This window comes from Rhinopithecus roxellana, chromosome 11 (genome assembly GCF_007565055.1).
Source record: "Rhinopithecus roxellana isolate Shanxi Qingling chromosome 11, ASM756505v1, whole genome shotgun sequence".
Lineage (NCBI taxonomy): Eukaryota > Metazoa > Chordata > Mammalia > Primates > Cercopithecidae > Rhinopithecus > Rhinopithecus roxellana.
The window spans coordinates 112,664,330-112,725,356 of NC_044559.1; the positions used below are offsets into that span (position 1 = coordinate 112,664,330).

The 61,027-nt window shown below is 44.1% G+C and overlaps 1 protein-coding gene and 2 pseudogenes across 1 annotated transcript; 1 reads left to right on the forward strand and 2 right to left on the reverse strand.

The window, feature by feature from the left end:
• Positions 1-3,027: 3,027 nt before the first annotated feature.
• OPTN (optineurin) lies at positions 3,028-40,996 on the forward strand. The gene is given in 15 exon segments (XM_010365943.2): positions 3,028-3,267; positions 11,494-11,670; positions 12,676-12,878; positions 14,840-15,022; positions 17,824-17,897; positions 20,439-20,573; positions 23,481-23,580; positions 25,376-25,491; positions 26,793-26,942; positions 27,351-27,444; positions 29,208-29,366; positions 33,817-33,874; positions 33,877-33,946; positions 35,261-35,340; positions 39,452-40,996. Coding segments are annotated over 14 exon segments (1,710 nt in total). The 5' UTR covers positions 3,028-3,267; positions 11,494-11,504; the 3' UTR covers positions 39,574-40,996.
• On the reverse strand, positions 7,526-7,720 carry LOC115900388 (annotated as a pseudogene).
• Positions 40,997-54,717: 13,721 nt separating the features above from the next.
• LOC104664478 lies at positions 54,718-60,274 on the reverse strand (annotated as a pseudogene).
• Positions 60,275-61,027: the final 753 nt, after the last annotated feature.

Sequence of the window (61,027 nt, forward strand, 5' to 3'; positions counted from 1 at the left end):
GGATGGAGTCACCAAACAGGACGATCCGGGCTAAGCAACAGCACGGGCTTTAACACAAGCAACAGCAACAAACACCATGAGCCAGGCATTTTTCTAGGTGTTGAATACATATTTCCTCTTTAACCCTCTCAGCATCCTTAGGTGAGGGCTGTGGGTCCAAATGCCCTATCTAAAAATTTTGGGTGGCTGCACACTGTGGCTTACAACTGTAATCCCAGCACTTTGGGAGGCCGAGGCGGGTGGATCACCTGCGGTCAGGAGTTCAAGACCAGACTGGTCAATATGGCAAAACCTCATCAATACTAAAAATGCAAAAATTAGCTGGGTGTGGTGGCACACGCCTGTAATCCCAGCCACTCTGGAGGCTGAGGCAGGAGAATCGCTTGAACCCAGGAGGTGGAGGTTGCAGTGAGCTGAAATTACGCCACTTCACTCCAGCCTGGGCAACAGAGCAAGACTCCACCTCAAAAAATAAAATAAAACCTTTGGGGCAAGCCCTGCTTTAGCGTCCAGAATTCTGGGGATTTTCAAAAGGCTATTCAATGCATGGGATTTATATCACATAACACCCTGACAGGGTCTGACGCAGTTCTCCTATCGACTAATCGATTTTCCTTCACAAAACAAATTTAAAAATCACATCAAGGGATCTAAATAAAGACTGTAAATAGCTTTCCATCAGTTGGGTCAGGCCAGGAAAAAAGGTTTGGTCCTTAGAACTTTCTGGATTTGGGAGCGTACTATACTCCCCATTTTACAGATAAAGGGAATGAGGAAGGGTAAGATGAAGTAACTTGGTCAAGGTCCTATAGCTAAGAAGTGGCTGCGGGGGAAGTGTGTGTGCATGGGTGTGTGCAGTGCCTCAGGGCACACCCCACCCCCGCACCCCACCACTGAGAGCAAGGGTTCAGGAGAAAACAACTTTGACTGCTTTCTCTACGAGAAACTCACCTCGAGCCTCCCACACCAAAGCCATGGGCAGCTTGTGGCTGACCTTCTTCCCTTGGCTCATAGCTTCACTGATGCTCATTTTAATTCACTTTCATAGGGTTGTTTTGTTCTCATTTTGTTTTTGTTCGAGACAAAGTTTCCCTCTCGCCCAAGCTGGAGTGCAGTGGTGCAATCACAGCTCACTGCAGCCTCTCCCTCCTGGGCTCAAGCAATCCTCCTGCCTTGACCTCCCAAAGTGCTGGGATTACAGGTGTGAGCCACCGTGCCCCACCTATAGGGTTTTAAATAGTCAAAGGAGCCTAGTGAAGTACAACTTACCCCCAGGAACCCCTTACAGGCCCTGGAGGGACTCTCTTCCGCCGATCCCAGGGTACAGCTGTGATGCCATCTTTTCTGCCTGGATTATCCCAGTAGTTAAACAAAAATTAGAGAACGTCATTCCATTTCTCTCTGTATATATTTTTCCAAGCCCTTTTTACGAATGATCAGTTATTTCCTGCACTGAATTTTTTTTTTTTTTTTTTTTTTTTTTTTTTTGAGACAGAGTCTCACTCTGTCACCCAGGCTGGAGTGCAGTGGCATGATCTCGGCTTACTGCAAGCTCTGCCTCCCTGGCAAGCGATTCTTCTGCCTCAGCCTCCCGAGTAGGTGGGACTACAGGAGAGCACCATCATGCCTGGCTAATTTTTGTATTTTTAGTAGAGACAGGCTTTCACCATATTGGCCAGGCTGGTCTCGAACTCCTGACCTCGTGATCTGCCTGCCTCGACCTCCCAAAGTGCTGGGATTACAGGCGTGAGCCACCGCGCCTGGCCCTCCTCCACTGATTTAAAAAAAAATTTTTTTTTAATTTTCTATTTCTCCCCACTCCCACCCCCAGGCTCACTCCTTATAAAACAGCCTCTAGCCTCATCTGCCCCTCCTACACCACACCAACTCGAGGGCCCGGAATTGGGTCCGGGGCAGTCCCTGACTTGCTTGCTTCCCTGCCTTGCTCTTGCCGTTAGCCTCAGGGGCAGGGTTGACGGTCAGGCTTGGCCAGGCAGCAGGAGGTCCAGACAGCGAAGCGGAATCCTTCGGAGATACCAGGAGAGGGCGCATCTGCCTTTTTCTATTTCAGATTAGAGGTTTTTTTTTTTTGCTTTTGTTTTTCTCTCCCTCTCTCCTTTGCGTTTCCTTCCAACCAGTGAGCAGCGTGAATGCGCAACCACGTGCTCTTATTCTCACGGATTTGGGCGGCGCCAGCGCCTCCATTTGTAAGTCAAGTTCTTCCCGGATTTCACGCCCTTCTTGGGCTGAGGCACAAACTTGCCCCCAGGCTTCTCACAGGCCACCTGGGCCCCGTCCTCATTTCTGTTTATTCCTCCTGCTCCAGGGTCCCGGGGCCGGCAGCACCGCCTGGCCCAGACCTCGACCTCGCGATCGGACGCTGCGCGTTTCGGTGACCGAGTCCCTGAGGCGCTGCCCGGGTGCTCGGGATGCACACAGGGCGGCTCTCCCTCCTACCTTGTCATCCTACTGCCTAATCTGGGGGCAGCTTCCCTCCTCCACACCAGCGAGGCTGCTTCCCAGATGCAATCCCCGCGCACCCGTGAATCCCGGCGCCGGACACCTGGAGCGCCGGGAGGTTAGCGGAGCCGGAGCCTGTTTTCGGTAACAAGAGCCCGTATTTTAAAGCAAAAACGGGTGGAAAGCTATGTGTGCTCAGTTAACTATGTCTAGATGTAAGCATTTAAAAAAACACACACACACAGATAGAGGCCTCCCTCCAAGGATGCCTGGGATTCGCCTCTTTCTGTGGGCGGCAGCGACTCCCCTGCGGCTCTAGCCTCCACTAAGGGATCTGCGGGGAAGACACAGGGAAGACCAACTCCGCACACTGCATTTGATTAATGATTTATTTTGATTAACGCCGTCACAGTGACGCCTTAGCGTAGTCCCTCTTTACCCGGGTCCCAGCCTCGACCCCGCACGGACCGCGAGGGTGGGTAGCTGGGGAAGGACGCAGGAAAGGGGCGGGGCCTTGGTCGGGCGGGGCCTGGGATGGGCGGGGGCTGGGGATGGGCGGGGCCCGGGAAATTCCCCGGCGCGGGCAGGGAGCGGCAGGCGGTCAGCTGAGCGGCGCTGGGCGGGGTCGCGAGGCCGCGCATCAGCCCTGAGGCTCCCCAAGCCCCGGTTCCCCAGCCGCCGCCGCCGCCGGCGCCGCCGCCCCCCGGCAGGTTCCCTGGTCAACGTCCCATCCCGGTCGGCAGCTCTCTCCAGGCGGCACGATGCCGAGGAAACAGTGACCCTGAGCGAAGCCAAGCCGGGCGGCAGGTGAGCCAGGGCAGGAGGCTGCAGGGGTGGGCGAGGGGGCGGCGGCTCCTTCCCGACGGGCTCTTCTCCGGCCTGAAAACGGTTCCCGCCGCCCTGCCCCGCGGCCCGGAGCCTGTCGGGGTGAGGGTGGCGAGGGGTGGGGCGGCCCTCCCGCGAGACTGCTGCCCTGGGAAGATCCCCAGGCCCCAGCGGGTCCTGACCTGGCGGGAAAGGGTGGGCAGTGAACAGAGGGTGGGTCCAAGAAGCGTCCAGGGCCGGCCTGGCGGCCACAGGTAACCCCAATGCAGGTCACCCAGAGGCTTGGAGGTGACGTCCTCCCGCAGGCTGGGAAGGATTCCGCAGCCAGTTCCTGGCCATAAGGAGGAGGTGGTTACAGACACACCTGTGGGAGACGTGGGACCACTACTTGAGCTGAATGAGGTGCCCAGGGTCTGTACCACAGAGTGACCCCTTTCTAAGGGGGTGGAAATCCACATAGACTGCTGTGTCTAGGAGAGTGTGTACACTTCATACAGAGAGAATATTTGATGAGGCCGAGAACCCCAAAGGAATTGTTTTTGCCATCGAAATGTGTAAGCTACAGGCAGTAAACATCGCTCAAAGAAAATGAAACCCAGGTTCCGGCCTGGCCTCCACCACCAGGAAAACTGTTGTATGGAAATGTACACCATGGAACTGTTTGTAAGGATGAAATGGAAAATGAAAGCGTAGAAAAGTAAGGCAATGTGAGGACCTCAGAAGCCTTTGGAGCTGGTTAGCAAGGTGCAGCTGGTTAGCAAAGTGTGAACAGAAGAACTCACCTTGCTCTTTTGACCCAGGGAGAGAAGAGTTAGCGGGGCCAGGCTGCCTCCCAGGACAGGCCCAGTTTTGGGGCAGGGGCTGGAGAGGTCCCAGGGCAGACGCCAGGGCCAGGGATTGCCCTGGAGTGGACAAGGCAAGTTTAAATGTGACCTGTAGAGAGAGGACGATCATTGATTTAAGTCCTGGCATAACTTATCTGTTTTTCTACTGGGCCAATTTTGAGTGTTCTTTATATATTATGTACAACACTATAAAAGTAGCAGCTTCTTTTTTTATAAATTAACCTTTAGGTTGCGTATTATGCTAGGAATATAACTAACCTAACCTCCCCCTCCCTCTCCCCGTCCTCTGAAAACCAAACTTTATTCTCGAAGGCAACTGGACACTGTATTATGTCCTGCTGAACTCCCACCCTTAGGTAGAGGCGTGTAAGTATTCTGGCCATGAAATACACCTTCTGTTTTTTAGAGATTTGGCATATTTGATACATGTTCTTTGGAATTTATGAAATAGAAAACCCAAAGGAAAAGGAAAAATATTAAATTCTTTAAAAAAACATATTTCATTTAGAAAGAAAAAATTATTTTAAAAGTTTTGGTTGTTACCACTTTGACATGTGTATGAGGATTATTAGCATCTGTATTATGAAGTGATACCCAGATGACTTTGCAGTGACAGAAAAAGCACTTCTAATTTTTCAAATAAGTTAGAAAAGTGGATTTCGAGAATCTGGAAGTGAATTCTGTGGAACTGTGGAGAAACTCCTAACAACACTAGCATGCTGAGTTTGTCATCTGCACAGCAGGAAGCATTTTACAGGTATTACACTTAAAAATACCTCATTATGCTATATTTTCAATTCATTTCAACAAACATTTACTGCAAACCTGCTATGTGCCAGTCTCTAGTAAGAATAACATGGAGAGAAAATACACGGGCAAACGATAGCAGTAATTTCAGAGTGGGCGGAGGAGGTGGAAATGCGGAGTGTTCTTGGGTGCTCGGGTAGGGAACAGTTCATATGACACAGGACATCATATTTAAGCTGAACATTGATCTGTCCAGTGGAAGTTTGCCAGGACACAAGGGGAGCCAGACATTTCAGGGCAGAGGGCAGAAAAGAGGCAAGGACACAGAAACAGAAGAATGCAGGGAACCGCGAGTTCTTTAACGTGCCTTGGGTATGAGTGTTTTGGTGGCAGGAGGTGACTCTGGTGGGTCAGTTGGGCCTGGGCCCTGAAAGGCCACATTTGTCTTGCTAAGAAGCTGAAAGTCTGTCTTGTATGGGAAGGATGGACTCAGGGGAATGACCTCATATTGCAAAAGAAACCATGAGGGCAAGAGGACTGAAATTGACAGGGCTGAAAGTCAGTCATTTAGGAGGCTGTTAAAATGTATTCAAGAGATATATACTGAGCCCTCCCTTCTATGTGGCAAGTAATGTTCTCAGTCCTGGGGATACAGCAGTGGACAAAATAGGCAGAACCCCTGTCCTTTGTGGAGGTCAACGTGGCTGTGGTACAGACAAGATAAGGGCCTGAACTAAGCCTGTGGGGATGGAGAGGAGGCAGTGGATTTTAGAAACACTTAGGAGGGCCAGGCGTGGTGGCTCATGCCTGTAATCCCAGTACTTTGGGAGGCCGAGGCAGGTGAATCACTTGAGATCAGGAGTTCAAGACCAGCCTGGCCAAAGTGGTGAAACCCTGTCTCTACTAAAAATATAAAAATTAGCCGGGCATGGTGGCATGAGCCTGTAATCCCAGCTACTTGGGAGACTGAGGTGGGAGAATCGCTTGAACCAGGGAGGCGGAGGTTGCAGTGAGCTGAGATTGTGCCACGGTACTCTAGCCTAGGCGACAGAGTGAGACTGAGTCTTAATTTAAAAAAAAAAAAAAAAAAATTATTTAGGAGGTAGAGGTGATGGCATTTGGTGACCCATTAGACTTGGGGAAAAGGGGACTGGGAAGAATCAAGCCTCACTCCCTTGGGCAGCTAGGTTAAAGCTACTGCCATTTTCTGTATATTACTAAAATACAAAGTCACAGTATCCCTTCTAGTGTGTAATGATGAAGCTGCTTTTACCCAATTAGTAGGATGCATACTCTAAGTTCTTTTTCCAGGGTGGTGAAGGATTTAGTTGATGCAATGTTAGAATCTCGCCCCCCTTGTGAACCCAGAGTCTTCATAGAATTTGCCAGTAGCCAACTCTTGTCTCTGGTCAAAAACCAAGTTTTCACTGTTTAAAACTCATTTATCCCGTGTAGGGATTGAACCTATGAATACTTCGTTAACAAATTTAAAGACTTGGCCTTACCAGGGCAAGGGCCTAACCTTATACCGTGTCCGATGTCCACTGTGGGGAAGTCAGTGTAAAGCAGGTACCATTTGACACATAATGACTTTCTGACCACTAGAGCCATCCCACAGTGGAATAGACAGTGCCTGCTAAGGTCACTGCACTTGTGCTGTGTCATTGAAACACTCAAGCCTGTTCTATAGGATCATGTGCCATCGAAACCAGACAAGACATTCTTGCATTGAATATGTTGGTCTGGATCATCTCTAAGGCCAACTCAGGAATCAGATTTATGCTGGTGTTTGCAATGTCAAGTCATTACTATAATTACTTGATCTCTGGAATTTAAGTGTATATATACACACATGTACACACACACACACACACACACACACACACACAGAGTCAGGAATTGAGATAGCAGATATGGGAATAAAATCTAGGGAACTTGCTTTTGACCATCCATTTACTAGGCAGTCCTCAGTCTTCCTCATTGGTGGAATCCTGACAAATCCTGTGCTCAATTAATTCATCCTTCCATCATTAAATATCACTTTTGCTTAGAAAAAACATACTTCACATCTAGGTCAGTTGATTATGGGAAACTCTGTTATTAGATAGAATCTTAGAATAAATGGCTTAGTTCCAGTTTCTGTAACCTTCGAAGACATGTGCAAGGATATTGTCTTTCATCAGTTGAACATAGCTCAAGGTGATGTTAAAAACAGAGAATGAAGCTTTCTGTAACTGGCATTCCACCAATAGATATTTCATATGTGCACTGCACAGTGATAGCTCATAGTGATGCCCTAAGATAACCTAAGAATTATGAAGTGCCGTTGAGTCATCCAAAATCAAATTACTTTTTTTTTTTTTGAAGCAGAGTCTCACTCTGTCACCCAGGCTGGAGTGCCGTAGCATGATCTCAGCTCACTGCAACCTCTGCCTCCCAGGTTCAAGCGATTCTCATGCCTCAGCTTCCAAGTAGCTGGGACTACAGGCGTGCACCACTACACCCAGCAATTTTTTTTTTTTTGACTATTACAAAAGTTTATTTAACAAAAAGTCTAATATGAAAATGTACATGACCTAACTTTTACATCGTAGTAAAACAGGCCCTATGGAGAGAGGACATGGGTTTCTCTGCCGAACAGCCATTTTTTATACCCATTCCAGGGCTTCTGACATGATGATACTATTTCCTCATATTACCACCATTCCAATATTGTTCTGTTGCCCACTAGTCACCATCTCCATACATTCATCTATCGCAAGATTCATAAAGGGATCAAATCCCCACAATATTCCTTGGACACGTCTGCTACCATTTAATTTCAATGATAACTTCTTGTCCATAAGTCCGCTCTAGCCATCTGTCTAGAACATGATGCTATTCGAGATGTTCAACAAAAGGTGACATTCGAGATCTTCAAGAAAGAAGGAGGGAGAGTGCGGGGTGACCAGGGGCCCGACCGCAGGGCCGGGAGGCGAGTCAGCCAGAAGGAGATGCAGTGGCTGCTGGCATTAACCATGCCGATGCGCGAGCTTTGCCGCTAATTTTTGTATTTTTGATAGAGATGGGGTTTCACTGTATTGGCCGGGCTAATCTCAAACTCCTGGCCTCAAGTGATCTGCCCACCGTGGCTTCCCAAAGTGCTGGGCATAAGCCACTGCACCCGGCATCAATTAAATTACTTTTAGTAAAATTTTGGTATTAAGTATTTACATGCTTATATTTACCATATATGCTAACTTCTTATGTTTGATGACATTTGAATTACAAAATATTTTTTCTAACAATACTGGATATCACAGAATTTGCTGTCATTAGGACAGGTATAGCTATTCATGAGAGTGACTGGCCTGCCGGTGATACTTGGTGTACATGCATTGAAGGGTGGGGTTTACACTGTGGTCTTTCTAGAAACTAAAGAATATTTTTCATAGTGTTGTTGAGCTGAAAGCAACAACATAAGGATTACCATTTGCTGGATGAATCAATAAATATTACTAGAGGTCATATGACTTCCTAAGGCCTCACATCTGGCTAATGGTACAAATGCTTTTTTCTGTGGCCTCTCTTAGCACGACCCTGCTTTTTTCCCCATATCCTTATAAAATCCGGGCAACGTGAGAAGTCAGAAACACTGATGTAACAACTAGAACCAGTTTTAACTTTATTATGGTGGTGTCTATAGGCTTGGTGGAGGTATAAAAGGTCATGGAGGGGCCAGGGCACAGTGGCTCAAGCCTGTAATTCCAGCACTTTGGGAGGCCGAGATGGGTGGATCAACTGAGGTCATGAGTTCAAGACCAGTCTGGTCTGGCCAACGTGGCAAAACCCTGTCTCTACTAAAAATACAAAATTAGCCGGGTGTGGTGGCACATGCCTGTGATCCCAACTACTTGGGAGGCTGAGGCAGGAGAATCCCTTGCATCTGAAAGGCAGAGGTTGCAGTGAGCTAAGATTACGCCACTGCACTGCAGTCTAGGCGACGAAGTGAGACTCTGTCTGAAAAACAAAAAAAAGTTCATGGAGGAAAAACATCTTAACAATTTTCAAAGAAATGTCTCTTTTCTCCCCTCTCTTCTCCTCCCCTCCCCTTCCTTTCCTTTCCTTTTCAGAGAAAAACATAAAGGAGAAATTTGTGCATATAGTAAGATGAAACCAAACACATTTCTAAAAATCTGCTTAGATTCTTTTTTTAAAAAAAAATCTGTTAAATATTTTCATGGCCTTTGCAAAATATAGTATAATCACTGAATACCTAAGAAAAATTAAATGTTGGCAAGTAAATGATACATATGACAAGGATTTTCTCTTTTAGGCCTATTACCTAGAATTTTAGTATTCCTCTGCAAAATAGGTAGGAACACTGTAACTCAGTAAAACCCCATTTTAATGAGATGATTCTTGGTAAAAAAAAAAAAAAAAAAAAAAAAAAAAAAAAAAAAATGAATTTTACAGAAAATTAGAAACTGATAGTCTATTCAGATTATTTTGGGGAGAAGAAAAGCAGTCTGTTCTAGTCACCGATTGCTAAGCTAAGGAACACTTCTGCATTATACCTGTTTTCTAAATGAATTTGGGTGTGTGAAACATAGATACAAAAGGTTCAAAAATGAATCCTATGGTTTATCTGTGTTTTTTGCTTCATGAAATTGCCATCACCCTCATTACATGACTACATGAGAATGACCCTCTTGGTGCTAGCTCTTGTAGGAAGAAGTGGCACAGGCTGCCCTGTCACAGGATGTGGTAGGTAGCTCTGTCTCTGATTATCTACAAGTTCCTCGCACCAAAAGGAGGTTACCAGGTATTGCTTCCAGAAGATCTACAGAAATCCCAAGGTATTGCCTCCTGTGGCCAAGGATGCAACACCACATTGGTACATTTGGTATTATTTTAATTGATGGCTATTAAATGCACACATAGATGTTATGACGCAGTTACAGGTCAGAAACAGGCGGTTCTCTTATCTCTATCTTCCAGGTACTGATATCATGTGTAATGGATTCTCCACAACTCAGGGGTCACACAGGCTCCATAGTCATGAGTGGCTGATGGATCTCACAGAGACCAATGCCTTTCCCCAGTTAGAAATGGGATGCTCGCTTCCAGGTTCTCTCTTCACCCCTTTTGTGCATCCGTGGCTTTCTGCCTGATCACAGTTGTATAGTGTACATTGTTGCTTGATACCTATTTGTTGGATAGATGGGTTTAAAATTATTTTCTCACGGCCAGACACAGTGGCTTATGCCTGTAATCGCAGCACTTTTGGAGGCCGAGGCCAGCAGATCACCTGAAGTCAGGAGTTCGAGACTGCCCTGGCTAACATGGTGAAATCCCGTCTCTACTAAAAATACAAAAATTGGCCAGGCATGGTGGCTCACCCCTGTAGTCCCAGCTACTTGGGAGGCTGAGACAGGAGAGTCACTTGAACCTGGGAGGTGGAGGTTGCAGTGAGCTGAGATCACTCCACTGCACTCCAGCCTGGGCAACAGAGAGAGACTCTCTCAAAAAAACAGAAACAGTTTTCTAACAGTAAACATCCTGGAAGTAATAATATGCTTTTTCAGGCATCTCTCTGGACGTTGGCCACTCTTAATCTTTGGGGAATGGGTGTGTAGGGCACGTGTATACAGCGTTAGCGGGGAGGAGTTGCCTTTGCTGTGTATTGCTTTATAATCTATCCCCATCAGCTCTTGAAGAAAATACATCATTTTCACCAAGTGTGAAGGTGGAAATTTGTGCTGAAGATGTTTGCCTGGGTGGTAGGTAACACAGAAGCACAGTGGAGATTCACTCATTTGTCTTGCATTTCTATGTCCACATGGACCCCTCTATAAAACAAAGTGGTATGTGTAAAAAAATTTCAGACCATGCAATAAGTAAAGATATCTTATCTTTTCAGTATGCATTAAAAACAGAATATTAAGGCCTAAGTACTCAGTAGTATAATAACTTTTGTTTTACAAGGTGTGGCTTTGACACCTGGTGGTGCCACTTCCTGGTCTTGGATGAGCTGTACGCCTCTGTAAACCCAGCTTCCTCACCTGTAAAACAGCTGCCTGGTTCAGCGTTAATGAAGATTAGTCAGTGACAGGCCTGGTGTGCTGAGTCCGCACACAGTAAGCATTCAAAGAATGTTCATTCTCCCTTTCTTCTTAACCAAAAATATAAGAAACAAAATGTAGTTTCAAAAACAGTTTTTTGAGATACAATTCTCTTACCATGCAATTCACTCAAAATAAGGAGATTTGAATTTGAAGATTTGCATGGGAAATTTTTTTCAGGATACTTTGCCCATGTCTACATATATCCTGGTCATCATGATGTCATACCCTCGTCTCCCTCCCCCCTTTCCCAAATCCTCATTGTACCCTTTTATACACCCATACACACACACACACACACACACACACACACATACACATACACTTTTCTGAAGCTAGATATACTTTTTTTTGTTTAAAAGGAAGAATTAAAAATGTTCAAAATGTAACTGGAGAGAAAGTGGGCAACTTTGGGAGTAAATATTAGCAATCACCAGTGGGTTTGTGGGACTCCCGGGGATCCCTGGTGGGGCGGGGGACAGCTCTATTTTCAACGGGTGACTTTTCCTCAGGAACTTCTGCAATGTCCCATCAACCTCTCAGCTGCCTCACTGAAAAGGGGGACAGCCTCAGTGAAAGCACAGGAAATGGACCCCCCCATCTGGCCCACCCAAACCTGGACACGTTCACCCCGGAGGAGCTGCTGCAGCAGATGAAAGAGCTCCTGACCGAGAACCACCAGCTGAAAGGTAAGCAGGGCTGGCCCATGCATGCCCTGTTCATCCCGGGCCTTCAAGAAATGCCATCCCTTTGCACTAAGGCTTGGTGGTAAGCTCCCTTCTCCCCGTTTCCGTAGGTGGTAGCGGGTGGGGAAGCACAGGATTTAGCTTTTGGCAAGGCTAAATCTGTTCTGATATTTACTTTTGGATACAGGTAAAAATAAAAATTGTGTGTAGCTCAAGGAACTAGCATAATGAAATTTAACCCATTCAAAAGGAAAAAGAGGCTGGGTGTGGTGGCTCATGCCTGTAATTCCAGCACTTTGGGAGGCTGAGGTGGAAGGATTGCTTGAGTCCAGGCGTTCAAGACCAACTTGGGCAAGATGGCAAGACCTCATCCCTACAAAAAAATTACAAAAAAAAAAAAGCTGGGTGTGGTGGTGCATGCCTCTGATCCTAGCTACTGGGGAGGCTGAGGTTGGAGGACTGCTTGAGCCCGGGAAGTTGGAGCTGCAGTGAACCGTGATCGTGCCACTGCACTTCAGCCTGAATGACAGAGAGAGACCCTGACTCAAAAAAAAAAAAAAAAAAGGGAAAAAGGAAGAAAGGCTGCTATGGTTCCAGAGTTAGTCCTAAATATTACCTTATTAAGAGAAAGCCTCCTGGTATCTCAAGCCACGGCTTTGGGCAGGACCCAAAATTTGGGCAGGACCCCTAGTGTTTGAATCTAGGAGTAGTAAGAACTTCCTTAGTTCCTGGTAACCATAGATATTTAGATACTTGTGCTGTAGTGGCAGTACCCAAATCAAGTTTATTCTCTTGGGACTTTTAAGGACTAGAAATGATGTTCATCCCACTAGTCTTTTCTCTAAGCAAAAACCACTTCATCTTTTTGCTGCTGACCCTTGGGCTGAGGCTAAGCATGGCATCTTCTGATTCAGAGCCATGTGGTCAAGTGGACTAGAGGGAGATTTGGTTCATCAAATCAAGTCCACTTTCCTAATGTGTGACCCCATCACTCTGAACCTCCTGCAGAAGCCATGAAGCTAAATAATCAAGCCATGAAAGGGCGATTTGAGGAGCTTTCGGCCTGGACAGAGAAACAGAAGGAAGAACGCCAGTTTTTTGAGACACAGAGCAAAGAAGCCAAAGAGCGTCTAATGGCCTTGAGTCACGAGAACGAGAAATTGAAGGAAGAGCTTGGAAAACTGAAAGGGAAATCAGAAAGGTCATCTGAGGTGAGCAGACTGATCCATTGTGATTTTTTTTTTTCCCATAACGTTTGCAGTAGAATCTTATGTGTCTAGACCCCTAGATCAAAACCTGTCATGGTTCAGTCTGGATTGGTGTTTTGCCTGGTCTTGGAAGAAGTGCTTTTGCTCAAAAGATTGGTTGCCCTATTAAGGGTCATGGATAATCTCTTTTAGGGGAAAGAAAGTTGTAAAGCTTTGACCATATTGACTGTAGGCAAAAGAACAGTAAGGTTGTAAATCATCGTATTGTATTCATTATAGATGGTTCAGATGGGCCTCTACCTAGAACCATCCATTGTTTTTAGTTTGTCTTTGATATTAAAAATGTGCTTACAAAACTCATTACTCAGAATTTTTACTTGTTGACCTTGTCTGTCAGTCTAAAATGGAGATTATCCACCTTACATTTTCCTTTTTAAAAATGTTTTGGAAAATGTCCTGTTGTGGTAAGAGGTTATCACGTTGCCACAGATGAAAAGAGAAAGAGACACATTTTTCTTGACCCAAAGGACCTGGAAAAACGTGCTCATACCTGGGAGTGGATGTCAAAGATGTTAGTAATGACACAACCCAGAACACGTTTGAAGTCCCCACTGGGCGTGGTTTGTTAAGGAGGCCTCTGCTGTCCATGCCAGGTGTGGGGAGAAGGGGTGTGTGTGGGTATTGATGGGAGGGAAAGGGCAGGAGGTTAGGGTGGTGAGAGCTTTTTTTCCTTCCTTTCTGGAATTTTAGACAACAGTTTATGAGTCCACTATTGTCAAGCTGTGGTTATTTCTATAATATCAAATTATTCCAGCATAGCAAGGAAGGCTTTCTTTCTTGTCATAAAGTTACTTTAAATTTTGATTATTTGAATACAATAAAATAATGTAAAAATTTCCATTTTAAATGTTATATCAAAATAAATTGTTGGCTAGGTGCAGTGGCTCACACCTGTAATCCCAGCACTTTGGGAGGCTAAGGTGGGTAGATCACCTGAAGTCAGGAGTTCGAGACCAGCCTGGCCAACATAGTGAAACCCCATCTCTATTAAAAATACAAAAATTAGCCAGGCATGGTGGTGCGTGCCTGTAGTCCCAGCTACTTAGGAGGCTGAGGTAGGAGAATTGCTTGAACCTGAGAGGCGGAGGATACAGTGAGCTGAGATCACATCATTGCATTCCAACCTGGGCGACAGAGCGAGACTCTGTCTGGGAAAAAAAAAAATTGTCAGGTAAAAGCTGGAATTTTCTACATTAAAGCACAGGGCATAAAGGTGTTGAGAAACTTCCTTGTCAGTAGGTGTGGGAGCAATTGAGTCACGTGGCCAGGTCCTTAGTTTGATTTGTATTTGTTTTTTGGCTTTTTTTTTTTTTTTTTTTTTGAGGTGGAATCTTGCTCTGTCACCCAGGCTGGAATACAGTGGCATAATCTCAGCTCACTGCAAGCTCTGCCTCCCGGGTTCATGCCATTCTCCTGCCTCAGCCGCCTGAGTAACTGGGGCTACAGGCGCCCACCACCACGCCTGGCTAATTTTTTTGTATTTTCATTAGAGATGGGGTTTCACCATGTTAGGATGGTCTCGATCTCCTGACCTTCATGATCTGCCTGCCTCGGCCTCCCAAAGTGCTGGGATTACAGGCATGAGGCACCGTGCCCAACCTGGCTTTTGTTTTTTTTTTTTTGAGATAGGGTCTTGGCAGTCTTGAACTCCTGGGCTCAGGCAGTCTCCCTGCCTCAGCCTCCCAAGTAATGGGGACTACAGGTGTGTGCCACCACGCCTGGCTAATTATTAAATTTTTTGTAAAGATGGAGGTCTTGCTATGTTGCCCAGGCTGTTCTCAAAATCCTGGCCTCAAGGGATCCTCCCGCTTCAGCCTCCCAAAACTCTGGGATTACAGGCATGAGCCCATGGTGCTGGGCCTTAGATTGATCTGTTCATTCACTTTACTCCTTGTCATCTCCAGGACCCCACTGATGACTCCAGGCTTCCCAGGGCAGAAGCAGAGCAGGAAAAGGACCAGCTCAGGACCCAGGTGGCGAGGCTACAAGCAGAGAAGGCAGACCTGTTGGGCATTGTGTCTGAACTGCAGCTCAAACTGAACTCCAGCGGCTCCTCGGAAGACTCCTTTGTTGAAATTAGGATGGCTGTAAGTTTTTGGTTTTATTTTTGTTTTGAGCAAACTATAAAGCCTCACCTGGAAAGATGAAAAAAATACCACTTTTTCTTGTCAACACAAGCCAAGGATTGAGGAAATTCCAGTGTAGCAAAGATAAATTGGCTCTCATTTTTTAAGTAGAGCATAATGCATATAAGGGTTGTGATAGCTAAAATGGAAAAATATTAATTACCTTTTATGATGAAAGATGTAGTCTTTTCTTTTCATCATGTCCTGGCAAATTGAACATTTTTGTGACTGACCTGAAAAGGAAAAAACTCACACAAGCATGAACTTTCTGTCATTTTTCAAACTAGATTTCAAAGCTGTATTCCGCAGTTCACTTAAGGGAGCGGCAAACGTTTTTTTAACAACAGAATCCTCTTTTTTGTTTTGAGATGGAGTTTCACTCTGTCCCCCAGGCTGGAGTGCAGGGATGCGATCTCAGCTCACTGCAGCCTCTGCCTCCGGGGTTCAAGAGATTCTGGTGTTTCACCCTCCCAAGTAGCTGAGACTACAGGCACATGCCATCACACCTGGCTAATTTTTTGTATTTTTAATAAAAAAGACAGGGTTTTGCCATGTTGGCCAGACTGGTCTCAAACTCCCGGCCTCAAGTGATCCACCCGCCTTGGCCTCCCAAAGTGCTGGGATGACAGGCATCAGCCACTGCGCCTGGCCAACGGAACCCTCTTTTCAAACGAAGTGGTACAAGGAACGCTGGTGTATTAAAAAGAAGAGAAGAAAGAGCAGAACTGCTCTGGTTGTAGGTTGAGGGAGTGTCCTGGCTTTTCCTTCCCTTTCCACAACAGCTACTCAGGAACCTCTGAGAACTGAGTTTGAAGCCATTGCTATCAAAATCAAATATCTCCACAACCCAAAATGAAGTGGGCTAAGCGAGGAGGCCCTAAGCTCTTGAGAAGCATTTGTTACGACTATGCCTGGCTGCAGGGGCAGCCCTATTGAAGAGCAGAGCAGGTCGATGCACCAGGTGGGGCCCTCTCCTTCATTGTGCTAACAGAGATTAGATAGGGAGAAAGATAAACAAGGATCATATCATCTGCAATCCAGTGTAGTACTCACTTCCGCGGAGTCCGAGTACATATCTGATACAGGAAAAGGGGCTGGCCGGGTGTAGTGGCTCATGCCTGTAATCCCAGCACTTTGGGAGGCTGAGGAGGCAGGATCGCTTGAGCCCAGGAGTTCAAGACCAGCCTGGGCAACCTGGCGAAACCCTGTGTGTACAAAAAAAAACTACAAAATGTTAGCTAGGCACGTTGGCATGCGCCTGTACTCCCAGCTACTCAGGAGGCTGAGGCAGGAGGATCACTTGAACCCGGGAGTTTGAGAGGCTGCAGTGTGCCATGATTGTGCCGCTGCACTCCAGGCTGGGTGACAGAGCAAGACTCTGTCTTTAAATTTAAAAAAAAAAAGAAAAGAAAAAAATTGTGTCCCTGGAAGAGAAAAATGTACATTGTAGGTAAGTCAGGAGGAGTGGGGAGCAACTTGCAAAAAAGCTCACCTGCTGGTTATATCTGACATATGAGTGTGTGACTGTCTTTGCCTTCTGCTTTATTTGCTGCACTAGAGTTAGGAAACGGCTCTGAATAACCTGCCATCCATGCCCCCTCATACATTTTAGTGGCCAAAATCAAGAGAATGAAAATGTCAATTGAAAAGCATATTTTGTCAGAGTACCCTTTCTGCAAGTGATCGAAGATGCCTGAGACAGAAGTTTAACCAAAGACCCTTACGCTTCTGTCAATAACCGATAAACTGCAGGAAACCCAACAGCATATGAGAAGTTTACAAATGAAGCTTCTTCCTTCAGGGTGCATGGTTAGCATCTCATTCTCCCTGTCAGATGAGTGACAAGTTATTTTTAGTGTAAACATGTTTTGCTTGCTTTTCTTCTGTGAACTGTAAAACACTGCCCAAGATTTAGGAAGAAATACCAAAAATATCTAGAACCCCCATGGGCTCAAGCAGAGAAAAAAAAAATGTATCTATATTTTGTATAATAGATGTATCTATATTTATATTATATAATGAATATATTATATGTAATATAATATATATTAATTATATAATTAATACATAATTATATAATTACATATTTAACATACATTTATATATCTATATTTCTATATCTAAATATGTATCTAAATATATATATTTATATGCATATATATAGGGAACCATCTTTGTGCATTTTTGAAGATTTTCCCTGGGAACTTATTGGAATATAAATGTCTTTCAAATCCTGTGGGTCTTGGACTTCTTGTTCCCTAAGTGACCTGCGGTGCATACAAATTTCTAACGGGAACCAACTTGGCCAAGATGGCGCTTTGTGAATCTCATTCACAGAAACTGTCTCTTTTTTGACTTTACCTCAGTGAGTTCTAGCATTTTGCATTTTAAAGGACTGTCTGAGAAGGATATGTGGAGTTGTCACCAGCTCTGCATGACCTTAACCTTGAGAAAGAGAGAACTGCCAAGGAAAGGGAGGAGCAGATAAGCTTTCATGTTTACGGAGTCGGGTAGAATGTGTATGGCGAGAGGAAACTGACCTTCACGCCTTAGCCGGGATATTTATAATCCCAACAGGGTGTGCCGGGTGAGGGGAAGGTACGTTTCCATTCCATTGGAGCCACCCAGTTTAAACACTGCACATCTGAATGTTCCTTGGGTTGCATGTCACAAAAACTCATCTTTTGTCTTTTTTTTCTTTTGACAAAGAATTTGTCTTGCAGACATATTGTGTTAAATCCCGTGCGTTTCTGTTTTTACAGGAAGGAGAAGCAGAAGGGTCAGTAAAAGAAATCAAGCATAGTCCTGGGCCCACGAGAACAGTCACCATTGGCACGTATGTGAAGGAAGACTCGAGCTCCCAGGCAGACAGGCTGGGCAGGCTTGTCACTGGGAGCTTATCACTGGGTGCTTGTCACTGGAGGTCAAATGTAGTGACCTGAGGAAGTAACTTCTTTATGATTTATACCAGGACCTTTCAAGAATATTTGGTTTGAATGCTATTTAATGCTGCAGCTCAGACTGGCAGAGATTAAAAACTGTTTGGTTCCCGTTTGGCTCACCCTGACTGTTCTGTTCTAGTGGTGTCTCACCTCCAGCAGACGAAAAGTGAAAGCAAACTGGTTCTCAGTCAAACCAATGAGACATGTTTGCTCATTGGTTCCCCAGTGTCATTTGACCCAGACCAGCCTGCCCAGCTTCCATAAGTGAAATATTTTCATTTTCTTTTCCCTGCTACTCCCCAGTTATAAGCTGGCATGACCAATACTGGAACATCTTTTGTAACAATGACCGATAGCACTCTCAGTCATTGTGGATGTCGCCTGAAAGGACCCAGATTTCTTATCTGTGGAGTCTCAAGTGTATCTGTCCCATGTAGATGTGAGGAAACAGATGTCTTAAATAGTGGCAGGGCCTTGGGGAGGGAGGCAGACCTAGAACTGAGTGCCTGAACCTCTTGACTCTTGCGAGCAGTGCTCACCAAGGAGACTGCTAGCTTGCCTTCTGCAAGCTGCTTACTCCTGTGATCATCTATTCAAGAGACAATTGTCTGAAAAGATCTCTGAGCATCTCTTATCTCATAGTTTTTTTTTGTTTGTTTTGTTTTTTTTTCTTTTGAGATGGAGTTTCACTCTGCCACCCAGGCTGGAGTGCAGTGGTGCGATCTTAACTCACTGCAACGTCCACCTCCCAGGTACAAGTGATTCTTCTGCCTCAGCCTTCCGAGTAGCTGGGACTCCAGGTGCCTGCCACCATGCCCAGCTAACTTTTTATGTTTTTAATAGAGACAGGGTTTCACCATGTTGACCAGGCTGGTCTCGAACTCCTGACCTCAAGTGATCCGCCTGTCTCAACCTCCCAAAGTACTGGATTTACAGGCTTGAACCACTGTGCCTGGCCATCTGATAGATTTTTAAAACCTTCTTTGTATAACTTGATGAATGTGCATATAGAATGACTTCCAAAATGTGAAAAAAATTGTCTTCCATTATGTTTCTAAGCCCTTGTATAAGGAAGAAAGTAAGTATTAGATAATATTCTTTCGTCAGAGTAATTGGCATAAACGAAAGTAATTCCCTTTTTTGGTTAAAAATTCTTCACGTTTCCACCAAATTGCTTTTTTAATATTCAAAGACGTTCCTGGAAGTAGTGGCAAATAAAAAAGTCCTGGTTGAAATTTCAAAGCCACTTCCTCATCATTCATATCCAGGTGCATAGACCACTTCCTCTTTAAGCCACATGGCTATTTTTATTTATTTTATTTATTTTTTTTTTTGAGACGGAGTCTCGCTCTGTCACCCAGGCTGGAGTGCTGTGGCCGGATCTCAGCTCACTGCAAGCTCCGCCTCCTGGGTTCACGCCATTCTCCTGCCTCAGCCTCCCGGGTAGCTGGGACTACAGGCGCCGCCACCTCGCCCAGCTAGTTTTTTGTAGTTTTTTTTAGTAGAGACAGGGTTTCACCGTGTTAGCCAGGATGGTCTCGATCTCCTGACTTCGTGATCTGCCCGTCTCGGCCTCCCAAAGTGCTGGGATTACAGGCTTGAGCCACCGCGCCCGGCCCACATGGCTATTTTTAAAATAACAGTTCTGTACCATTTGTGAGTATCGTAATTACTCTGAGATTGATTTCCAGGTTTGGAGTTGGAGCTTTGGAGTCCTGGAAACTGGGATTTAATTCTGGCTGTTTATTAGCTATGTGAACCCTAGTCGGTGACTCAAAGAGTAGCTGCCGTTAGCATCATCATAGTCATCCCTCATGTTTTGTAACAGTGATCATGATTTTGTTTGTCACTGATGTGTCTCTTGATTTAGTCAGATTTTGAAATTGAGAAAAATACTTGATGTATCAACAGCGCCTCCATTTCTCTGCTCTCATTATTTGAAACTACAAGTGAAAAAGGTTTTCTCCCCTTGACTTAAGCTGTGATGGTCTCTGTTAACTTGGAGAAAGGCCAGTGGTCTGTACAATGTGCCTGTATCTTTTGTCTGACTGCAGTCCCCTTTGAGACTAGATCCCTGGAAGGCTTGCCACCTTCAGCCACAGCTGCTTCTGCTGAACTGTTCGTGGGTTTTGTGATCTGGTGTTAGGTACACAGTGACTGTTTGGAGGAAGTGGGTGTGTGCAGTGTAAGGCTGGCCTCTCCAGAGCCTCACTGAGTCTCCACACCTTCCCTAGGAAGCATGGAGGAGCTTGGCACTGGGGTCCCAGGACCAGCTGTGCTTGTTCACTAGTTGAGAATTAGTTGGAGAATATTCTGGAAAGCAATTCCTTTAAGCTGGTCCCAGTTATATTGGGTTACTCTCTTCTTAGGCTTTGGTATTTTTCTGATGAAAACCTTTTAACCTTTATACTGACCATGGCATTTTCTAAATATAGGAGCAGATCTGCAGAGGGGGCCAAGAATTACTTGGAACATGAGGAGTTAACTGTGAGCCAGCTCCTGCTGTGCCTAAGGGAAGGGAATCAGAAGGTGGAGAGACTTGAAATTGCACTCAAGGAGGCCAAAGAAAGGTATGAAATCGGTTAACTTGAAATATGTGTTTTTTTTAAAACAGCTTTACTGAAGTGTGATTAAGATACCATACAGTTCATTTAAAGTATACATTTCAGTGTTTTTTAGAATATTCCCAGGATTGTGCAACCACTGTTACTACAATATAATTTTAGAACATTTTCTCCCCCAAACGGCACTCACTGTTTGCTCCTCCAAGCAATGTGCTTTCTGTCTCTATAGACTTGGCCATTCTGGACATTTCATATAAATGGAATTATACAATCTGTGATCTGTTGTGACCGGCTTCTTTCTCTTAGCATAATGTTTTTGAGGTTCGTCTTCAATGTAGCATGTATCGGTACTTCCTTTTCCTTGCTGAATAACCTTCCATTATCCATATATACAACATTTTGTTAATTCATTCATCAGTTGATAAACATTAGGGTTGTTGCCACTTTTTACCTATTATGAATAATGCTGCTGTGAACATTGTGTACAGGTTTTTGCTTGGACCTGTGTTTTTAATTCTCTGGGGTATATCAGTTATGGGTGGAATTGCTGGGTCATATGGTACCTCTATTTTATATTCTCTTTTTTTTTTTTTTTTTTTTTTTTTGAAACGGAGTCTCGCTCTGCCGCCCAGGCCGAGCGGGCGGATCACAAGGTCAGGAGATCAAGGCCATCCTGTCTAACACGGTGAAACCCCGTCTCTAATAAAAAAAATACAAAAAACTAGCCGGGCGAGGTGACAGGCGCCTGTAGTCCCAGCTACTCGGGAGGCTGAGGCAGGAGAATGGCATGAACCAGGCAGGCAGAACTTGCAGTGGGCGGAGATCGCGCCACTGCACTCCAGCCTGGGAGACAGAGCTAGACACCGTCTCCAAAAAAAGAAAAGAATGTTGGCCGGGCGCGGTGGCTCAAGCCTGTAATCCCAGCACTTTGGGAGGCCGAGGCAGGCAGATCACGAGGTCAGGAGATCGAGACCATCCTGGCTAACATGGTGAAACCCCGTCTCTACTAAAAAAATACAAAAAACTAGCCGGGCGAGGTGGCGGGCGCCTGTAGTCCCAGCTACTTGGGAGGCTGAGGCAGGAGAATGGCGTAAACCCGGGAGGCGGAGCTTGCAGTGAGCTGAGATCTGGCCACTGCACTCCAGCCTGGGCGACAGAGCGAGACTCCGCCTCAAAAAAAAAAAAAAAAAGAAAAGAACGTTGTAGTTTTATCTCTGACGTTTAAGCCTGCGGTCCATTTTGAGTTTGTTTCCATGTATGTTGTGATACCGGAGTCAACTTCATTGGACTGTCAGTTCCATGTCATTGATCTATATGTCTGTCCTTATGCCAGCACCACAATGTCTTGAGTACTATGGCTTTGTAGTAAGTTTTGAAATCAGGAAGTGTATTAGCCCGTTTTCATACTGCTGTAAAGAACCGCCCGAGACTGGGTAATTTATAAAAGAAAGAGGTTTAACTGACTCACAGTTCAGCATGCTGGGGAGGCCTTGGGAAACTTACAACCCTGGCAGAAGGCGAAGGGGAAGCAAGGCACCTGCTTCACAAGGCGGCAGGAAGGAGAAGGAACACAGGAGGCCCCACCACACATTTATAAAACCCTCAGATCTTGTGAGAACTCACTCACTATCACGAGAGCAGCATGGGGGACCCTGCCACCATGATTCAGTTACCTCCTCCTGGTCTCTCCCTTGACATGTGGGGATTATGGAGATCACAATTCAAGATGAGATCTGGGTGGGGACACACAGCCTAACCATATGAGGAAGTGTGTGCCTTCCAACTTTGTTTTTCTTTTTAAAGACTGTTGGCTCTTCTGGGTTCTTTGCTGTTCCATAAGAATTTTAGGATCAGCTTGTTAATTTGTGAAAAAAGCCAGCTGGGGTCTTACTAGGGATTGCATTGTATCCCCAAATCATTTGGGGAGAATTGCCATCTTCAGGATTGTGTCATCTGCAGAGATAGACTTACTTCTTCTTTTCCAGTGTGAATGCCTTTTATTTCTTTTTCTTGCCTGATTATCCCGTCAAAACAAAAAAAAGTGTTAAATAGAAATGGAGAGAGCAGGCATCCTTTCTTGTTCCTAATCTTAGGGGGAAAGCTAAGGCCCCACCTTTGTCATCACTTTCAGAGGTTCCTGGTGTCACTCATGCTTGAGTGTCCTGGAGTTCCCACAATGTGAATCTGGTTGCTTCTTGGCTCTCCCTACTGTTGGCTCAAAGGTTGGCCTTCTTGGGCTGGTAAGGCCCCACTCAGACCTATTCCTACTTTCCATTCCATATTTTCCTACTATGATTTCCTCTCCCCTTTTCTTTGGTACTGTAGGCACATGGCTTTTTGAAAGTCCTTTTAGTAGAGTTTGGGCTGGGAAAAAAATTATATGCATACATTTAACCCATTATCTTTAACCACAGTCTCTCTTGTTTCGTTTGGATTGGGATGGCTTTCCTGTGGTTATGATTTGGTGTTAAGAATGGTGTTACTTTTTTTGTTGTTGTTTATTCGGTGACTTTTAAACTTAGTTGTGTCCTAAAAGGAAAAGTCTTTCCTTCTCTACTGAATTCTTATAAATGAGATACCATGTTCATGGAAAACACATGCATCCACGTGTGTAAACACAGACAAAAACAATTTCAAAAACGTTGCTGCATAGTACAGTTCCATGAAAACAGATGGTGTTCAAGATAAGTTACACTTGCCTTTTACCTCTGTGTGTATTCATCTGTGAATCAATTCGAGTCAATTTTAAGATGAAAAATAAAACTAATGCTAATATAGTGAATGTGTAGAGATTTTGAAAACCCCTGATCCTTTGTCCCAGTTGTAAACAATGTTCTTTTTAGTGCTTCTGTAATTGCTATTTCTCTTAAAGCCAAAGAGAAAGTAACTTTTCTACCTTCTGTGATTTTCCAGAGTTTCAGATTTTGAAAAGAAAGCAAGTAATCGCTCTGAGATTGAAACCCAGACAGAGGGGAGCACAGAGAAAGAGAACGAAGAGAAAGGCCCGGAGACTGTGAGTCCTAAGATTCCATGGCCACTGTCACACCCACACACATAAGAGTAGTCCAGCCACTGAATTCGAATCTCGTGATGTGTTATTTGCTTTAGAAATACAGAAATCATGTTGATGTTGAATATTATCTATCTATTCCTTTTATATTTCCTTGTCCTGGTCTGTGTCAATTGTAGCAAGATGTATTTCTTTTTTTTTTTTTTTTTTTTTTTGAGACAGAGTCTCACTCTGTAGGCTGGAGTGCAGTGGCACTATCTCAGCTCACTGTAACCTCCACCTCTCGGGTCCAAGCAGTTCTCCTGCCTCAGCCTCCCTACTAGCTGGGATTACAGGCACCCGCCACCATACCCGGCTAATTTTTGTATTTTTAATAGAGACAGGGTTTCACCATGTTGGCCAGGATGGTCTCGATCTCTTGACCTCGTGATCCTCCCACCTCAGCCTCGCAGAGTGCTGGGATTACAGACGTGAGCCACTGCGCCTGACTGCGAGATGTATTTCTATCAGTATTCTACAAAACCATTTCCTATGTCTCTTCTTGACTGATTTCTTCTCCTCAGCCCTTCAATGAAGAAGCCTACTGTATGAAAAAGGAATTTTGTCCACTTTATAACGAGATAATTTGAGGATATGACTCAGAAATTTGAGGGAGAATTGAAAGATTTGGGTTCTATCCCTTTACTGGTTTGAATAAAGTAGTTTGAAACAAAGGTTCAGTGTTATCTTGTTCAGTATTGTCTGGTAATTGAGAGGTGCCTTCGAGTCTGCAGAGAGTCTTCAGCTTAGGGAAGTTAATGAAGCCGTGAAGGTTGATGGCCATAGTGGCCCACGTGAAAGGCATTTACATAAAATACTCACTTCAGGTAATTAATTTATTCAACAAATATGTACGTTGAATGCCTACCATATTCCAGGAGATTGAGACCTTACTGTTGAAAGGAGAGAGAATATTTAGAAAACAGATGAAGAGACCACCAATGAATAAAGTTCTCTGTTTGACTGAAACTAATTCAGCAGCCAGTAGCAGGGAAGTGTGGTCTTTCAAGGCATCAGAAACTCATTTACAAAAATTATAGAGCTTCCAGGAAAAAGGCTGCACAACAAAAATAGTTAAGTAAACTAGAAACATACACTGGGGAGTATGGGGGCAAGTTGTTAGCTGGATAGATAGGACTGTGCTTTGACACCTCTGTGGTCTGTGATCTCTGAACCTGGAATAGGGTGTTTTTTTGGAAACGGAGTCTCGCTCTGTCACCCAGGCTGGAGTGCCGTGGCGCGATCTCAGCTCACTGCAAGCTCTGCCTTCCAGGTTCACACCATTCTCCTGCCTCAGCCTCCCGAGTAGCTGGGACTACAGGCACCCGCCACCACGCCCGGCTAATTTTTTGTATTTTTAGTAGAGACGGGGGTTTCACCGTGTTAGCCGGGATGGTCTCAATCTCCTGACCTTGTGATCCACCCGCCTCGGCCTCCCAAAGTGCTGGGATTACAGGCGTGAGCCACCGCACCTGGCCAGGGTTCATTTTAATAGCGGTAAAGTCATTATCACAGTGCATCCAAATTGATTAGTTCATGCTTTGTTAGGAAACAGAAGTTACCCAAAGCTTAGCAAACTAAGTACCAAGTATCCAAAACATTCTTTTCCTACACGATGTTTGGGGTATTGTCAAAGTTGAATCAGTTCACCAGCCAGGCTTAATTGGCTGCTAATGGCTGAGACTGTTTTCTCCCAAAGAGGTTTGTTTAATCTCTGATGATAATTGTCTACATATGTTTGGGATTTCCCGTATGATAGGTTGGAAGCGAAGTGGAAGCATTGAACCTTCAGGTGACGTCTCTGTTTAAGGAGCTTCAAGAGGCTCATACAAAACTCAGTGAAGCCGAGCTCATGAAGAAGAGACTTCAAGAAAAGTAAGAATGCAAGAGCAGTTTTATCCTCCTTTGAAATACACATTTTTACAAAGTATGCTACTATATAAAAACATAGGTTTTTTTACTATGTTATAACTAAAAGAAAAACGGACAGCTAATTAAAATACGAATTCAGAAAATACTAATGTTCCAGTTAATGTGTGAACATGAAATACTTGTAATATGAGGGGATGGGGACTGGAGAACTTTAATTCTACCTCTTAGGGGTATTTGTTAAATGTAGGAGCCTGTGTGAGATCTCTACAAAGCTGTGAGCTAATTTTCCTGTTTTTGACTTAAGCCGAGGACAGTGATGTGAATAAGCATAAAGAAAGATGAAAAGAGCATAAAGATCTTGAGTGACATTTATTTATTTGGAAAAAGGTCAATTTCAATTCATCATTTCAATCAGTTAATTATTTCAGGCTAACATGTAGATTGAGAGTTTGGCATTTGCTTGTTTCTCTTGATGTAAGAAGTTACCCAAAACTTAGCAAACCTAAGTTGATGTTGTTCGATTGGATTCATTGGCAAACATGTTTCTAGCCCAATACGGAGGTGTGTGTGTTTTCTTGAGGTTATAATTCCCAACACTCTATAGTATTATGGTAACGTGGCAGCTGCAACTAAGGACTTTGGACAAACAGACCTAGATTTGACATGTGGGTCTACAACTTATTTGTATTGGGCAAGGTGTTTATTTCACTTCTCTGAGCCTGTCTTGTCATTTGGAAATTGTGTGTTCTAATTTCTTCTATATACATTGTGTTAAATGGTATGTCTAATGCGCTGGGCATTAATGCTTTGTGCATAGCTGTCATTTATTTGTATTATATTGAAATTCTCTTTCCGATCTTTAAGAAGACTTAGAGGAACTTCCTTTTTCCGTTATTGAACCTTTGTCAGAAACTAAAGTCTTTGCAATGGACAGAACCTGTAACTTTTTTTTAATATATAAAAGATATCTATGCATCACTACATGAGAAGCACCTTTAGCTAATTACTACTGTGGTCTGTGTGTAAATACTGAAGATGTATCTGTATGACTAGTTAAAACAATTATTCAAAGAGGACAGTACTGCGTGTGAGCTTAGATCTGTACTTTTTGATGTTTAGGCGTAAAGGTTCAGAAATATGGTCAGGTCTAGTAAAGAAGCAAGGAGGATTATGTATTTTATTTTGCATTCATAAACCCTACAGCCCTAAAATTCTTGTATTGTACATAACCTTGGGATTTGTTTAAAAGCCACTGAGTCAGAAAGGAGCATTGTTTATCCTCATGAAACCTTGACCTTTCTTAGGTGTCAGGCCCTTGAAAGGAAAAATTCTGCGACTCCATCAGAGTTGAATGAAAAGCAAGAGCTTGTTTATACTAACAAAAAGTTAGAGTTACAAGTGGAAAGCATGCTCTCAGAAATCAAAATGGAACAGGCTAAAACGGAGGATGAAAAGTGAGTATGCCAAGTCAGAAGGGCGGCGACGGGGTAGAGGAGGGAGAATTGCCTATACGGATTGGAATTCAGATTTGAGAATCAATTTTTAAAAATTTCTTTTTAAAAATTTATTTTTAAATTTTAAAATATCTGAAGGAGTCATTTATCTGAAGGAGTCCTAGGAGACTTCTCAGAGGGGATAAAGCTTAAAAGTTTTGTCATAATAAAATTATGCTGATTGTTTGCACTCTGTCTTGATTTTTCAGAAAATTTTTTTTTGAGAGTAAGAAATGCTAGTAGGTGGTGGGATGATAAAGGTAGGCGAGAAGGTTTTTCTACTTGAGTGTTCAGAAGGTTGGGAGGCAGAACTATACGTTTCTATGACATTTTCCTGAGGATTCCATTTTTTAATATCTTTTTTAATAGGTCCAAATTAGCCATGCTACAGTTGACACACAACAAGCTTCTTCAAGAACATAATCATGCGTTGAAAACGATTGAGGAGCTAACAAGAAAAGAGGTATTCACCGAAAAAAAATTATTTCCATAGCCTAGTAATGAACAGAAACTCTTGAAGATTTTGTATATAAAATACTTGCATGAATCCTTCACTAAGTCTGGTTTCAAAGGTTGTTTTCTAGTGTCTCATTATTTCTTGCGTCTAGGGTTTATACCTTCTGATGTTCCACTTATGTGTAATGTGCTTTACTGTGTACAAAGACAGTGTTAACGTCCTATGGTCAGGGATGAAGCACTTCGTGTTTCTTTTTTTTTTTTTTTCTTTGAGACGGAGTCTTGCTCTGTCACCCAGGCTGGAGTGCAGTGGCCGGATCTCAGCTCACTGCAAGCTCCGCCTCCCGGGTTCCCGCCATTCTCCTGCCTCAGCCTCCCGAGTAGCTGGGACTACAGGCGCCCGCCACCTCGCCCGGCTAGTTTTTTGTATTTTTTAGTAAAGACGGGGTTTCACCATGTTAGCCAGGATGGTCTCGATCTCCTGACCTCGTGATCCGCCCGTCTCGGCCTCCCAAAGTGCTGGGATTACAGGCTTGAGCCACCGCGCCCGGCCTTGCACTTAGTGTTTCTAAGGGTAGGTTTGTAGGAGAGCTAAGAGCATGGGCTCCTCTGGGTAGGAAGGGCCGTCTGTCTTGTGGAACTATGCAAGGCCAGCGTACCTGCTGTCAGTACATTTGGGACCCTGGAATCATCAGCCTGCAGTTTAAATTCATAATAGTGGGCCAGGTGTGGTAGCTCATGCCTGTTATCCTGGCACTTTGGGAGGCCAAGGCTGGGGGATCGTTTGAACCCAGGAGTCTGAGACCAGCCTGGGCAACAGGGAGGCCCTACCTCTACCAAAAATAGAGTTAACCAAGTGTGATGTTCGTGCCTGTGGTCCCAGCTCCTTGGGAGGCCGAGGCAGGAGGATCACTCGAGCCTAGGAGGTCCAGGCTGCAGTGAGCTGTGATCACGCAACTGCCCTCCAGCCTTTGGGACAGAGTGAGAACCTGTCTCTAAAAAAAGAAAAAAATTAAATAAATAAATTAGTAATAATGCCAGCATGGTGTGATAGTTTAGAGATCACAGAAGCTTGAGAATTAGAAGGAATCTCTGAATTTTTAGCCTTGTAAATATACTCTTTGGTTTTCATTTATTTTTTTCTAGAGAGGGAGTTTTGCCGTGTTGCCCAGAATGGTTTTGAACTCCTGAGCTTAGGCAATCCACGTGCCTCAGCCTCCCAAAGTGCTGTAATTACAGGTGTGAGCCATCGTGCCCAGCAGTTTGTCACTTATTTATTTAATAGAGTAGTGTTCCTCTCTTTGACCTAATAATTTTAAATTTAAAACATGTTTCTTGTTTTCCACTGACTTCAGGCAGAAAGAGTAACAAGTGGAAAAATAACAGTATCAACAAGTCACAGCCTTATCAAGATTGGAGTTCGTTATTGTATCCCTGATTTTAGTGTTACCTTCTTGGTTCAGGAACTCATTATTTGTAAACCACAACTTAAGTACAACTTTCTGAATAAGTTAGCATTGCTGATTAACAGACTAGTTAGAGCTGATACATTTTTTCTCCCCCCCGTAGAGACAGATCTTACTATGTTGCCCAGGCTTGTCTCATACTCCTGGGCTCAAAGATCCTCCCGCTCCAGCCTCTCAATTCCAGGCATAAGCCACTACACCCGGCCAGAGCTGATAATTAAAAAAATAAACCTTTTTCTAATATTTTACTGAAATAGGCAAAATTATTTCAAAACCATTCCTAGAATCAGTGTTTCTTTTTCAGTCAGAAAAAGTGGACAGGGCAGTGCTAAAGGAACTGAGTGAAAAACTGGAACTGGCAGAGAAGGCTCTGGCTTCCAAACAGCTGCAAATGGATGAGATGAAGCAAACTATCGCCAAGCAGGAGGAGGACCTGGAAACCATGACCGTCCTCAGGGCTCAGGTGAGGCACCTTCTGAAACCCCAGCTGAGTGAGGCCAGCCCTGACTGTATTCTTGCATGGGAAAGTGATGGTGTTTAGAATGTTTATAATTTTCTATTTTTTATTTTTTTCACCCATGAATGTATTAAAACTTTAAAATGGAAACATTTGGAAAGTGTTCAGTGGATCTTATCCGTTCTGCATTTAGTAGGTAGTTAGTTGGATTCTTTCCAGTCTGTGGCATTATGATTGATGTTGCTAAGACATTCCTGTGCATGTTGCTCTGTTCACATGTGGATATTTTATATTTCTGTTGGCTACACACCTAGGAGTGGAGTCACTGGATCATAGGCTCTGCATGTTATTCACTTTTTTTTTTTGAGGCGGAGTTTCACTCTTGTTGCCCAGGCTGGAGTGCAATGGCGGGATCTCGGCTCACCGCAACCTCCGGCTCCCAGGTTCAAGCAATTCTCCTGCCTCAGCCTCCCTAGTAGCTGGGATTATAGGCATGTGCCACCAGGCCCAACTAATTTTGTGTTTTTAGTAGAGACGGGGTTTCTCCATGTTGGTCAGGCTGGTCTCGAACTCCCGACCTAAGGTGATCCACCCACCTTGGCCTCCCAAAGTGCTGGGATTACAGACGCAAGCCACTGTGCCCGGCCTTGTCATTCACTTTTAACAGGTAATGCCAAACCATTTCCCAAAGTGACTGGGCCAGTTTTCACTCCCATCGACGGAGTTTTCATGGCCCTGCATCTTACCAACACTTCTATTATCAGTCATTTTCCTTTAACCACTCTGGAGGGTATGTAGTGGTATCTCATTTAATTTGCATTTCCCTGATGACTAATGGGAATGAGTCCTTTTTCAAGTGTTTTTGGCCTTTGAGGTATCCTCTTTTGTGAAGTGCCTGATCAAGCCTGCCTTTTTTTTTTTTTGGTTCAGTTTTTGAGACAGAGTCTTGCTCTGTCGCCCAGGCTGAAGTGCAGTGGTGTGATCTCGGCTCGCTGCAACCTCTGCCTCCTGGGTTCAGGCGATTTTCCTGCCTCAGCCTCCCATGTAGCTGGGACTACAGGCACGTGCCAATATTCCTAGCTAATTTTTATATTTTTAATAGAGATGGGGTTTCACCACATTGGCTAGGCTGGTCTCAAACTCCCAACCTCAGGTGATCTGCCCACTTCCACCTCCCAGAGTGCTGGGATTACAGGCATGAGCCACTGCGCCTGGCCTGGCTTTTTAAAATAATGTAATGACTTCTGTGTATACTGCACATATAAGCCCTTGTCAGTTATTTTTGCCTTTTCACTCTCCTAAAGGTGTTCTTTGAGGAACAAAAGTTCTTAGTTTTAAGGTAGTCCAGTATATCAGCCTTCTCATTTATGATTAGTACTTTTTGTGTCCTGTTTAAGAAACTTTTATTACTCCAAGGCCAGGAAGATACTCCCTCTGTTGTCTTCTAAAAAATTTGTTGTTTTACCTTTTACATTAAGATGTACAAACCATTTGAAATTGGCTCTTGTGTATAGAAAGTGAGGTAAGGGTAAATATTTATTTTTTTCCTATATGAATATCCAGTTAACTTGGAACCATTTAAGCCATCTTTTCTTAAGTGCTCTGCTGCCCTCTTCATCATAATTTGTGTCAGCATGTGCATGAGTCTGTTTCTGGATTGTGTTCTCTTTTATTGATCTACTCATATATCTTTGCTCTGGTACCATGCTGTCTTATTATAAAGCATCAAACTTTTTTTCTTTTTTTTTTTTTTTTTTTTTTTTTTGAGACAGAGTCTAGCTCTGTCACCAGGCTGGAGTGCAGTGGCGTGATCTCGGCTCACTGCTGCAACCTCCACCTCCCAGGTTCAAGCCATTCTGCTGCCTCAACCTCCCGAGTAGCTGGGACTACAGGCGTGCTCTACCACACCCGGCTAATTTTTGTTATTTTTAGTAGAGATGGGGTTTCACCATGTTGGCCAGGATGGTCTCGAACACTTGACCTCATGATCCGCCCACCTCAGCCTCCCAAAGTGCTGGGATTACAAGCGTGAACCACTGTGCCCTGCCAGCATCAAGTTGAATGGCTGGATCATAAGTTAGGTCCATTTTCCAGTTAAATAAATATTACCAAGCTGTCTTCCAAAAATGCCTAACCAAAATTATACTCTCACCACAAGATAAGCGCTCCTATGTCCTCATATTCTTGTATTATTTTAAAAACCTTGGCCAATCTGATGAAGGTAAACATGTTAGTTTTTGATATACTAATGTCAGCAGTTTGTTATTCCCTACGTATAGACTCATTATCACCAACTACCCAGAGTAGCTGACCCCTGTGAAATGCAGGCAGTTGACTGGTACTTACAGCTTTAATAGAGCCTCAGCCTGCATTCTCAGCTCTTCAGAGCATTTCCTTGCTTAGGTAACTCATGTTATGGGGTTCTTCCACTCTGCTGCGGTCATGTATTTTCGCCTATTTTAGACATAAACATTTGTTTTCTCTTGATGGATACTCTTGCTCATTCATTCAATAACTCCTTTTTTTTTTTTTTTTTTTTTGAGATGGAGTCTTGCTCAGTCGCCTAGGCTGGAGTGCAGTGGCGCCATCTCGGCTCACTGCAAGCTCCGCCTCCCGGGGTTACACCATTCTCCTGCCTCAGCCTCCTAAGTAGCTGGGACTACAGATGCCCGCCACCACGCCCGGCTAATTTTTTGTATTTTTTTTAGTAGAGATGGGGTTTCACCGTGTTAGCCAGGATGGTCTCGATCTCCTGACCTCGTGATCCGCCCACCTCGGCCTCCCAAAGTGCTGGGATTACAGGCCTGAGCCACCGCGCCCGGCCCAATAACTCCTTTTTTGAGCACTTATAATATGTCAAACACTGTTCTTACTGCCGGGGATATAGGAATGGACAAAACAAAGACTCTTTTCTTACTGGCTCAAAGCTAGTTAAGTGATAGAAGTGAGACTAAATCGAATTTAAGTCATACTCCGAAACACCCGTGATCTGTCACCGACACTGAGATGCTGAACCACTCACAATTGACAGGAAATCCCTTAAAACGATCTCTTTATTACACACTTTTAAGTAACTATAGTTTTGATAGAATATTTAGATTTTTATTAATTCTACTTTTAAAATAATGGATAATAATTTATATCTCAGAACCAGCAAATTTGAAAAGCAAATTTTAAACATAGAAAGTTAAAAATTAGTATTAAATTCCAGTACCAATGGAACAGGTCACTCAGTTAGCTGACATCATTAAATATTAAAACACTATCAAGTGTTTTGTTATTTATGATTTTAAAATAATTATTTGATTTTTAAAATGTTGTTTTGTTTTGTTTTGAGACAGGGTCGCACTCCTGTCACCCAGGCTGGAGTGCAGTCGCATGATCGTGCTTCACTGCAGCCTGAATTTCCTGGGCTCAGGGGATCCTCATGCCTCAGCCTCCTGAGTAGCTGGAACTACAAGTGCATGCCATCATGCCCAGCTAATTTTTTTGTATTTTTAGTAGAGATGAGGTTTTGCCATGTTGCCCAGGCTGTCAGCAAGAGGCCTCAGTTCCTCACCATGTGGTCCCCTCCAGAGGGATGCTTGGGTGCCCTCATGTCATGGCAGCTAGCTTCCCCCAAAGCAAGTGATCCACCAGAGAGCAAGGAGTGACAGTGTCTTTTGTGACCTAGTCTCAGAAGCCGTACACCATCACTTCTGCAGTATCCTAGAGGTTATACAGGTTGGCCTTATTCACTGTGAGAGGGAAACATACAAGGTGATGAATACCAAGAGGCAAGGATCACTGTAGCCATCTTAGGATGCTGGTGACACACAGGGACGTGGATTGAATGTGGAAAAGTCCATGGGAAATGGTCTTCTGTCAGGTTCAAATGCTGAGTTGGCCACTTAACAAATTTTCCCAAGATGAAGAGCCATTAAGTTTGTAAAATGGGGATAGCAATTCTATATTCTCAGGATTTTTCTTAAGGTAAAGTAAGAGAGTAAATGTAAAGCACCCAACATAGGACCTCACACATGTTTGGAATTTAATAAATAGCATCTATTTGTGATGATTATTCTTTTAAATTTAGCTTAAGACCAGCTTTCATAAATACACCTGGCAGAATGAATAAGCCATTTATTGTATTAAGTTGATCCTGAGTTGTTTATTATCTAAAAGTCCAGATAATTTTGCTGAATTAATGGTACCTACAGTATTTAAACTACCTATATCAGTACAGTTGTGGGATTTTGTTGTTTAAAGCACACACACAAACACAGCTTGTATCTGCTATTGGAATGTACCTGGAAAGTCGTGGTCATTATACTGTTTTCTCACAGGATGATGCATCTGTGATTCACAAGCGCTATTGTTCAATAAGGATACAGCACTACTGCCTCATGGCATAAACACTATAGAGAATCTGCATTCTTCTGGGCACTAACTTCTGTATCTTTTTTTCCTCTAACAGATGGAAGTTTACTGTTCTGATTTTCATGCTGAAAGAGCAGCAAGAGAGAAAATTCATGAGGAAAAGAGCAACTGGCATTGCAGCTGGCAGTTTTGCTGAAAGAGAATGATGCTTTCGAAGATGGAGGCAGGTAAGGAAAAGACAGAGGAGGACCCAGAGCTCACATCAGCATGGCTGGAGAAGGGGTGCCTGTCTACAGACACTCCTGATTTGAACTATAAGAATAGCTCGGCGTCAGTTGAGGCTGCAATGAGCTGTGTTCGCGCCACTGCACTCCAGCCTGGGTGACAGAGCGAGTCCCCTGTCTGAAAAATAAATAATAATTGCTTCACTTACGCTTCATGTGACCATGTTCCCAACACTTAGTTTGTCTTACAGGAAAGCTTGACAGAGACTTGTGGGAGCTTGATCAAGCTCCTTGCTTTTAGATAAGCAAGGATTTTGATTTTTAAAATGTTGTTTTGTTTTTTGAGGCAGGGTCTCACTCCTGTCACCCAGGCTGGAGTGCAGTGGCATGATCTTGGTTCACTGCAGCCTCAGCTTCCTGGGCTCAGGTGATCCTCATGCCTCAGCCTCCCGAATAGCTGGAACTGCAAGTGCGTGCCATCATGCACTTGTAACAATAATGTCGAGTGTCCTGGTGAGCTTATCTTGCCATTGTCATGGATAAAATATTCATAGCACTTTAAATTCCTGAATATACTTTAAAAAATACTGCCAAAAATTACTTCTGACTTTTAGAAATTTATTTTGAGAAAGTTATAAAACACAGCAAAATACAGAGAATAAAATAACAGACTTTACTATGTACTCCATCCTGCATTGACAGCTGCTTGTATTTGCTCCAAGTATTTTTTTACTAAAGGAAAAAGGGAATTGTAGATAGAGTTGAAGTCTCCTTTGTTCCCCATCCATCATTATATTCCTTTCTTCCTTTACCTTGTGCTGTTAGGAATTTGGTGGGTAGCTTCCCCATCTGTTTTATACTTTTACATATCACACACACACACCCCCCTAAATCTCATCTCAAAACCAGATAATATTGATTTCTCTGTGTTTAAGTTACAAAATGATCACTATAGGTATTGTTCTCCAACCTACTTTACATAATATTGTGATTTTGAGCTCTCTGTTGATATGTGCGGATGTAATTTATTATACTTCATTGCTGTATTTTGATTCATAAGTATGCCACTTCTTTCTGATCTGTTTCCTATTGATGACAGCTGGGTTATTTCCTGATATTTTTAATCGTAATTATTTACTTTCACAACGTAGTCTCCTAGTGCCAATAGCATTTAAAACTAGAATTAGTCTGGTTTTTATGAACCTTGGCAGTGTAGTTTGAGTCTTTTTTCCCCTACTTCTGTTGACTGTCTGCTCAGCATTGTCATGTTTCGGGGTCGTAGAACATCACACGTCGTGTTGCTTTTCATCCCGGCAGGCAGTCCTTGATGGAGATGCAGAGTCGTCATGGGGCGAGAACAAGTGACCCCGACCAGCAGGCTTACCTTGTTCAAAGAGGTAAGTCCTGTGTGATCCTGGCTTTCCAGGAAATAGCTATCCTATGAAAAAGATGCTTGAAGAAAATTTCCACTTCATTCTCTACAATGGATTCCAAATCAAGGCACCAAAAATACAGCACCCGTCAATCTCATTTCCACAGCTCTCCTGTCTCCATCCATTACCCACCAAATCCCGACCAGACCCTTCACCCTGCCAGAGGGTGCCTGGCACAGCCACACTTTTTCTTTTTCTTTCTTTTTTTTTTTTTTTGAGACAGAATCTCGCTGTGTTGTCCAGGCTGGAGTGCAGTGGCGAGATCTCAGCTCACTGCAACCTCTGCTTCCTGGGTTCAAGCAATTCTCCTTCCTCAGCCTCCTGAGTGGCTGGAATTACAGGTTGCGCTGCCACACCCTGCTAATTTTTGTATTTTTAATAGAGATGGGGTTTCACCGTGTTGGCCAGGCTGGTCTCGAATTCCTGACCTCAACTGATCTGCCTGCCTCGGCCTCCCAAAGTACCGGGATTACAGGCGCGAGCCACTGTGCCCGGCCTACAGCCACACTTTTAAACCGTGTCTCCCTCTGTTCTCTTACAGATATTAGCCAGACTGAATCATCCCCTTGAACGTGTCCCAAGAGCCTGTATTTGCTTGTATTAGTGCCCTTCACATAGACACCCTTTTCTTATGCGTATTCCTGTCTTCCTCCCGTCTCTTTCTGGTGACTTCTTGCCCCATCTTTAAAATCTATTTCAGGCCGGGCGCAGTGGCTCAAGCCTGTAATCCCAGCACTTTGGGAGGCCGAGATGGGCGGATCACGAGGTCAGGAGATCGAGACCATCCTGGCTAACACGGTGAAACCCCGTCTCTACTAAAAAAAAAATACAAAAAACTAGCCGGGCGAGGTGGCGGGCGCCTGTAGTCCCAGCTACTCGGGAGGCTGAGACAGGAGAATGGCGTGAACCCGGGAGGCGGAGCTTGCAGTGAGCTGAGATCCGGCCACTGCACTCCAGCCTGGGCGACAGAGTGAGACTCCGCCTCAAAAAAAAAAAAAAAAAAAAAATCTATTTCAAACTCCATCTCCATGAACTGTTTCCATTTTGAACTTCCAAAGTACTTTATTCCTCTATGTTGGTACCAATCTGCTGTTTTTTTTTTTTTTTTTTTTGAGATGGAGTCTGGGTCTGCCGCCCAGGCTGGAGTGCAGTGGCCGGATCTCAGTTCACTGCAAGCTCCACCTCCCGGGTTTACGCCATTCTCCTGCCTCAGCCTCCCGAGTAGCTGGGACTACAGGCGCCCGCCACCTCGCCCGGCTAGTTTTTTGTATTTTTTAGTAGATACGGGGTTTCACCGTGTTAGCCAGGATGGTCTCAATCTCCTGACCTCGTGATCCGCCCGTCTCAGCCTCCCAAAGTGCTGGGACTACAGGCTTGAGCCACCGTGCCTGGCCCCAATCTGCTGTTTTATAGGTGTTTTTGTGTTCTAGGTAGATATTTAAGTACTTTATTTTTATTTCTATTTTTATTTTGAGACAGGGTCCTACTCTCTTGCCCAGGCTGGAGTGCAGCATCATCATGGATCACTGCAACCTCCACCTCCCGGGTTCTAGTGATTTTCCTGCCTCAGCCTCCCAAGTAACTGGGATTACAGGTGCACGCCACCACACCTGACTAATTTTGGTATTTTTAGTAGAGACATTGTTTCACCATGTTGGCCAGGCTGGTCTCAAACTCCTGACCCCAGGTGATCTGCCCATGTCGGCCTCCCAAAGTGCTGGGATTACAGGCATGAGCCACCACGCCCGGCTAATTTTGTATTTTCAGTTGAGACAGGGTTTCGCCATGTTGGCCAGGCTGGTCTCAAACTCCTGACCTCAGGTGATCCACCCGCCCCGGAGAGGTATCCTAGAACAGAATGTTACCTTCTCAGAAGCAGAGGCAATGGTCTCATTTATTCAGCAGACACTTTTGAGTCCTTCGGGATGTGCAAGAGGCTCTGCTTATGCTGGGAGTCAGACATCAGAGGCAGCCCTGGATCCTGACCCCTCTTCTGTGGCAGTGGGGTGATTAGAAAGCTCCCTGCTTTAGAAATCACGCTTTATGATTAATACATATAACTTCAGAAATGCTTCTTAAGGCTGCTGAACACAATCTCAAATATTCATACATGTTACTACATCCAAGTAATGTACTTAGAAGCAAATAAAGGTTGCCTCCAAAAACAAACATTTTGAGGGCCAAACCAAAGTCTAGGCTGAAACCAAAAAACCAAGATGGTTTGCATTGGTCCAGAAAGATCAGAACAGAGAGATGCCTGGGAACCAGAAATAATTTCCTGCAGTTTGTATGGATCCAGGACCTAGCTAGAGTCAGGGCTTATTTCAGACATGGCTCTGATTGAGGCTTGAACCTCAGTACTACTCCAAAACTTAGGGAAATGACAGGGTGCATTGTTCCGTCACTCCTCCTTGTTAACTTTACGTAGATAACTCCTGTTCATTCTCAAGGCCCCTCTCAAGTTAATCGGTCTCATCTAGGAGGACTTTCTGCACCAAGATCTAAACTAGGGGCCCTTCCGTTTCTCCCATGGACGCCCTTGCACCTAACACTCACCTGGCTAACACTCATGCCTAACACCTTGCCACGCCACTGCTGCCACATCTCCTGCCTGGCTTCTCCACCACGTCTGTCTCCCAGCACACAGCAGTGTCTCTGTACATCCCAGAGGACTCAAAAGTGTCTGCTGAACAAATGAGATGATTGCTTCTGCTTCTGGGAAGGTACACTCTGTTCTAGGAGACCTCTCCTGGGCCCTGTGGATTTCTTTCTCCTCATTCCCTCCCTCTTTTTTTTTTGAGACGGAGTCTTGTTCTGTCACCCGGACTGGAGTGCAGTGGCCGGATCTCAGCTCCCTGCAAGCTCCGCCTCCCGGGTTTACACCATTCTCCTGCCTCAGCCTCCCGAGTAGCTGGGACTACAGGCGCCCGCCACCTCGCCCAGCTAGTTTTTTGTATTTTTTAGTAGATACGGGGTTTCACCGTGTTAGCCAGGATGGTCTCGATCTCCTGACCTCGTGATCCGCCCGTCTCGGCCTCCCAAAGTGCTGGGGTTACAGGCTTGAGCCACCGCGCCCGGCCTCCCTCCCTCTTTTGCTTATATCCTCATTTATCCCTTTTCTTCTCTCAGATATCCTAGTATTTACTAGAACATGCATTGTCCTGTACCTAGAACTGAAACCATGTATTTTCACATACCTTGAAACTGGAATGCAGTTTAAATCCTAAAAGAATGCACCAATACACCTGTAATCCTGGTACATGGGAGACTGAGATGGGAGGATCAGTTGAGGCCAGGAGTTCAGAACCAGCCTGGGCAACACAGTAAGATCCCATCCCTACAAAAATTTTAAAAACTAGCCTGCTGTGGTGGCATGTGCCTGTAGTCCCAGCTATTCAGGAAGCTGAGGCAGGAGGGTCACTGGATCCCAGGAGTTAGAGGTTGCAGTGAGCTATGATTGTGCCACTGCACTCTAGCCTGGGAGACAGAGTAAGACTCCATCTGTCAAGAAAAAAAAGAAAAGAAAAGAAAAGAAAAAAAATCCTGAAACAGGCCAGGCACAGTGGCTCATGCCAGTAATCCCAGCACTTTGGGAGGCCGAGGTGGGCGGATCATGAGGTCAGGAGTTCAAGAACCAGTCTGGCCAACATGGCAAAACCCCATCTCTACTAAAAATACAAAAATTAGCTGGGCATGGTGGCACACACCTGTAATTCCGGCTACTCAGGAGGCCAAGGCAGGAGGATCACTTGAACCTGGGAGGCAGAGATTGCAGTGAGCCAAGATCATGCCACTGCACTCTAGCCTGGATGACAGCGAGACTCTGTCTTGAAGAAAAAAAAAAAAGAATCCTAAAATAATAGGGAAGCAGGTATCATTTGGAGAGATTTTTCTCTCTATATGCATCATGATGACTTCAGTTAAAGACCAAACACCTGGGCTCATGTCCCACTACATATTGAATACAAAGTTGAACTGATATTAAAACTCACCGTCTGTTCTTCAAGTGAAACAAACAAAACTGCCTGCAAAATGGAACTAATGGAATGATATTTCATGTCCTACTTCCTCACAGGAGCTGAGGACAGGGACTGGCAGCAACAGCGGAATATTCCGATTCATTCCTGCCCCAAGTGTGGAGAGGTTCTGCCTGACATAGACACGCTACAGATTCATGTGATGGATTGCATCATTTAGGTGTTGATGTGTCACCTCCCCAAAACTGTTGGTAAACGTCAGATTTTTTCCTCGAAGAGTTGTCCTTCTGTGTTATTTGTTTTTCACTCAAATATTTTACCTCATTATTATTGTTTTAAAAGAAAGAAAACAGTCCGGGTGCGCTGGCTCATGCCTGTAATCCCAGCACTTTGGGAGACCAAGATGGGTGGATCACTTGGGGTCAGGAGTTTGAGACCAGCCTGGCCAACATGGTGAAACTCTGTCTCTGCCAAAATTACAAAAATTAGCCGAGCGTGGTGGTGCACGCCTGTAGTCCCAGCTACTCGGGAGGTTGAGGCAGGAGAATCGCTTGAACCCAGGAAGTGGAGGTTGCAGTGAGCTGAGACGACACCACTGCACACCAGCCTGGGTGACAGAGCGCGACTCCATTTCAAAGAAAAAAAAAAGAAAACATACCTGTTCTACATAGAACACCTTTGGTGGAGTTCCATCAACTTGCAAAGTAAAATCCTTACCTACCACCACTCTTCTGATAATAACTTTAGCATTTTTTATGTTTGGTTGATGCCAGCAGCTGCACTGCTCATGCAGTTAGCTAGCATGTGACATCATGTGACAAAGTTCATGTAGTTAGATGGAAGAAACCTCACTGATTAATTTTAAGAACCTTTTAGGGATGCAGGAACAATGAAGTGGCCACAGATTACATCAAGAAAAATGTTTTTGAAGCATTTTTTAAAATGAACTATATTGTTATGTTTCTTCATTTAAAATGGATCTATTGGAGGTTATGTGTGTATGTTGTAGTTTTATTGCAGCCATAATAATTGTACCGAAGTTTTCACATAGGCACTGTGAGCCTTCACTTAATATCACAATAAGTGAAAAAATATTGGCATCGATGAAATAGATAACATTGGCCTCACTGGATCTCTTTACCCATTCACAGTGTAAAGAAGTTACCTTCATTCTTTCATTGTACCTGCAGGCGTATGGGCTTGTACAGTAGATAATTAATTTATAAAAAGAACAGCTGCCTATTTTCTTCCTAGGTTAGGTTATATCTTCATAATCACAAGAATTAGTGATTGCAAAATAAAATTTTGTTTATGAATCTTTTACATTGTTTATATATGATTAATATCATGTATATTTTCTGTATTAAACTCATTTGGCTTCATTTAAGCTGAATACTTAGTCATGTTTCTTTCGTTAGTTCTATGAATATAAGCAAATCCCTTTACTAGAGCCCATTATGTGCTGTTTGAATTAGAAGTCATCCTTGCTGAGAAGGTGAATAGGTAGGGATTTGCCTTGTTTTGTAAGTCTACAATATGCCAAGAGTGAATAACACTGGACCGGCTGTAAAAGTAAACAGTGTATTTATGCATTGAGAAACTAAAGCATTTAAGAGAAAATTAAAAGATCTCTTTTGTTTAAATTTGTCCTAAGAATCTCTCCTAGACGAACTTGACTACACACACACACTTCAATAAGAATCAAAATAGTTCATTATATCTTCATGCCAAGAGAACACATGATACAAATTCAACAGCAATTTCAATTAAACGAGTCCCCTATCACACCTCAGGGAGAATATTTGTTAAAGACATTTCTAAAGTAACTCTGACATTTTTACTTTTCTTTGTATTGGTTTCTAATGTAAATTTTTTCCCTTATCATCTTATACTGGAGGAAATATATTTCTATAGTCTCCTAAATAGAGAAGGAAACCAAATGGTTTCACATTTAAAGTTGTTGGGCATAATCCTTTTACTTTGTTCAAGTCAAAATATCCAGCCAATCCAGCTCTGAAATACTAACATGAATGGACTTACTAAGCTTGTGACCAAATCGTTTGTTTAATAGTTGGAAGAATTACAAATGAAGGCAATTTCATGTAGCCAGTTTAAATTAAGGCTGTTGTTTCCAGCTTGGTAAATAGCTTATAAACTCTGTGCACATCTTATCTCATTGATTTAGTCTGCTATCCCTTCAGAGCCTCTGTTCCATGTTACCAGTTAACTATACCTCCTCGGAATTTTGTGTCTGTGTGTGGTAAAAATACATAGTTGAAGATTACACTCTTAGCAAGTTTATGACTATCCTGGATGGTATTGTTAACTGTGTGCACATTGTTGTTCAGCAGATCTCTAGAACTTTTTCATCCTGCATGAATGAAACTCTCCACCCATTGAACTGCAGCCCCCATTCTCCCCTCCCCAGTCCCTGGCAACCACCACTCTCCTTTCTGCTTCTATGAGTTTCACTACTTTACATACCTCCTATAAGTGGAATTACATAGTATTTTTCCTTCTGTAACTGACTTATTTCATTTAACATAGCTCCCTCATTCAAAGCATAACTTCCTGGATGAAGGTTTCAGGCAAAAGCACCTGGGAAACCAGGCCTTTACCACTCGTTTTCCCCTTGCTACCCCCCAGGCCCCTGGTCCTGTGCCTCCACCTGCTGAGCACCGTTCCATTTGCCGACACTCTTGTGTTATCCTGGGAAACATAAGGTAGAAGAGCCATGGGGACTCTGCTCAAGGGTGGTATAAGGTATTTGAAACCAAGCCTCTTCATTAACCCAATCCACATCACAGAGAGGCAACATGGGTGACCCTAGCCCAGTGGCCAGGCTATTTGCTGCTACAATAATAGATTTCTTATAAACCGTCAGCCTCCTGAGTAGCGGGCACCACAGGCTATTTTTTAAGAGAATTTTTTTTTGTAGAAATGGGGTCTCACAATGCTTCTCAAGCTGGTCTCAAATTTCTAGGCTCAAGCAGTCCTCCCGCCTCAGCCTCCCAAAGTGCTAGGATTATTGGTGTGAGAGGAATCCCTTTCTCCCCTTGAAGATAAATCAAGCGGTGATGAACTCCCTGAGCTTTATTTGCCTAGGAAAGTTTTTATTTCTCTTTCATTTTTGAAGGACAGTTTGACTGGACATAGTATGTCTTACTTGGCAGTTTGTCTCCTTCTGCACTGTGAATATATTATTTCACTCCCTTCTGGCCATCTGGTAAGGTTTCTGCTATGAAATCCACTGTTTTATGAAGGATCCCTTGTTCGTGACAAGTTGCTTTTTGATTTTGAAATGACTCAGTGTGGATGTCTTTGGGTTCATTCTAGTCGGAGACCTTCGGAATTCTCGAATCTGGATGTCTGTGTTCTTCCCCAGATTTGGGAAATTTTGAGCCACTATTTTTTTAAAGAAGCTTTCTGTCCCTTTTTCTATTTCTTCTTAAATTCCCATAGTGTTTATATTGGTCCACTGAATGGTGTCCCAGGAGTTCCTTAGACTTTTATCAGTTTTAAATTATTTTTACTTTTTGATCCACTGACTGGATCATTTCAAATAACCTGTCTCTGAGTTTACTCTTTCTTCTGCTTTGTCAAATCTGCTGTTGAACCCCTCTAATAAATTTCTGAATTTATTCTTCACTGCCAACATTTCTGTTTGGTTCTTTCTTATACTCTCTCTTTATCGATATTCTCATTTTGTTCATACATCATTTTCCTGAGCTCACTGAACATCTTTTGAATTTTTTTTCAGGTTATTCATAGACCGCTAGTTCTTGGGGTCAGTCTCTAGAGATTTCATTTGCCTCTTTGGGCCATATTTTCACATGTTTCTTCATGTGTCTTGTGATTTTGTTGGGATCCATGTATTTGAAAAACAACTCTGTCTTCCAGTCTTTAGGGACTGGCTTCATACAGGGAAAGATCTTTACTAATCATCTTGGCTAGAGATTCTGGGATCTCCCAGACCTCTTCCATAGATCCATCCCTCCAGACCTGTGCATGCAAATGTTCGATTAGATTTGCTAGTCTCTTTTCAGAATCTGTAGCCTCTTGTTCCTTCTGGTGTCTGCCTGCAGCACTGCGTATTCCCTGGAGCTGCCACAAGCCATCCAGCACTCCTTATCTTATTCTCAGCAGCCTCCAGGTCTCTCTCTAGAGCATTCCAGGTTCTGTCAAAACTCTAAGTTGGGCAAGATAGAACCAGTTCCCCGATAAGCCCCTTAAAAGCCAGAACATTTGACACACGCTCCACTAGTTTCGTTCCCTCCACAAGGGAGAGGCTGGCTGAGCCTCTTGATACAGGCTGGCTGAGCTGTATCAACCTCTGTATGCTGCACCATGAGTCCTGGAGCAGTAGTAGGTCAGGTCACCCAGCTCTCTTTCCCAGTGCCCCCCACCTCCACCCCAGGCATCTACAGTATGCTGTGTTCTGTCAGCACTCCAAGACAAAATAGAAACGGGTCCCTCAGACAGCCTCCCAAAAGGGCAGAATGTTGGACACACTTTGCTTTTCTCTTTTCCGCTATATAGGAGAGGCTGCCAAAATGTATCGGCCTCTGTTGGACTGCAGATCCTCTACAGCAGCAGCAAGCTGCCTCGCTCTTATTCTCAGTAGTCCCCAGGCATCTATGGTTTATCAAGCCTTTCCGTGCTCAGGACAAGAGAAACAATCCCCTGGGAAACCCTCTGAAAAACTGGAAATTGGATTCAGGCTCCAACTCTCCCTCCCCAGGGAAAGCCAAGAGCCAGGTGTTTTCTCCCACTTGTTTCACGCTGAGCTGGGGCAATGGGGATGGTGACAGAGTACATGCCAGTCCCAGTCTCCTCCTTTGTTCTGAGTGGTCCCTAGACTGGTGCCTTTTTTAGTCAGTTCCTAAATTCAGGCAAGATAGAAACGAATCCCTCAGACAGCCCCCTGAAAAGTCTGCACATTGGGCATAGGTGTTAGTCTTCTCTTTGCCTCCCCAGGAAGAGCTCAGGAGCTGGGAGCTTTCTCCTGATTTCACACTGAGCCACAGGAGGTACTATGGCAAGGGAGTGTCACGAGTTCTCTTACATGACTGGTTTCATGCTCATCTGGAGTGGAGGAGCCTGTTAACTATTTTCTTGATTTCTCACAAAGGGAATTCATCCATGTATTGTTGAACCAGTGTCTTCGCGGCAGGGAAGGAGGGCCTGGGGCTTCCTGTTCTGCCATCTCCCTTTTGTAAATGCTGCCGATTATATATCCTTCCTTCCTTCCCTCCCTCCCTCCCTCCCTCCCTCCCTCCTTCCTTCCTTCCTTCCTTCCTTCCTTCCTTCCTTCCTTCCTTCCTTCCTTCCTCCTCCCTCCCTCCCTCCCTCCCTCCCTTCCTTCCTTTCCTCCCTCCCTCCCTCCTTCCTTCCTTCCCTCCTTCCTTCCTTCCTCTCTCTTTCTTTTCTTTTCTTTTTTTTTTTTAGCAGGATAAATGTTCAACTTTAACTGGAAATGAAAAGGAGATGACTTTTAGTCTGATACTTATAATGAAGTATTATTTGCAATTCTGTATAAATAGATTTCAGAAACTTCTATTTCAAATCCCAGTTAAAGAGAGGAAAATTACAGAAAGGAACTGCAGTTCCAAATTTTTCCTTTCAGGACAGTCAATAAAATTAGCTTTTTGTTTAACTAAAAGTAAGATTTCAACTATCTAACTATATCAGAAAAACCTGTGTTTGATTTTGGGTAGTCAAGCCAGAATTCCTTGCAGATCATCCACATGCACCTTCATCTCTTTCCACTACTTTTCCTCTTTTATCTCTCTTCCTGCATCTACTGAAACTGTAGGCCAGGTGCGGTGGCTCACACCTGTAATCCCAGCACTTTGGGAGGCTGAGGTGGGTGGATCACTTGAAGTCAGGGGTTCGAGACCAGCCTGGCCAACATGGTGAAACCCCGTCTTGACTAAAAATGCGAAAATTAGCCAAGCGTGGTGGCATGCACCTGTAATCCCAGCTATTTGGGAGACTGGCTGAGGCAGGTGAATCGCTTGAACTTAGGAGATGGAGGTGCAATGAGCTGAGATCGTGCCACTGCACTCCAGCTTGGGTGACAGAGCAAAACTGTCTCAAAAAAAAAAAAAAAAAGAAAAAGAAACTGTAATTACTGAGGCACACTGTAGTTCTGTCAATTCCTTTTCATTTGGCTTCTGGATGAAGATAGGAGCTGGAGGAAGACAGGTTAGGAGCTGGAAGAAGTCTTTATCTAATATATTTCTGGTTTTGCCTGACCCGAAGATGTTTTTGCAAGGCAAGGAGATGCCACTGGTTCTGGCTTTGGTTCTACTTGCTGGTTGAGGCTTCTGTTCAGCTATGTGACATATCTGCATTTGAGGAAGCTAAAGTGCTGAAATGTAATCCGCTTCTTACTGGCATTCCTAAAAACATGCCTGAATTTGTGAGGGGATTCCTGCATGGCTGTTCTTTCAAGATACCAGACACATCCTCCTACCTAACTTGTCAGGAGGTGTGAGGAGAGCATGTGAAGGGATATAGCCGTAACACAGGAGACTGGCCACTCGTCAGATCCCCATGTCCCTCTGTCCTCACTGGCTGTTGGGTGCCACCATCTTCCTTCCCTACCCCCGTCCATGCTGTATTCTTGAAGTCTTATTAAATGGGAGCAATAGAAAGATCGGGAACTAGGAAATATGAATGAGCCAATGAAAATTTAACTGAGTTACAGCCAGGCACAGCGGCTTATGCCTGTAATCCCAGCACTTTGGGAGGTGGAGGCAGGTGGATCACTTGAAGTCAGGTGTTTGAGTTGAGCCTGGCCAACATGGTGAAACCCTATTTCTACTAAAAATACAAAAATTAGCCAGGTATGCTGGTGCACACTTGTAATCCCAGCTACGTGGGAGGCTGAGGTGGGAGGACCACTTGAACCCAGGAGATAGAGGTTTCAGTGAGCTGAGAGCCAAGATTGTATCACTGCATTCCAGCCTGGGTGACAGAGTGAAACTCTGTCTCAAAAAAAAAAAAAAAAGAGAGAAGCAAAAAAAAATTTAATACAATTATTTTAAAATATTATCTTAAACTTTTATATTTGAAAATAACTTTGACTCAGTCTGAGTGAGGAGCTGAGAAGTCATCATTCCTGTTCTCACAGCAAGAAAAAGGCTGAACAAATTGCATATCAACAACTCTTTTTAAGTCTTGTCAGTGAATTGAGCTTGCAGGGCAAACTACTATCTCCAAAACTGGAAAGACAGGATAATACAGAGAGTTGCAGGATTACCAGATCCGAAGCTCAGAACAGAAACCCCCACTGGAGCCAGTGCCATGGTAGAAAAACTTAAGCTAGCTTAATTGGTGAATGGCTGGAAGTTCCATGTGGACAAGCTTGAGAGTTAGAAACTCCTGGAGGGCCAAGTCTTAGAACTCTTACACTTTTGTGATTTTTACCTCCAGGAGTCTTGCCAGATTCTCAAGTGAAGACGAGAAAAATTCCTTCATGCATCTCGGGTGGGAGTAGCCATTTGGAAATATGGCAGAGCATTCTGTTCCTCTTAAAAAGGCCTAGTGTTGTGAGAAATTGTTTTATCAAACCCTGTTGACCTGGAGGAAGGGAAATATCCAACCCAGCCCTGCATAGGCTTCCTCCTCTCACCTAAGAGGGAGTGGGGAGAAACCTAAGATGTACTGTTGAAGATCACAGCCTAGAGGCACAGGCTCACTGAAAGACTGAGACCTTCTTATCATAGGATTGTAGAATGTTTCCCCCTCCCCTCTACATTACCACCACATCAGTAGGGCTCCTGTATAATAACAGAGGGTTACAAATGAAAAAACTGTGTGTCTCAGACCTTATTAAGAAGATATCTGTATGGAAACCCAAAGCAACAAGGGAGACAAAAACAGTAACTTCAGAGGAAATTTTAGCCTCTGATACTTGTGGAAAAAGCAAATAGTAAACACATCCTAACTCCTGGTCAGATAAATGTAAAACCTCACACTAAAGGCCTATTTGCTTACATTCCTTTTAACCAGTGTATCTTGCCAGGCTTTCAACAAATATTGTAAGGCATCATAAAGACGAAAAAACACCCCACACCACTTGAAAAGACAGATCAAACATCAGAACCAGACTCAGTTATGACAGCCATGAGACTGGGCATTTAAAATAACTATGATTTATACTCTAAGGGTTCTAATGGGTAAAGTGTTTAAAATGCAAGGAAAGATGGGTAATGTAAGGCAGAGATGGAAATTTTAAGAAAGGATAAAAAAGAAATACTAGAAATCAAAACATTGATGGAAATGAAGAGTGCTTCTGATGCGCTCATCAAGAGACTGGACGTGGCCAAGGAAAGAATCAGTGAGCTTGAAGAAATGTCAATTGAAACTTCTAAAACTGAAATGCACAGAGAAGAATGAATGAAAAGAGCAGAATATTCAGGAACCGTGGGTTAATTATAAAAGTTATGCATATAATGGAAATACCAGAAGGAGAAGAAAATGAAGTCTTTGAAGTAATAATGGCTGAGAATTTTTGAAAATTAATGACAGACACCAATCCACAGATCCAGGAAGCTCAGAGAATACCAAGCATGATAAATACAAAACAAAATCTATACCTAGTCATATCATATTCAAACTATAGAAAAGCAAAGACAGAGAAAATCTTGAAAGAAGCCAGAGAGGGGAAAAAGCCTTACCTGTGGAGAGGAGCGAGAATAAGAACCATCAGACCTCTGTCCAGAAACCATGTAAGCAAGAAGAGAATAAAATGAAATAAATGTTGAGCGAGAGCAACCACCAATTTAGAATCCTCTATATATGGACATTATCCTTCAAAGGTGATGGAGAAATAGACTTTTTCAAACAGTAATTAAGAGGATTTGGTGCCATTAGTTCTTCCCTTCCAAGAAATGTTAAAAGAAGTTCTTCAGAGCGAAGGAAACTGATATATATTAGTATAATTTATATGCTAAGAGAGGAGAGAAAATTACATAAAATGGTCAGTTGAAACCATAAAAGGCAGAAATACGGTGGAAGACAAAAAAAGATTAAAGGCAACAAATAGAAAATAAATATGGTAGACATTATTCCAGTTATATCAATAGTAACTTTAAACATTAGTAGTCTAAAGATACCAATTTTAAAAGAGACTGTTAGAGTGGATTTAAAAAAAAAAAAAAAAAAAAAAAAAAGACTAGGCCAGGCACAGGGGCTCACGCCTGTAATCCCAACACTTTGGGAGGCCGAGGCAGGTGGATCACGAGGTCTGGAGTTCAAGACCAGCCTGGCCAACATAGTGAAACCCTGTCTCTACTAAAAATACAAAAATTAACCAGGCATGGTGGTGCACACCTGTAGTCTCAGCTATTGGGGAGGCTGAGGCAGGAGAATCACTTGAACTTGGGAGGCGGAGGTTGTGGTGAGCTAAGACCATGCCACTGTACTCCAGCCTGGGCAACAGAGTGGGACTCCATCTCAAAAAAAAAAAAAAAAAAAACAAGACCCAATTGTAAGTCATTGACAAGAAACTCACTTTTAATATAAAGACATATATAGATTAAAAAGATGGGGAAAAATACATTATACTAACACTAATCAAAACAAACCTGGAGTAGATACATTAATTTCAGACAAGCCTCAGAGCAAAGAAAATTACCAAGGATAAAGAGGGACATCACATAATGATAAAGAGGTCAATTCTCCAAGAAGACACAACGATCCTGAATGTGTTTGCACCTAACAATGGAATGTCAAGACACATGAGGCAAAAACTGATAGAACTGTAAGGAAAAATAGATGAATTCACTAGTATATTTGGTATTGTGGACTGAAATGTGTCCCCCAGAATTAATATGTTGAAGCCCTAACCCCCAGTGTGATGATATTTGGAGATGAGACATTTAAGAGTTAATTCTGTTTAGATAAGGTCATGAGGGTGGGGCCTTGATGATGGAATTAGTGCCTTTACAGGAAGACACACCAGAGAGCCCTCCCTTCCTCCCTCTCTGCATGCATGCACCAAGGAAAAGCCATGTGAGGACACAGCAAGAAACAACTATCTGCAACCCAAGGGAGGAGCCCGCACCAGACTCTGACCCTGCCCACACCCTGACCTCTGACATCTAGTCTCCAGAGATGTGAAAAATAAATTCCTGCTGTTTGAACCACCCAGACTATGGTATTTTGTTATGGCAGTTTGAGAAGACTGACAGTCAGAAGCTTTAAAACCCCTCTGTAATTCACAGATACAGGAGATGGAAAACTAGTAAGGACAGAGTTGAACTGAACAACACTGTCATAGTTTGTGTTTCTATAAAGGAATGTGTGGGGTTGGGTCATTTATAAAGAAAAGAGGTTTATTTGGCTCACATTTCTGCAGACTGTAGAAGCATGGCATTAGCATCTGCTTCTTTTTTTTTTTTTTTTTTTTTGACAAGGAGTCTTGCTCTGTCGCCAAGGCTGGAGTGCAGTGGTGTGATCTCGGCTCACTGAAACCTCCACCTCCTGGGTTCAAGCAATTCTCCTGCCTCAGCCTACCAAGTAGCTGGGACTACAGGCGCATGCCACCACGCCTGGCTAATTTTTATGTTTTTAGTAGAGATGGGGTTTTGCCATGGGTGGTCCCAAACTCCTGATCTTAGGTGATCCACCTACCTCAGCCTCCTAAAGTGCTGGGATTACAGACGTGAGCCACTGCACCCGGCTAGCATCTGCTTCTATGAGGACCTCAGGCTGCTTCCACTCATGGCAGAGGGCAAAGGGAAGCAGGCATTGCATAGCAAGAGGAAGGAAGAGAGAGAAGGGAGGTAGGTGCCAGGCTCTTTTTAACAATCGGTTTTCCCAGAAACTACAGAACTCATTACCATGAGGATGGCACCAAGCCATTAATGAGGGATCCACCCCCATAACTCAGACACTCCCACTGGGCCCCACCTGCAAACTAGGGATCAAACTTCAACATGAAATTTAGAGGGGACAGGTATCCAAACTATATTAAACACCATCAGTCTACTAGATCTAATTGACACCTATAGAATACTTCATACTCTGCATATGGCAGAGTTTACATTCTTCTCATGCTCATACAGAATATTCACCAAGATAGGCCACATTCTGGGCCATAAAATGCAGCTTAACAAATTTAAAACAATGGAAATCAAAGTATGCTGTCACATCAAAATGTAATTAAATGAGAAATCAGTAACAGAAAGAGAGCTGGAAACTCCAAAAATACATGGAGATTAAACAATACACCTACAGGCCGGGCATGGTGGCTCATGCCTGTAATCCTTAGCACTTTGGGAGGCCGAGCAGGCAGATTGCCTGAATTCAGGAGTTTGAGACCAGCCTGGACAACACAGTAAAACCCCACCTCTACTAAAATACAAAAAAATTAACAGCGTGTGGCGGTGTGCTCCTATAGTCCCAGCTACTTGGGAGACTGAGGCAGGAGAATTGCTCAAACCTGGGAGGCAGAAGTTGCAATGAGCCAAGATTGCACCACTGCACTCCAGCCTGGGCAACAGAGTGAGACTCCGTCTCAAAAAAAAAAAAAAAAAAAAATACACCTACAAGCAATACGTGGTTTAAGGAAGAAGTCTCAAGCAATATTTTAAGCTAAATGAAATATAACCTATTAAAATTTGTGGAATTCAGAGAAAACAGTGTTTTGAGGGAAAGTTGTAGCACTGAATATATATGTAGAAAAGAAGAAAGACTAAAATCACTAATAGAAGCTGCTGCCTAGGAAACTAGGAAAGAAGAGCAAAGTACAAAATAAGCAGAAGAAAAAAATAATAAAAATTAGAGCATAAATTAATGAAACAAACCAGGAAATCAACAGAGAAAACAGAGGTTGGTGGTTTGAAATAATCAATAAAATTGATGAACTTCTAGCCAGGTTAACTAAGAAAAAGAGACAAGATACAAATTATCAATACCAGTATACCAACAATGAATCATTGCCCCGGAGATATAAAACATAGTACTACTTGCATTAGTACCCAAAAATGGAATACTTTGGTATTCCAGAGTATTCATTTAAGATCTGTATGAGGAAAACTACAAAACTGATTAAATGAAAGGCAAATTAATAAAAGGTAAGCCGGGTGCAGTGGTTCACACCTGTAATCCCAGCACTTTGGGAGGCCAAGGTGGTCAGATCACCTGAGGTCGGGAGTTTGAGACCAGCCTGACCAACATGGAGAAACCCTGTCTCTACTAAAAATTCAAAATTAGCCGGGCATGGTGGCGCATGCCTGTAATCCCAACTACTTGGGAGGCTGAGGCAGGAGAATTGCTTGAATCGGGGAGGTGGAGGCTGCGGTGAGCCAAAATTGCACCATTGTACTCCAACCTGGGCAATAAGAGCGAAACTCCATCTCACAAAAATAGAATAAAATAAATAATAAATAAATAAATAAGAAAAGCATACAAATTTATTTAGCCATGCATGTGGAGAGAATCACAGAGTGATTACCCAGTATCCCAGTGGGGCCCAAATACTTACATAACCTCATGCCAGAAGGGAGGTGGGGATGGGGAATATGGGTAATTCTGTTGGGTAGTAATTGATTACTAGGGAGGATGAATGGATACTTAGTGGGGGACAGAGACTGACTTGTAAATGTTTCTCTCTGGAAAATGAATGAGCCTGAGAGACATTTTGTAAAAAGGTTGGGCCAAGTCTGGTTACATTCTTGATTATCATTCCTGCAATAGACAATGAAATAACATGGGAGAAAAAAACCATTGTTCTTCTTGGTGGATCTGTCAGGTCTTCGTGTGGCTAGGAGAAAAGTCTCTTCCAAGTCCTGTCGATCTGTAAGGGCTTTTAATTCAAAATGCTCATTATTCCAAGGAGTCGTATTTTGGGGTGGAATTCCTTGCACTTTTTAAAATGCAGATTGCTAAGTGAAAGAAGCCATTCTGAAAAAGTATGATTTCTGTATGATTCCAACTATCTGACAATGCAAAAAGCAAAACTATGGAGATGGTAGTGGTTGCCAAGAATTATGGGGAGGGAGGCATGAAGAGTTAGAGTACAGGAGACCTTCAGGGCAGTGAAACTACACAGTAGGAGACTGTAATGGTGGATGCCATTGTCAAAACCCATAGAACTGTACAGCATAGAGTGAACCCTAATGAACTGTGGACTGTTATTAATAATAATGTATCAATATTGATTTATCAGTTGTAACAAATGTCCCACACTAATGCAAGATGTTAGTAAGAAGGGAAACTGTGTGTGTGTGGAAGGGGCTATTTGGACACTGTTCCTTCCTGCTGATCTCTCTGTAATCCTGAAGCTGCTCTAAAAAAAATTAAGTCTATTATTTTTTTAAATGAAAAAAACTTTGAACTGTAAGATTATTTAATATGAGCACACCTAAAATTTATGTTTGCATCAGAAAATCAAGGTTGTTGTAAAGATTGGTTAACACTTCCTTGTGACCCATAAGGAAAGGGCCAACTTGGATTATTTTAAAGGAAATATTAAATGTATTATGCCATCATTAATTCAGTGGGGGAAAATGGATATGACACCTAGTTGCAGCTTTTATTTATTTATTTTTATTTTTATTTTATTTTTTGTTGAGACAGAGTCTTTCTCTGTTGCCCAGGCTGGAGTTCAATGGCATGATCTTGGCTCACTGCAACCTCCGCCTCCCAAGTTCAAGCAACTCTCCTGCCTCAGCCTCCCCAGTAGCTGGGATTACAGGCATCTGCCACAACACCCAGCTAATTTTTATTTTGTTTTATTATTATTTTTTGAGACAGAGTCTCTCTCTGTCTCCCAGGCTGGAGTGCAGTAGTGTGATCTCGGCTCACTGCAACCTCCGCCTTCCGGGTTCAAGCGATTCTCTTGCCTCAGCCTCCTGAGTAGCTGGGATTATAGGCATGCACCACCATGCCCGGTTTTTGTTTTGTTTTGTTTTGTTTTGTTTTGTTTTGTATTTTTAGTAGAGACGGAGTTTCACCATGTTAGCCAGGATGGTCTCAATCTCCTGACCTTGTGATCCGCCCACTTCGGCCTCCCAAAGTGCTGGGATTACAGGTGTGAGCCGCCGCGCCCGGCCACGCCCAGCTAATTTTTGTATTTTTGGTAGAGACAGGGTTTCACCATGTTGGTCAGGCTGGTCTCGAACTCTTGACCTCAGGTGATCCACCTGCCTCGGCCTCCCAAAGTGCTGGGTTTACAGGTGTGAGCCACTGCACCTGGCCTAGTTGCAGCTTTTAAGTCATAAACCAAAAATAAAATACTAAGACCCCCAACTAGCTGAATGGAGCCTCCTCTTGGCCAACTAGATTCCAAAGTAAACCTGAAAAACTCGTTGAGGCCATGATGGGAAGCAGAGCTCTTACGACCGATGAAACAGACTCTTTATGGCAATAAGATACGAGATTCCAACCTGAATCTAGTATGGCATCACATGACAGCAGGCCTAGACAGAAACTTAAGTATTTTACCCAAAACTATATTTCTTTGACATATTTTGAAGTGGCCCTGCAAAGCTGTCTCTTGTGGGGCAATTTATATTCTGTAGACAATCCCCTTCCCTTTCCAGGTCTTTTTCTTTTTTTTTTTTTTTTTTTGATACAGAGTCTGGCTCTGTCGCCCAGGCTGGAGTGCAGTGGCCGGATCTCAGCTCACTGCAAGCTCCGCCTCCCGGGTTTACGCCATTCTCCTGCCTCAGCCTCCCAAGTAGCTGGGACTACAGGCGCCCGCCACCTCGCCTGGCTAGTTTTTTGTATTTTTTAGTAGAGACGGGGTTTCACTGTGTTAGCCAGGATGGTCTCAATCTCCTGACCTTGTGACCCGCCCGTCTCGGCCTCCCAAAGTGCTGGGATTACAGGCTTGAGCCACCGCGCCCGGCCTCCAGGTCTTTTTCTGATCCAGAACAGATTAACTGAGAGTCTGGCCTTTTAAAGATCTGAGTAGAAAACATGTACCATCTCTTGCCTCTGAGGGTGGCCAGACTCTTTATTGGCTTCCCTTTGCAAAACATCAGTCAAGGTAACTAGATGGAAGTAACCTCCAGGTTGGCTGCAGAGCAATAGACATATATTTGGGCAACAAAGACAATATTCTGTTATGAAAATTAAAGAGGTTGGGTTTTCTTCTTTCTCAAGAAGGCTACTTATCTCTAAGCAGAGATACAGGTCTTTGTCCAGACTCCTCATCTATTTCCATGGTTCTGCCAGTCTCCTGGGCATTGCCAACCTGGCCACTGTCCTCTCCTTTTCCTACCCAAGGTAACTTCCCTTTGGTCAGTTACCAAAGCAGATAGGTTTTCCCCCGATACATTTTCCATTTGTCCCTTCCTTTCTCTGTCTCCAGTCTGTTGTGTTTTCAGTTCCTGCCTTTGTTAGCTTAATCTCCCGAAACAGTGCCTGATGGAGCAATGAGAACATACATTAACACACATTTAATGCTTACAGGTACCAGGCACCCTATTACATATATCCAAATTTTTCTCATCTAATCCTCATGATGGCCTATGAAATAACTATTACTGTCCCCATTAGGCAGATGAATAAGTGGAGGCTTTGGGAGGTTAAGTAGCTTACCCAAGGTTGCACATCCCTACTGTACGTGGCAGTTAAAAATGTGCAGTCTTGGCCGGGCGCGGTGGCTCACGCCTATAATCCCAGAACTTTGGGAGGCCGAGCCAGGCAGATCATTTGAGCCCTGGAAGTCGAGACCAGCCTGTCCAACATAGTGAAACCGCGTATCTACTAAAAAATACAAAAGTTAGCTGGACATGGTGGTGCACACCTGTAATCCCAGCTACTTGGGAGGCTGAGGCAGGAGAATGGCTTGAACCCAGGAGGCAGAGGTTGCAGTGAGCCAAGATGGTGCCGCTGCACTGCAGCCTGGGTGACAGAGTGAGACTCTGCCTCAAAAAAAAAAAGTGCAGTCTTGGACCAGGTGCCAGTAGCTCACACCTGTAATCCCAGTACTTTGGGAGGCTGAGGCAGGAGGATTGCTTGAACCCAGGAGTTCAAGACCAGCCTGGGCAACATAGAGAGACTTCAACATAAGGAGATACATTTCCAGCTGTGTGAAAATGTACTGGAAATTCTCATTTGATCTTCCCCAAAACCCTCAAATCCAGGTATTGCTGTCATCAGCTCAGTGGAAAAACCGCTCCCAGATGCTTAGTGACTTGTCCAGGAGCAAATATGCTTTTCAGTTCTTTCTTTCTATTGGCACCTATTGTGTGCCAGGCACTGTTGGCAAGACAGAAGACAGAGGAAGAGAGAGAGGAAGAGGAGCAAGACATGGTTCACTTTTCTGCAGGTGCCCATGTTATAGAAGGAAGAAGCAGAAGTCGTGAAGAATTAGGGTGCATTGTGGAAAAGTCTGTGTGCAAGCTACTTATGTGCAAGCTTTAGAACTCTAGGAAGTAGAAAATGCTTCGCCCAGAGGATCCAGGAGAGCTTTGCAAAGGAGGGGAAGCCGCAATGGAGCTTAGCTGGGAGAGGAGGAGTCGACAGGTCATTGGGAGTTGGCCCCGTGGTTGAAAGCATTCCGGGCAGATAGATTGGCAAGTACAAAGGCTCTGATGCATGCTAGAGCCTAGAATGTTTGAGGAAGAGGAATAGTTCAGTATGGCTGGAAGAAAGACTCATTCAGTGGGGAAAGACAAGAGTTGAGGTTAGTGGAAAAGCAGGCAGGAATCAGGTCTGTAAAGAAAGATCTTCAACGGTGAGAAGTTTGGAATTAATAGGACCTGAGGTTATTAGCAGATTTATTTTATTTTATTGAGACAGGGTCTCACTCTGTCACCCAGGCTGGAGTGTAACAGTGTGATCTCAGCTCACTGCAGCCTCTACCTCCCAGCCGCAAGCCATCCTCCCACCTCAGTCTCCAGAGTAGCTGGGACTGTAGACGCTTGCCACCACACCTGACTAATTTTTGTAATTTTTGTACAGATGGGGTTTCTCCATGTTGCCCAGGCCGGTCTTGAACTCCTGGGCTCAAGTGATCCACTTGCCTTTGCCACCCAAAGTGCTGGGATTACAGGCATGAGCCACCACGCCGGGCCTATTAACAGATTTTAAACAGAGAAGGGCCAGGCCAAGATTTTGTTGTTAGTGGAGGCAATAAGAGAAGTGGATTGAAGGTGGGTGAGATTGGAAACAGACCAGTTAGAAGTAAAAAGGAGAGAGATGACAAGAGCCTAAAGAGGCTTAGGCCCTTACCTCTGGAACCCATCCACCCATAGCAAGCATGGTACAATCTCAGCTCACTGCAACCTCCACCTCTGAGGCAAGCAGTTCTCCTGCCTCAGCCTCCTGAGTAGCTGGGACTACAGGCACCTGCCACCATGCCTGGCTAATTTTTGTATTTTTAGTAGAAATGGGGTTTTGCCATAGCAAGGATGTAGATGAGTAGATGGGTTCCAGAGGAAAGAGGCACGGTCTGTGAAGCAGGATAATTGGATGCAGGGATGAGGAATTTCCCCATATTGGCAGAGGTGACAAGGAGAGGGGCTTAGCAATATAAGCCAGAGGCATTTGGGGGAAGGAGGCCTGAAGCCAACTCACCTTCTCCCCGCTCCTGCCTGTTTCACTGTCTTGCTCTGCACCATGTTTCCAAGGCCCTCCTGGTGATTCTGGTGTACTCTGAAGTTGTATGAACTACCACTATATATACAGCGATGAAACCTTCCAAAGGCAGAGCATGCAGTGCAGGGTCCCACCCCAGAGTCAGTGCTTCCGAGGCTCTGGAATGAGGCCCAGCATGTGAGTTCTAACAGGTTCCCGGGTGACACTGCTGATGCTGGCCCAGAGACCAGGCTCTAGGATGCACCACTGTCCTGCTGCAGTGACATTTGCCATGTCCTTCCTAAAACTCTCCTTCCCCGGTGTCCTGTACCATCATTTTCCCACAGGCCCACCCCTTTACATTGGAAAAGCCCCGGGGCAAGAATACAGACATAGGCCCACATCCTCTATGTGTAAAATTTGTAAGTTTATAGGTAAAACTAACAATCTCCTTGGAGTTTCACACTGTAACATAACAGCTTAAGGAGAAGTTGGCCCCGGCCCTGCAAACCCTTCTTCTCTTCCTACCAGTGTCAAAGGTGTGTGAACCAGAGCAACTCCATCTTGAATGGGAGCTGGGTACAATAAGGCTGAGACCTAGTGGGCTGCATTCCCAGATGGTGAAAGCATTCTAAGTCACAGGGTGAGATGGGAGGTCAGCACAAGATACAGGTCATAAAGGCCTTACTGATAAAACAGGTTGCAGTAAAGAAACCGGCCAAAACCCACCAAAACCAAGATGGCAACGAGAGTGACCTCTGGTCGTCCTCACTGCTACAGTACCACCAGCACCAGGACAGTTTACAAATGCCGTGGCAACATCAGGAAGTTATCCTATATGGTCTAAAAAGGGGAGACATGAATTATCCAGTCCTTATTTAGCATATCATCAATAAATAACCATAAAAATCAGCAATCAGCAGCCTTCGGGGCTGCTCTGTCTATGGAATATCCATTCTTTTCATTTTTGAGACAGAGTCTTGCTCTGTTGCCCTGGCTAGAGTGCAGTGGCGCGATCTTGGCTCACTGGAACCTCTGCCTACTGGGTTCAAGCGATTCTCCTGCCTCAGCCTCCCGAGTAGCTGGGATTATAGGCACCCGCCACCGCGCCTGGCTAATTTTTGTATTTTTAGTAGAGATGGGGTTTCACCACCTTGGCAAGGCTGTTCTTGAACTTCTAAACTCGTGATCCACCCGCCTTGGACTCCCAAACTGCTGGGATTACAGGCGTGAGCCACAGCGCCCTGCCTATTCCTTTGTTTTCTTAATAAACTTGCTTTCACTTTACTCTGAGGACTCACCCTGAATTATTTCTTGTGTAAGATCCAAGAACCATCTGTTGGGGTCTGGATCGGGACCCCTTTCCTGTAACACCAAGACTGAGTTCTGTGCGACCTTTGCTGGCCTCTCTCCCAATTGTAGGGATACCCCATACTGCTGTCCAAGCTCCATTCCCTCACTCAACCCTCCAACCACACAGAATGGCCACTTCTTGGAATGACAACCAGAGAGAGAGGCCCACACAGGTCTCTGAAGCAGGCTCAGGGCTGTCTGGGTAAAACATCCCAGGGTCCCAGGACCTAGAGCTTTGACCACATGGACCTGCCCAGGTTTCAGATGGATACATCCCCTTGACCCTGGGACTGGTCATCCCGAGGGGAGGGGTGCAGCTGGAAGAGGAGGAGAGCTGGGCCCTGTGAAGGGCAGGCCCAGGCCAGGGTGCCCTCTTGCCTCAGGCTAGGGCCAATTCTGCTTTCTGATCTACCCTGACTGCTCCCACTTGGTTCCTGTCTTTAGCTTCTCTTCTTTGCCTCAGCTGCTTAACCCTCGAATGTTTGTGCTCCCCAGGGTTCTGGCGTTTTGCACCAGAAGTTCTTAATTTGGAGAGGTGTCTGTAGATGGGCTTCAGGAGAACACCCGTATCCCCCTTGAAAGGGCGTACATAAACTTGAGTGTATGCGTGTGCATTTTTCTAGGAGGAAAAAACCCTCATCACTTTCATTTTATATATATGTATTTTTTTGTAGTATTGAATGCTTGATTTTAATAGTAAATAAAGAACCACATTGATACTGATGCTCAATCTGTCTCAGATGTCATACCTGAAGGTTCAAAAAAACTGACCCTGTAACATCCCAAACACTGAAATCATAGACTGTTCTAGTTGTGCTTTCAGTTTGGAAGATAAATATGTAATTCTAGAAATCAAAATTAAAAACCAGAACTTCATACCTTGTGCAAGCATGTTAAATTCCAAGAATGGTGCTATGTGGTAAAGCTCCATGGCTTCTTCTGCCCTGGTCATGTTTGACTTCTCTGCAACAAGAGCCTGAACTTCACTGAGACTCCCCACAGAGGGGCTACAGTGCAAAACAGAGAGGTCCACCATGTCGGTATACATACAGTGTAATACCACTTTTGCTTTTTTTTTTTTGGTATAATGGACTCATCTAATATAATTCTTGTGGGAGTCCTCAAAGTTCTGTCTGTGATTTCTTCAACAGTTCGTATTCTCCTTTGTAATAAATTTTGAAAAAAAGGGGACCATGCAGAAATAACAGCCTTGTGGGCTTTGAGCTCTTCATCTAAACAGTTCTGATTTCCACCAAAAGCTTCAACCAGTTCAGAGTCTGAAGAAAAACTAAGGACGACATCATAAGAACACATGTAATCAAAGAGTCCATGCATATCTACATCAAGGGAATTCTTCACTAAGCTGAACAAGGATATCGACATTTTGAAACCCTGAGTCCTCCATTCCAAACTCTCCCGTATAAAGGTAGTATAACAAAGCAGAAAACATGGGCATATCAATACCAGCCGTATTGATGTCCATTATTATCTCTGCCCCATACTCAGGTGAGGAAGAAAGCAGCATTTTAAAAAATGGACACCTTGCTGCCAAAATGGCACAATGAACAGGATAACAAGTTTCTTGAAATATGAAATCTACATCAGTACGATACTTACACTTATAAAGATCATTCATATCTTTCTGCAATGTCTGGGTTTCCCGCCTAGCCAAACTGGCTTGTAGAGAAAGCTCCTTTAATGCTGGCGTTCCCTCATATTCCTCCATTAAAGCATTGACATCTCTAACATCCCACCCAGAGAGGAGTTCTTGCATCTGCTTGGCATGATCGGCAGACCTATCAGATTTTCGACGCTTAAAGTGGCAGGGCCAGAAGTCCTCTTTTTTTTTTTTTTTTTTTATCTTGTGGTTTCTCTTTGCCACAGTCAAGGCTATACAATTTTGGTTTGCAACCACAGCCTTGCTGAGAAAAGGATGACGTCCCTATCAAAGTCTATGGGGCCTGTGAATTTCCCCCTACCCTCGGGGAACATGAATGAAGATAATGAGATGCATTAGCACCCATTTTCCTCAGTCACTCAGACATTTGGTCTGCGGGTTCTCCAGAGTATAATCCCAGAGGCCGTTAGGAAGCTTCAACCCTGGATCCAGGTGCCTCTTTTCATTCATTTCTATGAGAACAGAGCCATTAGACTTTACTTCAGTGCATACCACTGGAAGTGTGAAAGACCGTGGGCAGCCAGACACACGGACTGTACATTCTGTAAGAACTACACAGCAAGGATCCTAAAGGGTTTATTATACAGTCTGCCCTTCGTGTTCCGTGGGTTCCGCAACCATAGTTCAACCAACCCGGAGGCTCCTTCCGCCGCCGCTGCTGCTGCTGCTGCTGCTGCTGCTGCTGCTGCTGCCGCTGCTGCCGCAGGGACCGCTGCCGTCGCCTTCGCAGCCTCCGCACCAGCACCGCCGTCGGCACCCGCGCCAGCACCTCGCGCCATCCTCCTCCCACCGCCGCCGCCGCCCTCTCCTCTCCTGTCAGTAGCTCAGGCTCCGGGACTGCTCCAGGTTTCCCTCGCCGCTACTTTGATTCCTAGAGGGAGCAGGAGGGACTCGGCTTGGTCTCTTTTTTGTTGTTATTGTTTTTTGTTTTTTTTTTGAGACAGAGTTTTGCTCTTGTTGCCTAGGCTGGAGTGCAATGGCCAATCTCGGCTCACTGCAACCTCCGACCCCCGGGTTCAAGCGATTCTTCTGCCTCAGCCTCCCGAGTAGCTGGGATAACAGACATGCGCCACTACGTCTGGCTCATTTTTGTATTTTT